This window comes from Bufo bufo, chromosome 1 (assembly GCF_905171765.1).
Source record: "Bufo bufo chromosome 1, aBufBuf1.1, whole genome shotgun sequence".
NCBI lineage: Eukaryota > Metazoa > Chordata > Amphibia > Anura > Bufonidae > Bufo > Bufo bufo.
Genome location: NC_053389.1, coordinates 818,426,059 through 818,498,147, shown reverse-complemented (window position 1 = coordinate 818,498,147; position 72,089 = coordinate 818,426,059).

Below are 72,089 nucleotides of genomic sequence, written 5' to 3'. Positions count from 1 at the left end.
CTGCTGCCATCTGCACATTATGTCACCTTGTCACTCTATGGTCACCTGATGTTGCTGATGCTGCATCTCCACACTATGTCACCTTTCCACTCTATGGTCTCCTGATGCTGCTGCTGCAATCTCCACACTATGTCACCTTGCCACTATATGGTCTCCTGATGCTGCTGCCATCTCCACACTATGTCACCTTGCCACTTTATGGTCTCCTGATGCTGTTGCTGCCATCTCCACACAATGTCACCTTGCCACTCTCTGGTCTCCTGATGCTGCTGCCATCTCCACACTATGTCACCTTGCCACTCTATGGTCTCCTGATGCTGCTGCCATCTCCATACTATATCATCTTGCCACTCTGTGGTCTCCTGATGCTGATGCTGCCATCTCCACACTATGTCACCTTGCCACTCTATGGTCTCCTGATGCTGCTGCTGCTATATCAACACTATGTCACCTTGCCACTCTGTGGTCTCCTGATGCTGTTGCTGCCATCTCCACAGTATGTCACCTTGCCACTTTGTGGCCTCCTTATGCTGGTGCCACCTCCAGACGCTGTCATTGTGTCACTCTGTGGCCTCCTGATGCTGGCGCCAACTCCAGACTCTGTTATTGTGCCACTCTTCGGCCTCCTCCTGATGCTGCTGCTGCCGCCACCTCCAGACTCTCTCATTGTGCCACTCTGTGGCCTCCTGATGCTGCCGCCACCTGCAGACTCTGTCATTGTGCCACTCTGTGGCCTTCTCCTTATGCTGCTGCTGCCACCACCTCTAGACTAGGGCTGCAGAAAACAATTATTTTACAAATCGAGTATTCTATTGATTATTTTTACGATTAATCGAGTATTCTAATGACTTAATAGACCATTTTCCTTTATAAAAACTTAGCAGACCCCCTGCCACCAGTCCCCAACACCCTTCGTCCCCCCCCTTTGTGATCAGCCCAAGTTCTTCCGGTCCTCCCAGTACCATCGGCTCCACTATCTCCCAGTGCCATCAGCTTCGTTCCCTCGGTGCCTTCAGCTCTCCCCCACCCCAGTGCCTTCAGCTCTCCCCCACCCCAGAGCCATCAGCTCTCCCCCAATCCAGAGCCATCAGCTCTCCTCCACCCCAGAGCCATCAGCTCTCCCCAATCCCAGAACCATCATCTCTCCCCATCCCAGAGCCATCAGCTCTCCCCACCCTAGAGCCATCAGCTCTCCCCACCACAGAGCCATCAGCTCTCCCCCACCCTAGAGCCATCAGCTCTCCCCACCACAGAGCCATCAGCTCTCCCCCACCCCAGAGCCATCAGCTCTCCCCCACCCCAGAGCCATAAGCTTTTCACCACCCCAGAGCCATTATCTCTCCCCCACCCTAGAGCCATAAGCTGTTCACCACCCCAGAGCCATCAGCTCTCCCCCTTGTGCCAGCAGCTCTTTCCCCTTGTGTCAGCAGCTCTCCCCCCTTATGCAAGCAGCTCTCCCCCTTGTGCCAGCAGCTCTCCCCCTTGTGCCAGCAGCTCTCCCCCCTTGTGCCATCATCTCACAACCTTGTGCCAGCAGCTCTCCCCCCTTGTGCCATTATCTCACAACCTTGTGCCAGCAGCTCTCCCCCCCACCTTGTGCCAGCAGTTCTCACCCCTTGTGCCAGCAGCTCTCCCCCTTGGGCCAGCAGCTCTCCCCCCTTGTGCCAGCAGCTCTCCCCCTTGTGCCAGCAGCTCTACTCTCCCTTCTGCCAGCAGCTCTCCCCCTTGTGCCAGCAGCTCTCCCCCCTTGTGAAATCATCTCCCCCATGCTCCTCCTGACAGCCGGAGTGCACAGCGTCATTAGTTTCTATGACGCTGTGCACTCTGGGCGCCCGGCCTTAGTTGCACCAACTTACCTTTCCAGCAGGGGTGCTGTAGACACTCCATCGTTCTGTGCTGCTCTGCGTCTGACGTCACTCAGCGCGTCAGGCCACGACGTGCGTACGTCAGGAGGTCAATGCAGCGGTGGACCATGGATGTGATGTAGAGTGTCCAGAGGCCCCCTGCTAGAAAGGTTAGTATTGCGGGCCAGCGGTAGACAACAAAGTGGGAGTATTAGCAAGCGCTTCACTCGCGCTCCGTGGTCACATTACACAAATGAATCTTCGATGCAAAAAATTTTAATCAAGGATTTTTTGTGTCAAATTACTCAATTCAATCAAGTAATTGTTTCAGCACTACTCTAGACTCTGTTGCTGATGATACCTCCACACTCTGTCATTGTGCCACTCTGTGGCCTCCTCCTGATATTGATGCTGCCGCCGACTCCAGACTTTGTCATTGTGCCACTCTGTGGCCTCCTCATGCTGCTGCCACCTCCAGACTCTGTCATTGGTCCACTCTGTGGTCTCCTCATGCTGCTTCCACCTCCACACTCTGTTATTTTGCCTCTCTGTGGTCTCCTGATGCTGCTGCCACCTCCACACTGTCATTGTTCTACTCTGTAGCCTCCTCCTGATGCTTCAGCTACCTCCAGATTCTTTCATTGGGCCACTCTGTGGTCTCCTGATGCTGCTGCCACCTCCACACTGTCATTGTTCTACTCTGTGGCCTCCTCCTGACGCTTCCGCTACCTTCAGATTCTGTCCTTGGGCCACTCTATGGTCTCCTCATACTGCTGCCACCTCATCACTATGTCATAGGGCCACTCTCTGGACTTCTCATGCTGTTCCCACCCTCCCCACTTCATGACTGGGCCACTATTTTGCCTTTCGGCCTGGCTGACATCATCATTTTATTTATTTTTTTAAGTTTCAAAAGCTTGTAAAAGAAGGAGTACATAGTAAAATAGGGATATAGGAGGGTAAGAACAGACCTCCTGTAAAATAATATATTAACTAACAAGTTAACAATGGTATGATACATATTAGATCACAAGTCAATACTAAGTCATTGCTTCTTATTGCGGATATTACTGGAATTTTTCGAGAGAGAGTCAGCCTCCAGTCCACACTTCAGAATGCCCTTCAGGGACCAAAATGATGGATTATTTAAATGGAAGTTGTGTAAAGAAGGCATGATGTGGGGTAGAAACTCTAAAGATTCGTATCATCTGCCAAAACCTCTGTGAATCTTCCAAGCGAGCCATGTGACATTGAACTTATGGATAGATCTCGATTCCCAGTGGGAAATTTCCTCTAGTCTGTATATCTGATCTACTCTAGCGAACCAGTGTTCAATAGAAGGGGTATCAGACGAGAGCCAGTGGAGCGGGATTAAAAATCTAGCCGCGTTCACTAGCTGTCTGAGGAGGCCAATGTTTGGAATCCTGCAGGATCTAGGGTATAGATTTAGCAGAACAATCTCTGGCTGAGGTGAAAGAGAGGTCCCGCAGATTTGATTACACAAATCGAAAATCCACTTCCACCAGTCTCTTAAGGGAGGACAATGCCACCAAATATGTAGGAAGGAGCCTCTAGATTTTGAGCATCTCCAGCATGTGTCTGAAGCAGACGTTGAATATAGGCAGGTTTTATCTGGGGTCTTATACCATCTGGCCACCACTTTGTAGCAGTTTTCCTGTATTCTGATGCATATTGATGTCCTGTGTGGGGAAATCAAGATTTGGTCTATTTCCTGTAAGGAAAATGACCTGTTCAAGTCTTTCTCCCAGAGTCTAATGAACGCAGGGGTAAAGAGAGAATCAGAAAGTCTTAATCTATTGTAAAGCTGGGAAATTATTTTGGATGGGGTCTGGGTGCGTTCTAATAGGCTTTCCATCCACACATGTGGGCGGGAGAAGTCTTGTGGTTTAATGTTTTGTTGAATGTATGAACGGAGAAAGAGTAAGGGGGAGATATTAGAGTGTTGATAGTTAAGTTTGGCCCTCAGGTCTGTTATAGAGATTGAGTGGAAGTCATCTATAAAGTCTCTTATTGGGGTTGTGGAGTTTTTGAGGCACCCCTTCACACTATCTAACAGAGCCTTGGGGGCGACATTTATAACATCTCTAATTTGTAGAGTTAGAGAGGAAAATGGAATGTAGTGTTGGGTGACACTGAGCCCTTTCCAAGCGGAAAAGGTAGCTTTTATTAGTGGAGAAGCTAGTGGGGGTAGGAATTGAGCTGTTCTGTGGCCAAGCAAGAAGGCCCTACATGTGGTTCCCAGTAGGGCCTGTTCCATGGAAACCCATGATTTGTGAGGAGGCTCCATCAACCAATCAATCACTCTGGCTAGGAGAATCGCCTTCCCATATATTTCAGGGTCGTGAAGGGCAATACCGCCCCATTTCTTTGCTCTGTTCAGTGATTTATACGAAAGTCTGGGTCTCTTGTTGAACCATATGAAGAAGCTAAAAAGAGACCTTACCATTTTGTAGAATAGTGAGGGAACAGGGATAGGGAGGACCTGTTGTAAATATGTTAGTTTGGGGAGAATTAGTGAGGCTAGGATGTTCTTCCTGCCGAACCACGAAAGTATTGGCATATCAAGACTGTTATTTGTCTTGGTAATCTCTATTAACAAGGGATTATAGTTCAGGCCGAACAATTGGGAAGGATCTGTGCTGATCTTGACCCTTAAATATGTCAAGTAAGGGGCTGACCAATTGAAGGGGGATGCTTTGGCTAACTTTTTTTTTGTAGAGGCAGATAAACCTGAGCAAATGATTAGCGATTTGTTGTTATTCACTTTAAAGTTGGAGCACAAACCATAGTTTTCCAGGTGTTGATAGATCCTGGGGAGAGCAGATTTTGGATGCTAATCATAACAAGCAAATCATCCGCAAAGGCTGCTGTTTTATGTTCCTGGTCTCCTAGTATAATACCTTTGATGGCTGTGTCCTTCCTGATAGTCTGTAGGAGAGGTTCCAGGGTTAAAACAAATAAAAGAGGAGACAAAGGGCACCCCTGTCTAGTACCGTTCCTAATGTTAAAAGGGGGCGATATTGTACTATTGACTGAAATAGAGGCGGAGGCATTGATATACATGGCATCAATAGCATATAGAAAGGAGCTCGGGAAGTTTTGGGATGAGAGAACCTGTTTCATGAAAGACCAGTTGACTCTATCAAAGGCTTTCTCCGCATCTGTACTGAGGAGAACCACGGGAAGTGATCTTTTTTTAACATAGTGTATAATGTTTAGGACTCTAGCAGTGTTGTCCTTTCCTTCCCTGCCTTTGATAAAGCCCACTTGGTCTCTATGTATAAGGGAAGGGAGAATTATTGCTAATCTATTTGCTAGCAATTAAAGTTGAGGAGGGAAATGGGTCTGGTTGAGGAGGGAAATGGGTCTGAAATTTGGGCATTGGGTATGGTCTTTACCCTCTTTTGGGATAAGGATTATGTGAGCTTTGGTCATATCTGTCGAAAGAGGATTATTAAGTAGAGTCGCATTATAGACCGGGAGTAGGTGTGGGATCAGTATGTCATGAAAATCTAAGTAATATGGGGTTGGGAGGCCATCTGGGCCTGGACTTTTCCCTTTGGGGGATTTTCTAATAACCTCTACGAGTTCCTCTTAAGTAAATGGGGCTTGGAGAGATGTTCTGACCTCTTCAGATAGTTTTGGGAGAGCTAGATCTTCTAAAAAGGAGTTAATCGGAGAGCTGGTTTGAGTGTTGTTGACAATCTGCTGGGAGGGGTCTATGTTGTATAGAGCTTCATAGAAGTTTCTAAATTGTGACGCGATTTGAGTGGGGTCAAATATCAAAAAGCCTGAGGCGTCTCTTAGTTTATGTACGTAATTGTCTTGTTTCCTTTTCTTTATTCTCTGGGTAACAAATATCGAGGCTTTATTACCGTGCAAAGATCTTTTGTTGAGAGTGTAGATAGAACTTTGCCCAGGCCGTATTTAGTATGTTTTTGAGGGAGGTTCTAAGGTCACTAAGCTCAATTAAATGTGATTTTTGTAGTGAACGTTTATGCAGTCCCTCTAAGTGTCTGATCTGTTTGTGGAGAGTATCGAGCTGTTTCTCTCTTTCTCTTTTAATGTGGGAGCTTAAGCTTATGCAGTGGCCCCTGATGAAAGCCTTGTGGGTATCCCAGAGAGTTTGTAGAGATACATCTGGTGTATTATTAAGGGTAAAGTATTCGTCTAATAAAAGCTGAAGACGATCTTTAGTCTTTGGGGTCCCCAATAAGGATTTATTTAAACGCCAGGGTTTATTGTATTTCCTAGTTTAGGGTGCAGATACAGTTAGGTATATTGGGGCATGATCTGACCATATAAAAGAGCCAACGTCTGCCTCTGTACACAGCTGGATATGTTTTTTTGTGATAAACAGGTAATCCAAGCGTTGGTATGAATTGTGGGCTGAGGAATAAAAAGTATACTCAGTCTCATCTGGATGGAGGGTTCGCCGTGAGTCTATTAGATGGGAGTTCCAGAGACGGGAGATGAGAGTACTAAGAGCTTTCTGGGAGTGTACTGATTTATGTGAGGAAGAATCTAGTAGGGGGTTCACTGCCACATTAAAGTCTCCACCAAATAAGGTAATGCCTTCTTGGAAAGATTCTACTATAGTCAAGACTTTCCTGAGCCAGCAAATTTGTTTAATGTTAGGGGCATACACATTAATAAACGTGTAAGACTGAGACCCTATTTTGCCTTTGATCATTAGGTATCTTCCTTTGGAGTCGATAATCTGGTCATTGAATAAAAAGGGAATGTTCCTTTTAAACCCAATGCTTACTCCTTTCAAGTTGGAGGAGGGGGACCCGCAGTGATACCATTGGGAGTACTGGGAGAAGGAGAGGTTGGGGAACCGATCTATCTTCAGGTGGGTCTCTTGTAGGAACAAGACATTAGCTCTGTCTTTCCTCAACACCCCAAATATTTGGCATCTCTTTGATGGCGAGTTAAAGCCATGAACATTGTATGAGGCTACCCGTAAATCCGCCATTGAGAGTGTGAAGGAAAGCAGTACCCATCTGAATAGGCTGGGTATGTAAGAGATAGTGTGAGAAATAGAGTGAAGCGTGCTACTAACCAGACTAGAAAGTGAGACGTCATGGACCGGGATCTGTGAGGCTTGACTCTCTCCAGAACTTGCTCCTGCGACCTTAGATCATACAGAACAAAATAGACAACTTGAGTGAAACAAACAGAATTATGAACAGAATCTCTAAGCACAATATCTTTAAGCACAATATTGGGGGGAGAACGGAATCCATCCATTTAGGAAACCAGTCCCTACCATGTTGGATAGGACCTGGTGGCCGGGACCCCCAGAAAACCGGTCGGCCTAAACCCGAGGTACCCGACACTGCAGGAACCCAATCTATTAAGCAATGTAGTTTGAATCTCTCCTGTTTCCTGGGAAAGTGGCCTGGATAATTATAATATAACAATACCCATTGGAATGCCTGGTTAAGTTAACTGCTACTAATATCTTGGAGGGATATGAAAGAGGGGGGGTAGGGAGGGAAGTCGTAAGGAAAGGTGAGGGTAGGGAGGAACTTAGTTAGGGAAGGGAAGGAGGGGGGATGGGAGAGTGTTAAAGGTTGCAGCAGGTGGGATGTTGTATAACTTAGCCCGGCCGGGTTACTATAGGACGGTATTAAGCAAGTACGGGGAAACCCTTATGAACTAGGGGTTAACAGATGAATGAAGCCTGCCTCATCTTAGCCTAAGCATAGCGGACTTCTGGGCCAAGATAGAAGGATCAAAGCCTTGGACACGGGGAAACTAGAACCTCCAGGTTCAACAAAGCATCGCAGAACAAGGTATTGGAAACATCAACAGAGTTCTGCGGCTATGAAAACGAGTGCGAGGTGTGGAAAGCCAGAGTCAGAAGTAATCCGAGTTGATTCTCCTTGGGGTTAAGGGTGAGTTCTTCCTCTTCTGACGTTGGGCTTTCGGGGTTCTTTTCGTCTCGAACGGGGTTAATTTCGGGATGGTTGGAAGCGAGGATAGGTCTTGTATACTGTCCCAGTTCTCGATTTTCAGGGGTTGTATCTCCATACGAACATCTGGGCCAGATCTGTGTGAGAATGAATGTTATGTCTGCGGACGTTAAAAGCAAAGGAGAGACCTAAGGGAAATGTCCAGCGGTATGGGACCTTTTGATTCCTGAGCCAGTCCGTCAGTGGTTTGAGGGCTTTGCGTTTCTTTAGAGTGACAGGCGCCAGATCTTGGTATATGTTGATGGATGCCCCATTGTAAGTAATATCAGCGGAGTTACGGGACTTGAAGAGGACCGCTTATTTGTCCTGATAATTATGAAAGCGGCAGATTATGTCCCTTGGTGGGTCAGAAGTGTTTGGTTGGGGCCGCAGCGCTCTGTAGGCCCTTTCTAAGATGACTTGCGAGGGATAATCAGGACCTAGCAGGTCGGTGCAAATAGCTAGGATCGCAGTCGGTACCTCAGATGCGGTGATAGCTTCTGGAACTCCTCGGAATCGGAGGTTATTTCTCCTTCCGCAGTTCTCCTGGTCTTCCAGGGCTGTATGGACCGCGTTAAGATGGTCTTGGCATTTCTGTATGCTGACTGTGCCGCCATTTGCCAATCTTGCAAGGCGGCTTGTGCGGTTTCTAGTGTTTCAACTCTGCCCCCAATGTGTCTCACGTCTTGACGGAGGGAGGCCAGTTCATGAGCTACTGGTTCTAGGGCTCTCGATAGCGTCTTTTTAAGGAATTTCCTTGAAATCGGCAAGCTCTGTGAGCCCCTTGCTTCCTCTTTGTTGCTCTCTGAATCAGAGGCCTCATGTTCGCTCATGGAAGCCTCAGCTTTTGGAGCAGGCGCCATCTTGGGTTCTTTAGTGGCGCATATAGCAGCGGCTTTCTTTATAAATTTGCCCATATCGCCTTCCCTAGTTGGGTTCTTTTGATGGCGGGTGGATTCCCCTGGTTTGGGGTTGCCGATTTTCACCATTATATGTCGGGTGTGCTGGCGTAGGCTAAGTAGGGAGCAAGTCTGTGTGACGGAGCTCAAGCGCTTGCAACCATTCCCTTCTGGCGCTAGCTCCGCCCCCCCATCATCATTTATTTGAGCCCTTTTCTGATCTGTCAGAATTAAGGAAAAATTAGATGCACAACAGATCCTGTCTGTGTAGCAGCTGTAAGGCTTTTATGGTCCCATCAGAATTCTCTTGTGATTTGGTAGCCAAAAGCAGGAGTGGGTAAAAAACACAGAAGACATGAAAATATACCATTTACGTGTCATCTCTGTTTTGGATCCACTCCTGTATTTTTGTCATTAGCAATACTGATGAATTATTGACCAAATGATGACGAGTGAAGGCTTATGCTCCACAGACAGGATCAGTTTTTTGTGGGTTATTGTTCTGACAGATCAGAGGAAGGGAAAAATAATCAGTGATGTCAACTCAAACTTACTGCTGACACCATCTCCACTCTGTCGGGGGGCTCTACTTGTATAAGTGTTTAATAGGTTCTGTAGATATCTATGTGGAATCAGCTGATGACGGTGTAAATGGACTGCACTTCTTCTTGACGCTAACATCGACCTGTAAGGCTGAGTTCATACTTGAGTTATATGGTCAGTTTTGGCCCCATGACTGCCCAAATAAGTGAAGTGTGCAGTGATTCTAAGAGTGACGCCTGTCATCTGCATGTTATACCGACTCACAGTATTATTTCACTACCACAGCAGACTCTGTATGCGTGTTACTACAAGGCACAGTGTTCTACACCACTATAGAGGCTCTCCGCAGCCCATAACTAGACGTTTTTTAAGGCAATTTGCGGTGAATAAATTCCGATCTAACCAAATTTTTTCAAATGATTCGCCGAACCGGCCAAATCGATTTTTTTTTTTTAATTCACTCATCTCTACTCATGACCTACAGTATGTACAGTAACTACAATAAATATATACAATCAGGAGTGATGAAAGCTTAAACATACAGTATTTATGTTTTTTTTATTTCTCTTTACCTCTGGTGGATTAACTTCATCACATGGCTTCTGTATGGCTTATGTACAAATGCAGCAAAGGTGAAATTGTCAAATTATTCATTAAGATATCATTAAGTCCTATCATAAACATTCGATGGCACATCAATGCAGTACCCTCTGTAGTCAAAAATGACAACTTCAATTCTATAAAATGTACACAAAATGGACAATACATACTGAGCGACTGAACACATTGTGACAGTAAAAGCATTAATTTGCAAAATGTACCGTATTCTGAATGGAATTTCATTTTTTTATTCTAATGATGGAGATAAATCCTGGCCTGTTCCTGGCTCCAGACTATGATTTGAATGCTGCTTACTTGAGGGGTTTTCATGGTCCCGAAAAATGTTTTCCTACTGATGAATAGGATGAGATGATGTGAGGTGACATGCATCTCATGTAAATGTCTGCCAGTATATATATACACAAAATTAAGAAAAGGGACTACTTATCACAACTCCGGGGAAATTCCTGTCATAGTCTCCTGTGCTATCCTCCAGAGAAGAAACTAACTAGGAATATTTGTAAAATAACACAACATAATGTCTTCTGGAAGAATAAATGGAGAACACATGAAATCTATCTATCAATCTATCTATCTATCTATCTATCTATCTATCTATCTATCTATCTATCTATCTATCTATCTATCTATCTATCTATCTAGCGTGTCTCAAGGACAATACTAGTAGATGAAGATTCAAATATTTGTGCTGTTTACCTGACAATGTGTTGTAGAGATGAGCACATTTCTTGAAATTTTCTGTCTGATTTGGTGAACTTTAGTAAATTTTTTGACTGTTATATTTTTTTAAATGTTTGACTTTAATTCCCCCTTCTTCCCCTTGTGAGCTCATTAATACAATAACAGTGATAGCAACATGTAATGTGCCTGCCTACAACAGCTGCTCCAGCTGTCCACAATGGCAAGCACCATGCCAGGTGACAATTGTAGGGAGTAGGCCATGTTCTCTGCCATATGACAGTACTACAAGGCGGGGATTGCTTTTTTGGAGAAATGTTGGTGGCTAGGTATCTTCACTGATTGAGATATGTTTGGATTACGTTCACCTCTAAATACTGGTCACTGAACTACTGAACGTTTGTATGGTTGTATACTTAAAATGTTAGACTTTATTGGTATACCTTAAAGCGAACCTTTCACCTGCATTTCACTTAATAAACTATCAAAAGTACCTTATAGATCATCCTCATTGTGTTAGCACACGGTCTTGTCCCGCTTTCTGCCATGTATATGCATGAAAAAATCGCTTTATAAAGTACCCTTCTCCAGCTCCACAAGTCACGGTAGAAGTCAAGGGGGTAGCCCTTCCCTCACTCCAGGCTGTAACTCCCCTGCCCTATCCCCGCCTCTATGCAGTCTAATTGACACCCGGCTCAGCTTGTACAGGCGGCGCGCATGCGCCGTCCCCGATGCCTGCCTGTCTTCTCTTCCTCACACGCGATTCAGTTACAGGATCGCGCTTGAGTCCGACGGCGCATGCGCCGCCTGTACAAGCGCGGTCCCGGCGGCTGAGCCGGGTGTCAATTAGACTGCATTGTGTGCTAACACAATGAGGATGATCTATAAGGTACTTTTGATAGTTTATTAAGTGAAATGAAGGTGAAAGGTTCGCTTTAAAATATAAAACGAGAGTGATGTCCTAGAGGGACTTGTGTTCACAATAGGGGTTATCCCTTGTATAGCAAAAAAAGGCCAGAAAAGGCACTAGCTCCGGCCAGTCATATATTACACCCCTTTCACTTGTATAGGGTACATGGGGTGAACATATCCGCCGGACAAAAGCTTACAAGGTGGATAAACCCCTATCAATTGTGGAGCATCCACCAGAGTTCTGATGTGATGCTACCACAGGTAAAACAACAGAAACCGAGCACTAAGAGAGGGGTGGGGGAGGGGAATTGTAACAGGAGAGACATGGGCCAGGGTGCTGTCTGCAGTAGGATTCAGAGCCTTATTGTATGCTCATCCTGCACAGCTACTCCAAGGTCCCCAGCTACTCCTAATTCAACCCCAAATAATTCCACCCTCTCACAGATAATTCAGTGCCCGGGACGGCACATCGCCTTGAACCTAGCAGCTAGCGTTTGTGTATGTCTATAGTATGCCCATTATTTGCTCAACGCGTTTCTTATAACGTATATCATCAGGAGCCGGGGCTTAGACACACAACACATAGCAGACAAACACATAGAGCTGCCCCTCTCAGTTGTGGAGGCGGTAGCATCGGCGCTAGGATGGCCTTGACGCGGGCGTCGGGAGCAGCTGTTTAAGTCACCTAGGCCACTCCCATCAAAGGCGGAGCTCATCCCTGAGACGGCCAATCAAGGGGCTAGAGGTGCGGTTGCATCGCAAACCACCGCCCCCATGCTGACCGCCCCACTTCAGGGGCGAATCATCCTGGGTGTCAAAACACCAGAGATAAAAGGAATATATCGGCGATTCTTTTAGACGCAGGACGGCATTAGACTGCAGCAAAGTATGCTGGACGCGGAGTCAGATGGAGCAAACAATTTTATTCCCTTTACATCTGATAACATTACATAGCACTGAGTCCTATGCGCCCTCACCAAGAATGGGGAGGGCTGTCAGAAGCTTGTATGACTACAAAGAATGATGATAAAAAGTGAGAGGAACAAGTATGGATCCCGAAGTGATCCCGAACCCTCGGATAAAGGGGCCAATGTGGTGGTGATGGGGGTAGAGCAATACAGCGAGATGTGTCTGAGGATCCTGAAGGACAAGCACTGCTATCATGTATTGGAGGAGAATCCTATGGAGGGTCTACATATTAAGCTGAAACACATCTTGCTGAAAGCATGTGAGATGAGATTGATCAGTAAAAATGAATATATGTACCTACTCCCTAAACATCCACAGATGCCCTGTTTCTACAGTCTCCCTAAAGTCCACAAAGGGTGTTCCCCCCTCAAAGGAAGAAGACCCATAGTGTCTGGTATTGATAGTTTGACTAATGGTATCAGCACTTATGTGGACATGATTTTGCGTCCGTTTATACTCTCTCTTCCATCCTACATACGTGACTCAATGGAGGTGATCCACAAACTGGAGGGCATTCAAACTGATGGGCACATTTTGCTGGCCAGTTTGGATGTGGAGGCACTCTACAGCTCTATACCCCATGACAAGGGGTGTAGGGCTGTGGGTGATTTCCTCAAACAGCGAGGAACACATCTGTGGCCGCACAATGAGCTCATTTTACAGCTACTTCAGTTCATCCTTGAGAACAACGTTTTTCTCTTTGACCGACGGATCTACCACCAGCTCAGGGGGGTGGCGATGGGGAGTCCTTGTGCTCCAATGTTCTCCAACCTCTACCTGGGCTGGTGGGAGAGGGAGGTTGTTTTCACAGGTGATAATGGTATTTGGACACAACACGTCAATTTATGGCTTCGCTTTATTGACGACGTGTTCATCTTGTGGGCAGGGACCAAGTCGGAGTTTGGTGACTTTGTACAGGTACTAAACAACAATGAAATGGGACTTTTTTTCGACAATATCGATTTCCTGGATCTGACAGTGTTCAAGGACCAGGATGGTTGTTTGGGGACCCGTCTATTCCGAAAGAAGACTGCCACCAATAGTCTGCTCCAATGGGACAGTTGCCACCCGGGACCCCTTAAAAAGGGCATCCCTAAGGGACAATATCTGCGGCTACGGCGCAACTGTTCCAGGGTGACAGACTATTTGGTGGCAGCCAAAGATCTGCAACAGAGATTCCGTAGGAGAGGGTATCCCCAACATGTGCTCGCTAAGGCACATCAGCATTCATTAGCGGCTGACCGTAACACTTTACTAGTTCCACGGGTGAAAACAATGGAGGATGAGAAAATGTGTATTTTCGCAACCTTTGATGATGCCCATGATTCAGTTTGAGCTATTCTTGCCCAATTCTGGGGAATTCTACAATTTGACCCAGATGTGGGTCATTTGGTGGGTGATGAGCCGAGCATTACTTATCGCAGGGGGAGAAATCTGCGCGATAGGTTGGTGCATGGCTTATACCAATTCCCTGTGGCACCTACCTGGCTAGGGACGAGACCAATGGGCACTTTTCGCTGCAGCGGTTGCGTGGCATGTGACGCCATTCAGACTGGGAACAGCTTTACCAGTACTGTCACGCAAAAGCAATATGCAATCAGGTCATTTATCAACTGTAAGACCCGAGGCATTGTGTACCTGGCAACTTGCAATTGCGGGATGCAATATGTTGGAAAGACGATCCGAAAATTCCGGAGACGGAACGGGGAGCACCTAAATGACATTCGAAAGGGTGCGGATACTCCCATTGCACGTCACATTGCTTCTACTCATGAGAATGACCTGGATTATATTAATTTCCAGGGAATTGAAATAGTAAGGAGATCTGTGAGAGGTGGTGACCATGACAAAAGAATATTGCAGAAGGAAGCACAATGGACCTTCCGTTTACAGACAGTGCGTCCGAAGGGGCTTAATGATTTTATTTCTTTTGCCTGCTTCATTTGATATGGTCCTAAATGTACCTTATGTAACCAATTGTCTGGTGAATGTCCCATCTTGGAATCCCTCTTTAAGCCATTAGCAGTAATATGTGGAGGGCTCACATCTTGGGATCCCATTTTGGGATCCGATCTTGGGATCACCCTTTAAGCCAGTAGCAGTAATATGTGGAGGGCTTACTGACTTCAGGATCCATACTTATCCCTCTCACTTCGGGATCCATACTTGTTCCTCTCACTTTTTATCATCATTTTTTGTAGTCATATTAGCTTCTGACAGCCCTCCCCATTCTTGGTGAGGGCGCATAGGACTCAGTGCTATGTAATGTTATCAGATGCAAAGGTAATAACACTGCTTGCTCCTTCTGACTCCGCGTACAGCATACTTTGCTGCAGTCTAATGCCGTCCTGCTTCTAAAAGAATCGCTGAAATATTCCTTTTATTATATCTGGTGTTTTGACACCCAGGATGATTCGCCCCTGAAGTGGGACGGTCAGCATGGGGGCGGTGGTTTGCGATGCAACCGCACCTCTAGCCCCTTGATAGGCCGTCTCAGGGATGAGCTCCGCCTTTGATGGGAGTGGCCTAGGTGGCTTAAACAGCTGCTCCCGGCGCCCGCGTCATGGCCATCCTAGCGCCGATGCTGCCGTCTCCACAACTGAGAGGGGCAGCTCTATGTGTTTGTCTGCTATATGTTGTGTGTCTAAGCCCCGGCTCCTGATGATATATGTTATAAGAAACGCGTCGAGCAGATAATGGGCATATTATAGACATACACAAACGCTAGCTGCTAGGTTCAAGGCGATGTGCCGCCCCGGGCACTGAATTATCTGTGAGAGGGTGGAATTATTTGGGGCTGAATTAGGAGTAGCTGTGCAGGATGAGCATACAATAAGGCTCTGGAGTTTACTGCAGACAGCACCCTGGCCCATGTCTCTCCTGGTTACAATTCCCCTCCCCCACCCCTCTCTTAGTGCTCGGTTTCTGTTGATTTACTTGTGGTAGCATCACATCAGAACTCTGGTGGATGCTCCACAATTGATAGGGGTTTATCCACCTTGTAAGCTTTTGTCCGGCGGATATGTTCACCCCATGTACCCTATACAAGTGAAAGTGTAACATCCCAGAGTGGGGTTACTATACGCTTTTACCCCGCTTCAATCTGCTAAGAGCATTTATATTGTCATCTGATGTGATTTCCTCATGTCATTCACTACTGTGCAGTTGAAACCATTTTAAATGTTATATTTTCCTTTGCAATGTCTCAGGTCTACCAGCAGGTGGCGGCATCATTGGTAGGCATAGTTTTAATGTTATGGCCATTCAGAATGGAAAATTCCAGTTCTGTTCTGCCCCCCCTGCTTAAGGGAAGTGGAGTTTTCCACGCCCTGCAGCAAGGGAGGGAAGAAACCAGTTAGATCCGGTGTGTTCCAGCTCTCCCTGCAAGGGGAAGGCTGTGTGAATAGGAGCTCCCAGAAAAACACAGATCCCAACCAAGGATTCAGGCCTTTGCTGAGGCCCATAAAGCAACCTTCCCAGCCTGAGTTCCTTACCTCAGCTGGATGACAAAGAAAGCAGCCAACTTCAGAACTACTAGATCTCCAGGAAGAAACCACCATTCCCTGCGAGCAGTCCTGTAAGTACAGATTCCAAATACAAGGAGAAGATAAGTACCTCCATAGCTAGTCAGGCCCAGACAAAGCAGAAGATAGACAGAGCAGAAGACAGATACCTGCCAGATTCTTAAAGGTGTATGTACTAGATGCAAAAGATATATATAATTCCGGCCACATATTGCCAATACCTGCTGGGACCCTAGACTATTGCTGTAACATTGTATGGATCTAGAGCTGCATAAGATAACCTCAAGTAAAGACAAGTTGGACCCTATTCTCTGTGTGTAATTCCATCATTCCTCCATTACTCCTATTTATGGTCAGGGCAAGGACAACGTCGGCGTACGCAGAGAAACCTGCCCTGAACACAGTGGCTGAATTGTGCCGGAAGCCACGGGCGCGGGTACACCAGTGAAAAAAGGGGGCATACCTGATGGAAGCTGAGAAAAAAACAAAGGGGCAGGAGGGAGGGGCGTGAGGCTCGAGCGCCTGGCTGAGCGGTAGGTGGGGGAATAAGTAGCCAGACGCCCCTCCCACAAATGCAGGCTGGAAACAGCCTTACTATTTATGGTCAGGGCTAGGACAACGTCGGCGTACTCAGAGAAACCTGCCCTGAACACAGTGGCTGAATTGTGCCGGGAGCCACGGGCGCGGGTACACCAGTGAAAAAATGGGGCAAAAAACAATAGTTAGGTACAACACTTTATTATAAGAATTACAAAGCCAGTGAATGAAAGGCACGAGATATCTCTACTTGAGGATTAGGTATATATCTGGTAAAGCAGGAGGACCGCCACCGCCCCATGGACTGAATGACATGGGGTGGCACCTGATGCCGAGAAGCAGCGGAGGCCGCCCCTATGCGGAACGAATGCCCCGAAATTACCTTGGGGTCATAACCCAGACCCTGGGCGAGGGCACGGATATAGGATATGAACTGAGAGGTGTTGAGAGGCTTGCCTGCATGCGGCAGGAGCGGGCTGTCTGGCAATGAATTTCGGATAAGCGCTAGCAGTTGATGCAGCACTTGGACTGGACACCAGTTGTTCAAGGTCGGGTAGAATTTGACCTCCGTGGGGGGACCCGTCTGATTGGTTTTGGTGGAGGGTAGCAGGAGAGTGTAATGGCCCAGGCCCCATGACAGATGTTGCTTCAAAGGATGGTTTTGGCAATTTGGGCCGGCCAGAACCTCCCCGGGCCCGAGGAACCCATAAAAAGTGAGATACATGGCCGCTTTCAGAATCAGGCTAGTGGAGGGCCCAAAAGGATTACCATCCAATGACGAGGAGAGATCCCTAAACAATCTGCTAGACACTGGTTGCCTATGGCTCACGGACCCCTTACCCTCCTTTTGAATACCCCGAAGGGTGGCTTTAATAGCCTGAATGGAAAAAAAGGACCTGCGATGAGGAGTGGCCAACATAGCGTGATGTTGTAGTCCGGCTAAAGTCTGATGGTACTATATGACAGAGAGAGATGTGAGTGACAATAGGCCAAGAAAGCCATGATGTAGGAGGTTTCGGAGTGTTGACCCCTCGGATGACTCTTGGAAAATTTATCAAAAGCTCATAAGCCGGCCTGATAATTCCTCGCCGTATTGCGCGACAATGATTTTGCAACCACACCCTTGGCCTCCTCTATGAGCGAATCTAATCCAGAACGAGAGTGCTGAATTGGGGCACCGGCGTGCCTGACTGTTCCGCGTCGGGCATTTCCTGAAAAAAAAAAAATCAAAATTAGCACGGGAAAGAGCATCCGCGGCCCTATTCTGTTCGCCTGAAATGTGAACACAACACATGTGGAAATTGTGGTGGAGGGATAACCAAACTAGCTTGCGCAACAAGGCCATGATCCTGGCCCTGCCCCTGTTGACAATGTCCACCAAGGTCTGACTATCCGTAACGAACGTCACAGAAGTGTTAGGCCAATGGTGACCCCAAACCTGGGCTGCCGCCACGACGGGATACAGTTCCAGAAGGGGGGAGGATTTGAAAGCTGCTGAGTCTGAGGCTAATTCTGGCGGCCATCCGGCAGCCAGCCAATGAGACCTGAAAATGGCAGCGAACCCGGAGGAACCGGCGGCGTCGGAGAAAACCATGGGGGAAGAAGAGTCCCACTGTAGAATAAACAAAGAAATGCCATTCCAGTCAGAGAGAAAACTGTTCTACATGTCAAGATCTGCAATGGCCTGGCTGTCCAGATGGACAACGGAATCCTGTTCTGGGGCAGAGGGCAGGAGACATAACAACCTGGAAAGGAAGGCCCTGCCTTGAGGCATAATTCTAGAGGCGAAGTTAAGCATCCCCAGCAAGGATTGGAGCTCCACCCTGGTCAGAGAGTGAGACTGAACCGCCCGGGAAATAGCTGAGCGGATCCTGAGCAACTTCTCGCTGGGGAGGCTAGCCTCCATCTTAACGGAATCTAATATGATGCCCAGGAAGGTGACCTTGGTGGCCGGACCCTCAGTCTTGGCCGTAGCCACAGGAACCTGAAGACGGGAAAAAATGTCCAGGAGTGAATGGGGAATGGAAGGGGCCTGACTGGGCCTTTCAATGAGAAGAAAGTCGTCCAAGTAGTGGACGACCATGGATAACCCACCGTGATGGATGAGAATCCAGTGCAGGGCTTTGGCAAGTTGTTCAAAAAGCCAAGGGCTGCTCTTGGACCCAAAAGTAAGCCGGTTGGCAAAGTAAAATTTATCAGCCCACTTGATGCCGTAGTACTTCCAAAGCTGCGGATGTATTGGAAGCAGCTTGAAAGCATCGGCGATATCTACCTTGGCCAGCCAAGCCCCGACACCTGCTTGTAGAATATACTGGATGGCCTCATCAACTGAAGAATACTGCATGGAATATTCCTCAGAGGGAATGAGTGAGTTGAGACTGGGGATGGAGGACATATGAGGCGCGGAGAGGTCATAAATGAGACGCTTTTTATTGGAAGATTGTTTTGGGACAAGGCCGATAGGATTGATGCGCCATGACTGGAACGGAATCTTTAGGAAGGGACCAATGACGAACCCCTTGTCGACCTCTGCTTGAATGAGGGTGGTCACCGCCTCAGGGTCACTGGAGGCGGATAGCAGATTGGGGCCCACCCAGCAGCCCTGGGGGAGCGTGACAAGGCCGGTGTGGAACCCTTCTCTGCACCCATCCAACAAGAAGGCGACGAAGGGACGGTCGGGGTGGCCCTGCAGAAGTGCAGCCAGTAACTCCAAGTTGAGGTCGGCTAGTCAGGAGTCCCTGGCTGTCTTCCTGGGACAGGAAGGACAGGGGTGGGCCCGAAAACAAAGAGAGCAAATGTGAAGCGCTCGGCACGCATTGAAGGCACAGCCCTTGGCATTTAAATTGTTGCACACCTGGCTACTACCAAGGTACACAATTGGCCTGCCCAGTTTATCTAAAGAAGAGGAAGACCTGAAGGACCCGGAAGGACCTGGCGTGGGCGCTGACTGCGGATCTTGCACCGGATTAGGGCACCATTCCGTAGAATGGAAAATGGATTGGCAGATGGCACACAGAGGAGCCTTCAGACCCGCAAAGTGTTGGCAGAATAACTCCATGTCCAAGTCTGCCCAGTTGGATATGAACTGAAATTGGTTCAGGGCCGCGGCGGCTTTGGCAGAAAACGAACGATGATAGTCGTAAAATGCCGAGCCGCCATACTTGTGCCCCAAATCCGTAATCCGGTACAAGTAGGTGTCTAACTCTTCCCTGCGATTAGGCTGAGCGGAGCACACCACGTCCCTGTAGAGGCTGAAGGCCAGAACGAACTCGGAAACAGACAACTTCCTATTTAGTCGAGCATCCTTGGCCTTCAAAACCACAGAAACCTCTCCGCAGTTAATCACTCGGTTCTCGGAAATATCCTGGGAGGCAATCAAAATAGATGCCAAATTTACATCCTTGCCTGCCAGGATATCCTTCTTAATACAGGGAGTGCAGAATTATTAGGCAAGTTTTATTTTTGAGGATTAATTTTATTATTGAACAACAACCATGTTCTCAATGAACCCAAAAAACTCATTAATATCAAAGCTGAATATTTTTGGAAGTAGTTTTTAGTTTGTTTTTAGTTTTAGCTATTTTAGGGGGATATCTGTGTGTGCAGGTGACTATTACTGTACATAATTATTAGGCAACTTAACAAAAAACAAATATATACCCATTTCAATTATTTATTTTTACCAGTGAAACCAATATAACATCTCAACATTCACAAATATACATTTCTGACATTCAAAAACAAAACAAAAACAAATCAGTGACCAATATAGCCACCTTTCTTTGCAAGGACACTCAAAAGCCTGCCATCCATGGATTCTGTCAGTGTTTTGATCTGTTCACCATCAACATTGCGTGCAGCAGCAACCACAGCCTCCCAGACACTGTTCAGAGAGGTGTACTGTTTTCCCTCCTTGTAAATCTCACATTTGATGATGGACCACAGGTTCTCAATGGGGTTCAGATCAGGTGAACAAGGAGGCCATGTCATTAGATTTTCTTCTTTTATACCCTTTCTTGCCAGCCACGCTGTGGAGTACTTGGACGCGTGTGATGGAGCATTGTCCTGCATGAAAATCATGTTTTCTTGAAGGATGCAGACTTCTTCCTGTACCACTGCTTGAAGAAGGTGTCTTCCAGAAACTGGCAGTAGGACTGGGAGTTGAGCTTGACTCCATCCTCAACCCGAAAAGGCCCCACAAGCTCATCTTTGATGATACCAGCCCAAACCAGTACTCCACCTCCACCTTGCTGGCGTCTGAGTCGGACTGGAGCTCTCTGCCCTTTACCAATCCAGCCACGGGCCCATCCATCTGGCCCATCAAGACTCACTCTCATTTCATCAGTCCATAAAACCTTAGAAAAATCAGTCTTGAGATATTTCTTGGCCCAGTCTTGACGTTTCAGCTTGTGTGTCTTGTTCAGTGGTGGTCGTCTTTCAGCCTTTCTTACCTTGGCCATGTCTCTGAGTATTGCACACCTTGTGCTTTTGGGCACTCCAGTGATGTTGCAGCTCTGAAATATGGCCAAACTGGTGGCAAGTGGCATCTTGGCAGCTGCACGCTTGACTTTTCTCAGTTCATGGGCAGTTATTTTGCGCCTTGGTTTTTCCACACGCTTCTTGCGACCCTGTTGACTATTTTGAATGAAACGCTTGATTGTTCGATGATCACGCTTCAGAAGCTTTGCAATTTTAAGAGTGCTGCATCCCTCTGCAAGATATCTCACTATTTTTGACTTTTATGAGCCTGTCAAGTCCTTCTTTTGACCCATTTTGCCAAAGGAAAGGAAGTTGCCTAATAATTATGCACACCTAATATAGGGTGTTGATGTCATTAGACCACACCCCTTCTCATTCCAGAGATGCACATCACCTAATATGCTTAATTGGTAGTAGGCTTTCGAGCCTATACAGCTTGGAGTAAGACAACATGCATAAAGAGGATGATGTGGTCAAAATACTCATTTGCCTAATAATTCTGCACGCAGTGTATGCTCCGGAACAAAATGGGAAGGAGCAATTTGGGGGGTGGCAGAAGGCTTACCTGCAACGTCCTGAGGAATGGCAGGAATGACTGCCGAACCTGGATATTGCGGTGAGGCTGCTGGCCTGGTTTCTAAGACCGCAACCCTAGTCTGAATGTCCGTGACCGAACTAGCGAGTCCGGCGATGGACGACTGGATCTGAGCTAGTGCCAGCTGGATGGAGTCGGTATTGGACTGCTCAGCTGTCGAACCCGGAGTAGTCATCAGGAGACGATATAATTCGGCCTTGCGGGCAGACGCGGGATGCCTAATCCCCCTACGATTAAGCTCGGCAATCAACTTTGGCACTGTCCAATTCCTTAAGGATGTGCTGCTGTTATGCCCCGAGATGGACGATCCTGGCATGGAGAGGTTGTCATCCATATCGGACATGTGAGACATGTTTGACCTGAGAAAAAAAGGCGAATTTATGTCTACCTATAATAACCGAAAAGAAGCACAGACGGATGCGGGGAGAGCGGCCGAAAGAATGTGAGAGACTGAAGGTGTGAGAAAGTGACCAACGGATGAACCTACCTGACGGGATACGAACGGATTTGGAAGCACGGCTCCAAAACCTCAATCGTTTAAGTGGAACTAATGAAAAAGAACGGACCTGAGTATCGAACTGACGGTTAACCCTGCCCCAGTGACCATCTCTGAACCGACTTACCTGGAATTGCCTCGAAATTCCTAGACGAAACGAAGGAGAGGAAGGAAAATAACTACTGCCCAATCTAAAGGAAGGAACAACCGACATCAGAACAGATGAAATAACCCTGGGTAAACAAAGACAGACACCCTGGGCGATCCAGGAACATTGACAACCTGGGCGATCCAGGAACATTGACAACCTGGGCGATCCAGGAACATTGACAACCTGGGCGATCCAGGAACATTGACAACCTGGGCGATCCAGGAACATTGACAACCTGGGCGATCCAGGAACATTGACAACCTGGGCGATCCAGGAATATTGACAACCTGGGCGATCCAGGAACATTGACAACCTGGGCGATCCAGGAACATTGACAACCTGGGCGATCCAGGAACATTGACAACCTGGGCGATCCAGGAACATTGACAACCTGGGCGATCCAGGAACATGGACAACCTGGGTGATCCAGGAACGTGACACCCCCTGGGTGAACCAGAAGGCACTGAAACCCCGGGTGATCCAGAGGACCCCGACAATGCGGGTGGATCTGGTGACGGAAGCAGAGTGAGACAGAAAACCGCTGAATTGAACAGTAAAGTAAAAATCACCAACTTCACGTAGCGCAAATTCTGGCAATGTGATGCTAAGGCAGCGAAAAGGGCAGACTAACTGTTGATAAACGTTCCCCCCCCCCCCCAGTTAATAGTTTTTAAAAAAATATATATTTTATACCTATGTATTGCGCACAGCGTATCAAAGGCCACATGGTTTTAAGGACGGGTGCTGTGGCCCCTAGATAATCTGGTGAGAGCCCGCAGAGGGAACCATGGATCTGCAGGGCCCCAGAGCAAGCTGTCAGAGGGCACAAGCGAAAACTGCGCCCCCCTCGAAGTGGGCGCGCTGCCTGTATCACAGAACCAGAATAATGCCAAAACTCCTTGTGCTGAAAAACTTGTAGAAAACCAAGGATATAGAGAGTGCATGGGTGGCGAAATGAGTGCCCAAACTGCCTACCAATAATGAATCTTACTTAGCACCCCCAATTTGTGCGGCACGTGACCGGCAGAATAGTAAACCAGGACGCAGCTCCCCGACCCTGCTGCCTGTATCCATGCGAGCGGGACTAGGCTGGGGGAGAGCGGCATCTGACTTGTACCACCAGGGGGCTAGAACCCAGGCGTGAGGCACAGCTAGAGCGGAGCCAGCTGCGCCTCGATTACCTGGAAGGCTGGTGTGGTGAGCGATGGTCCAGACGTCGGCGGCGCGTGTGCGCAGAAACTGGAAGGAAGGTCTCGGGTCAGAGGGGAAGGAGCGCGATACCGCAGGAATGCGTGAGGCTCGGGCGCCTGGCTGAGTGGTAGGTGGGGGAATAAGTAGCCAGGCGCCCCTCCCACAAATGCAGGCTGGAAACAGCCTTACTATTTACAACACTCAATTTGTTGCATGTGAGCCAGGATACAGGAGTCCAGCCGTACTAAGGTAGGAGACACCGTTGACACAACACAGAGACAATATCCCCCTCTGGCATTCCTAACCTAGTACATGAGCTATACCATCTTAAATGGCCCTTTTACAGTACCTGCGCAAGCTGCAACTGGCGTCACGAACTTAGTTTCACCTAAATCTGACCCACTGCATAGCAGCCCCAATGACCCAGTGTCCTGCTCATTGCATAAAGTGGCGTCACGGGAACAGGATCAGATTGAATTGTGTGCCTACCCCTGTCCAACAGAACCGGATCCAATAGTGTGCCCCACCAGGATTTACCTTTGTGCCTTACTACATGTACTTATTGCTGAGGAGTGTGGACTTGCATCAGTTGCAGCACAGTGGCAGCGCAGGGGTTAAGCAGCTATCCCAGATATCTCCACCCAGCAGAGGGGAGGGAACCAAACAGCCTGTCTCCACAGAGGAAACATTCCTACAGCAGCAGGAACAAAAGGGTCGAATACAAGTTCCTAGGAGGACAAAGAGATCGCTGCCCATATAGGAAGCAGGAAATAAAGCGGCAGCCATTTTAAGAAAGGGAAAACAGCATTGTCTTCATTGTATGTGGGAGAATCGTCTGCTATTACACCTGAGTGAGTACAATTGTAAAAATAACCTTGCTAAAGACTGTTAATAGTTGCTATCTGTCTGCCAGAGCACCATACGTCCCCAAATTGAGCAGTTGCAGCGACTCTTAAAGGAGACACGCACCAATTCCTCTGCAATCACCCATAGCAACCTGCATCTAAAATTGCATTGTAGCCAGTACTAATCCCTCTAATCTGGTACTGGGCATCAAGGGACATGTCTGACAACGAAGATAGCACCCACTTTGACCGCAGCGATCCACCAGCAGCAGCGGCAGCCACCTGCATTATGCCTCTCACTATGCCATACTATTTTGGGCACCCTGGCTCCCAAGTTACTCAGGAGAACCCCATTCACTCAGGGAATTCCGTGATAAAATGCTAGCCACGTTTAAGCTATATCCTGTATCACAGGATCAGAAAGTGGAAATCCTGATTGGCCAATTACAGGGAGCTGCGCTCCGGGAGGTCAAGTCCTGGCCCCAGTCAGAGCGGAAAACTGCTGAGCAGATCCTAGACCGACTCAGTACCACCTTTTGAGACTAGGACCGCCTCTGAACTTAAAATGCGCTTCTTTGGAAAGCGGCAGAAGTCAAAGGAGACCTTGAGAGACTTTGCCCTGTCCCTGCAGGAAGCCCTGCGAGCTGTTATTCTGATTGATCCCCGTGAAACTGAGGGACAAGACCAAACCCTCAGGGAACAGTTTATTAAAGGTGTCCTTGATGAATCCCCCAAACGTCAGCTGAAGATGCTTTCAGCTCAGCACCCAGATACCCCTTTCTTGGACTTTAAGGAACTTGCTATTGGCATTCTAGGGGAAAGTCACCAAGCTGAACCTCCTGAAAACAAGAAGGCAGGGACCGCACTACGGCCTGCTACTCACAGCCAAATAGCTGAGCATGGAGCTCAGGCACCCATTCCAGATACTGTAGCAGCTCTGACCGCTCAAGTCTCCCTCTTAGCTGATAATATGGAGAGGATGAGGAAACAGCTAGAGCGACTAGAACAGCAACCCAAGGTGGGGAAAGGAACTTTTGCAAACAGAGGCTGCTCTACGCCCAGTCCAGAAGAATATCGACGTCAGCCAGTCCGTAGATTGCCAGACCCCGGTTATCAAAACATCAGGGAACAGCGATACCTGCATTGTCAGAGGTATGGACACATTGCAAAGGACTGCCGTCAGTTAAACGGGCACCCCCCTCGAGAGGAAGAATACTAGGTCCCAAAGATCCAACCTTTATGCCAAGGTATGTGGGCGCCCGCCCCATGGTGGAAGTTGACATCAACGGAGTGAAGTTTTCTGCTTTAATTGATACCGGATCTCAAGTGACTACCATCCGCCAAACAGCATTTGACACATGCTGAAACGGAGCCCAACTGATACGACCTCCTGAGTCTTGGCTACAGATCATAGCTACCAATGGCAAACCAGTGCCTATACTAGGTTATTGGGAACCTACCTTACAGATTGAGGATACTGAACTCTCATGTCAAGGAGTAATCGTGATTCAGGTCCCAGATGATGACAATTGCCCTGTGGTCCTGGGAATGAATGTACTCGGCAATTGCTACCCTGAAGTGCTGAAAGCCCTAAAGAAAACCCTGCTGACTACACCACAGGAAATTCAGTGGGTTATACACCAGACCATTCGAGTGCTATCCACCCAACAAAAGTTCAGCAATTAACGGGGTGAAATCTGCCGTGTCCGCATCAAGGATGCTTATCCTATCAAACTACAGCCTGGAGCAGAGACTCTGATATGGTGCAAGGCTTGCATTGGTAACCAAAGTCAAGATTATCAGGCCCTTGTGGAGCCAATACATCTTCAGGATCATCCCCTCGTCCTCGCCGCTAGGAGCGTGTTCACCGTGTCCTAAGGAAAGGTACCTATACGCTTCGTCAATCTGGGTGATGAAGCTGTGAAATTAAAAAAGCACTATCCAGTGGCCTGCCTATACCACATCCGCCCGCAGGATATCCTGGATTATCCCACTGCTGCGGCTCAACAATCACTCCAAACAGTGGAGGAAGCCAAAGACCCGCCAGACCAGCCCTGGTGGACCGAACTACACATCGGAGATACTACGACCTCTGCCGAGCAGCTCAACGGTGTGCTGGACTTAGTCAAACAACACCATCAAGTCTTCAGCAAACATTCTCTGGACTATGGTCAGACTCGCTTAATACAGCACACCATTCCAACCTGCACTCATCCTCCAATCAAAGAGAGATACCGACCAGTCCCTCCTGCCATGTACCAGCAAGTGAAGAAGATGGTTCAGGATATGAAGACAGCTAATGTCATCCAGGATAGTCACAGCCCCTGGGCTGCCCCCTTAGTCCTGGTAAAGAAGAAGGATGGAACCATCCGTTTTTGTGTGGACTACCGTAAGATCAACAACATTACGCACAAGGATGCGTACCCCCTGCCACAAATTGAAGAATCCCTGGCAGCTCTGGGATCCGCTGCCTACTTTTCAACTCTTGATCTAACCAGTGGCTATTGGCAAGTTCCCATGGCACCAGAAGATAAAGAAAAAACAGCTTTTGCCACCCCAATGGGTCTGTTTGAGTTCAACAACATGCCATTCGGGCTATGCAACGCCCCTGGGACATTTCAGAGACTCATGGAAAGATGTTTTGGACACAAAAACTTTGAGACTGTGTTGTTGTACCTGGATGACGTGATCATCTACTCTAAGACCTATGAGGAACATTTACAGCACCTGGTGAAAGTGTTCCAGACTTTGACTCAGCATGGACTGAAAGTGAAACCTTCAAAGTGTCACTTACTGAAGCCCCAAGTGAAATATCTGGGACATGTTGTGAGTGCAGAAGGTGTGAGACCGGACCCTGACAAAATAGCAGCAGTACAAAGCTGGCCGGCTCCCAAAACAGTCAAAGAGGTCAAGAGCTTCCTCGGATTTGCAAGTTACTATCGTAGATTTATCCCACACTTTGATCAGATTGCGTAACCTATCCAGGAGCTTGTGAAAGGGCACCCTAAAGGATGTCAGAATTCCAAAATACCAGTGGAGTGGAATGAAGAGAGAGAAGCTGCTTTCCAACTGTTGAAAGAAAAACCTACAGAACCTCCAGTCCTGGGTTATGCTGACTACAGCCTACCATTTTGACTATATACCGATGCAAGTAAGAAAGGTTTGGGAGCTGTACTATCTCAGACGCAAGCTGGAACTGAAAGAGTCATCGCCTATGCAAGCAGATCTTTACGAGAGCCAGAGCGGAATGACCATAACTACAGTTCGTTCAAACTGGAGTTCCTAGCCTTGGTCTGGGCTGTCACTGAGAAATTCAAGGACTACCTAGCTGCTACACCTTTCACAGTCTACACCGACAATAATCCGCTAGCTCACTTGAACACTGCACGTCTGGGAGCTCTAGAACAAAGAGGGGCCTCTAGACTGGCCAACTTCAACTTTACCATTAAGTACCGTACTGGGAAATCTAATGACAATGCCGATGCTTTGTCTAGGCTACCTGCCCAGAAAGAACCAATTTCTACTGATGATCAGTGGGAAGATGTGGAGATGCCAATATTCTACTCCCGATTTGCCCGACAGGAGGCCCTATACACTAGGCGCCCGACTTCTAAAGTCACTTGTTTTCCACAGACCTGTGACCCTTCACCTCCAGTTGAGAAAGAGCTCTGGATTAAACTACAATCAGAGAGCAGAGCCATTGGAGAACTGTTGGATTACTTTTACAGCGGGCGCATACCGGAGAGAATCCAACGGCGGAGAGCGGACTCAGAGCTAGTTCGCCTCTGGCGACAACGGAAACTACTCTTCCTACAAAGAGACCTACTCCTCAGGAGAACGCTTGATCCAGTCACCTGTGAGCGCCTCCACCAGATAGTGGTGCCTCGAAGAGATGCCAAGATGGTGATGGACATGTACCATAACCGGTCTGGTCACTTTGGAATCCAAAAAACGGAAGCCACCATTAGACGACGTTTCTACTGGATTGGCATGAGAAGTGACATTGAAACCTGGTGTCGACAGTGTCCCACCTGTGCAGTGGCGAAAAGGGAAAAACATGATCAGCGAGCCCCCCTTCATCCAATAGTGAGTAAAGGTCCTCTTGAAATCGTGGCAATCGACCACGTGAAACTGGAACCCAGCAGATCTGGGTATGTCTATGCTTTGACCATCATAGACCACTATACCAAGTTTTTTGTGGCTGTACCTGTAAAGGACTTAACTGCAAAAACTACAGCTGCTGCCATGTGGAAGAGCTTCATTCTGCCGTATGGGTGTCCTGACAAAATACTCACTGATCAGGGATCTGCATTCGAGTCTCAGTTATTCTATGAACTTTGTGCCTTGTACAACTGCAAAAAACTGAGAACTACCGCATACCACCCTCAGGGAAACGGACTGTGCGAAAAAATGAATCAGACGCTGATCAACATGCTCAAGGCTGTGCCGCCTCACCAGAGGTCTGATTGGCCGTTACTCCTCCCTGAATTAGTGTAGATGTACAACAATACAACCCATTGCTCTACTGGGTACACTCCATATTATCTCATGTTCGGAAGACATGGCCGTCTACCTGCAGATCTTGCCCTTGACGTCCATGTGCCGGATGCTGAACCACTCCTTCCCCAATCTGAGTGGGTCAAAGAGCATCAAAAACGCCTGGAGGACGCTAAAAAAATAGTGGACTCTAAAATAGAGAAGGCGCAACAAAAACAAAAACAGGACTTTGATATGCATGCCCATGCTGAACCCTTACAACCTGGAGACCAGGTCTGGCTAAAAAACAATTACCCTCTAAGCAAACTGGATAGTCACTGGGAGCGTGAGCCATATACAATAGTGGCCATTCCCTCATCAGAGGTCTACGAAATCCAGAGAGAGGATAAAGGTACACAGCGAGTCCATCGTAACAGGCTTAAGAAATGCCTACAGGAACCTGTTCAAGAGCAGCCAAGAGAAGAGGATACATTACCTGAGCTGCCATTGTCTTCAGAAAGTAAGACTCAAACAGAGTTGCTTCCCATGTTTGACCCCCTTCAGTGGTTATTCCAGCCTCAGATTCGAGTCCTGATGCCAGTTGCTGAGACTACTCCAAGTCAGACAGCTGATCCTCCTGCACACGTCCAAGACTCTATTTCTACCCCTGGAGACTCGGAACTGCCCTTGCGGAGATCCCAACGGACCAATAAAGGTAAACCACCTGCCCATTATCAGGAATCCTTTGAAACCAGTGTTTAGCTACAGAGACAATAGGAGCCAAGCCATGGACACATTTTGACTGGTAAGAAACATTGCCTAATGTTTATTGTTGACATTTTGGCCTTTTTCATTTTACCTTTTTTGTGCCTGGACTTAATGGACTTCATCTATCAGCAAAACCATACTTCATATTGGATTACAAATTATTTTTGATTTTTGTGTTTTTTTTCCCTACTTGATACAAGTTATGCAATGTTTCAAGCTTGCACCCAAAGAAAGGACTCAAACGTATACCTGAGCTCTTTGTGACTTATAATGTTTAAATATGACACAAATTTTGCTTACATGTTTACAGGTTGTGCAACGTTCAAGTACTCGTGCCCATTGTATGGACTCTTTTACAGCTGCCGCAATGTGAATTTATGCACTGTTTGTGAAACTGCACTAACTTTTGCCTTTAGCCAGAGCAGTAGTACCTTACTTTCGTGTGTCTTGCCTTACAGCTCTGTTCTCTTTACACGGACTGCCTATCTGGACGCTTAATTCTAATGGCCTACACCCGGTCTTATATATCCTAGGTACCCAGGGTAGGACCAAGTGGTAAGTCCCAGGCAGGTCCAGCAAGGATACCCCGCTGCTTCGAGAATGGCTAGGGGAATAATGTACCCCTCCTTCTCGCTTGTTTTATGTACCAGGAATGGTAATGGGGCTTCTAAAACCCCATCCTGGTGTGTCTTCCAGGAGTTTCATGGGATTATCATACCCTCCTCCTGTGACATTGCCAGAAGTGCATGGAGACGATAAATACCTCCCCTTCTGAGCCTTTTGCCTAAGGTGCGGGCCTCAAACCTTAAAGCCACAATTTAGCTACCCCACAGTCATCATAGTGATCGTGCTACAAGCCAAATTTCTTCAGGCTATGGTGCAGGGAAGGGAATACAGGATAAAGCCACCCTTTCATTTGCCAGTATTTCATTACACCATGGTGGGATTACGGAGTAAAGACACCCCCATGCTTTCTTTGATGTTTAAAGGATCCAGAACATACAAAGTCAGTCAGTAATGTTCGCTTTGTGCAGTATTTAGGTTACCTGGTTATACCAAGATAAGGAAACTGTGTGTTGGACACCTTACTCTAGCGGGCAGGAACCTGGGGATAGCCGTTTCATGTTTGTCTATGTATGTCATTATATGTATTTCAGGCAGCCCTTTGTATTAATTTGGGTACCCCCCAGAGCTCATTCCTCTTATCCTAAGCACAAGCCGAGGACTGTTTGATTCAAAGTAAGGGGGAATGTAACATCCCAGAGTGGGGTTACTATACGCTTTTACCCCGCTACAATCTGCTAAGAGCATTTATATTGTCATCTGATGTTATTTCCTCATGTCATTCACTACTGTGCAGTTGAAACCATTTTAAATGTTATATTTTCCTTTGTAATGTCTCAGGTCTACCAGCAGGTGGCGGCATCATTGGTAGGCATAGTTTTAATGTTATGGCCATTCAGAATGGAACATTCCAGTTCTGTTCTGCCCCCCCTGCTTAAGGGAAGTGGAGTTTCCCACGCCCTGCAGCAAGGGAGGGAAGAAACCAGTTAGATCCTGTGTGTTCCAGCTCTCCCTGCAAGGGGAAGGCTGTGTGAATAGGAGCTCCCAGAAAAACAGAGATCCCAACCAAGGATTCAGGCCTTTGCTGAGGCCCAAAAAGCAACCTTCCCAGCATGAGTTCCTTACCTCAGCTGGATGACAAAGAAAGCAGCCAACTTCAGAACTACTAGATCTCCAGGAAGAAACCACCATTCCCTGCGAGCAGTCCTGTAAGTACAGATTCCAAATACAAGGAGGAGATAAGTACCTCCATAGCTAGTCAGGCCCAGACAAAGCAGAAGATAGACAGAGCAGAAGACAGATACCTGCCAGATTCTTAAAGGTGTATGTACTAGATGCAGAAGATACACTGCTCAAAAAAATAAAGGGAACACTTAAACAACACAATGTAACTCCAAGTCAATCACACTTCTGTGAAATCAAACTGTCCACTTTGAAAGCAACACTGAGTGACAATCAATTTCACATGTTGTTGTGCAAATGGGATAGACAACAGGTGGAAATTATAGGCAATTAGCAAGACACCCCCAATAAAGGAGTGGTTCTGCAGGTGGTGACCACAGACCACTTCTCAGTTCCTATGCTTCCTGGCTGATGTTTTGGTTACTTTTGAATGCTGGCGGTGCTTTCACTCTAGTGGTAGCATGAGACAGAGTCTACAACCCACACAAGTGGCTCAGGTAGTGCAGCTTAACCAGGATGGCACATCAATGCGAGCTGTGGCAAGAAGGTTTGCTGTGTCTGTCAGCGTAGTGTCCAGAGCATGGAGGCGCTACCAGGAGACAGGCCAGTACATCAGGAGATGTGGAGGAGGCCGTAGGAGGGCAACAACCCAGCAGCAGGACCGCTACCTCCGCCTTTGTGCAAGGAGGAACAGGAGGAGCACTGCCAGAGCCCTGCAAAATGACCTCCAGCAGGCCACAAATGTGCATGTGTCTGCTCAAACGGTCAGAAACAGACTCCATGAGGGTAATATGAGGGCCCGACGTCCACAGGTGGGGGTTGTGCTTACAGCCCAACACCGTGCAGGATGTTTGGCATTTGCCAGAGAATACCAAGATTGGCAAATTCGCCACTGGCACCCTGTGCTCTTCACAGATGAAAGCAGGTTCACACTAAGCACATGTGACAGACGTGACAGAGTCTTGAGACGCCGTGGAGAACGTTCTGCTGCCTGCAACATCCTCCAGCATGACCGGTTTAGCATTGGGTCAGTAATGGTGTGGGGTGGCATTTCTTTGGAGTGCCGCACAGCCCTCCATGTGCTCACCAGAGGTAGCCTGACTGCCATTAGGTACCGAGATGAGATCCTCAGACCCCTTGTGAGACCATATGCTGGTGCGGTTGGCCCTGGGTTCCTCCTAATGCAAGACAATGCTAGACCTCATGTGGCTGGAGTGTGTCAGCAGTTCCTGCAAGACGAAGGCATTGATGCTATGGACTGGCCCGCCCGTTCCCCAGACCTGAATCCAATTGAGCACATCTGGGACATCATGTCTCGCTCTATCCACCAATGTCACGTTGCACCACAGACTGTCCAGGAGTTGGCAGATGCTTTAGTCCAGGTCTGGGAGGAGATCCCTCAGGAGACCGTCCACCACCTCATCAGGAGCATGCACAGGCGTTGTAGGGAGGTCATACAGGCACGTGGAGGCCACACACACTACTGAGCCTCATTTTGACTTGTTTTAAGGACATTACATCAAAGTTGGATCAGCCTGTAGTGTGTTTTTCCACTTTAATTTTGAGTGTGACTCCAAATCCAGACCTCCATGGGTTGAAAAATTTGATTTCCATTTTTTTATTTTTGTGTGATTTTGTTGTGGGCACATTCAACTATGTAAAGAACAAAGTATTTCCGAAGAATATTTAATTAACTCAGATCTAGGATGTGTTATTTTTGTGTTCCCTTTATTTTTTTGAGCAGTGTATATATAATTCCTGCCACATATTGCCAATACCTGCTGGGATCCTAGACTATTGCTGTAACATTGTATGGATCTAGAGCTGCATAAGATAACCTCAAGTAAAGACAAGTTGGACCCTATTTGCTGTGTGGAATTCCATCATTCCTCCATTACTCCTATTTACAACACTCAATTTGTTGCATGTGAGCCAGGATACAGGAGTCCAGCCGTACTAAGGTAGGAGACACCGTTGACACAACACAGAGACAATATCCCCCTCTGGCATTCCTAACCTAGTACATGAGCTATACCATCTTAAAGGGCCCTTTTACAGTGCCTACACAAGCTGCAACTGGCGTCACGAACTTAGTTACACCTAAATCTGACCCACTGCATAGCAGCCCCAATGACCCAGTGTCCTGCTCATTGCAAAAGGGGTGTAACATATGACTGTCTGGAACTAGTGCCTTTTCTGGCCTTTTTTTGCTATACAAGGGATAACCCCTATTGTGAACACAAGTCCCTCTAGGACATCACTCTCGTTCTATAATTTAAGGTATACCAATAAAGTTTAACATTTTAAGTATACAATAATACAAACGTTCAGTAGTTCAGTGATCAGTGGCTAGGTATCTTCCAGTGAGGCTGAGGGCACGCCACCCATTCCCTAAAGGCAACAGCATCCACTAAGTGGTACGGCAGCCACTGCAGAGACAGCAACTTCGCCAACTGTGAGTTAAACTTGCCCACCGGAGGATTGCTGGGCATGTAGAGTTGTTTCCTGGCCACGCATTTCATTATTAATGGCTGATGACGGAGTGGAATAGTAGGAGGAATCTGAGTGGGAGAAGCAATAACTGTTGATGATGATTACGAGGACACTGTACCGCATGAGGAAGCAGTCTGGCTGCTGCAAAGGAGACCAGTAGAAAGACATTCTTGTTTCACTAGTTTGCGGCCACTTCTATTTTCCCACAGGATCTGGAGATGCCACCTCATGTACTGCAATAGAACCATGGTGCCTAGTCTACGTTTGTGTTTGAACACCCACAGCTTTAATCTTCCAGCAGTGTTGCGAAAACCTGCCAGATGGAAGATACTTGTACAGAGCTAGCGGCAGCCGAGCTTTGCTTTATTGGGGGTGTCTTGCTAATTGCCTATAATTTCCACCTGTTGTCTATCCCATTTGCACAACAGCATGTGAAATTGATTGTCACTCAGTGTTGCTTCCTAAGTGGACAGTTTGATTTTACAGAAGTGTGATTGACTTGGAGTTACATTGTGTTGTTTAAGTGTTCCCTTTATTTTTTTGAGCAGTGTATATATATATATATATATATATATATCTTTCTATCAATTTCATATATCTTATATCTATCTATTTCATATATTTATATCTTCTATCTATCTATCTGTCTATCTATCTATCTATCTATCTATCTTTCTGTCTATCTATCTATTTGTCTTTTGATCTATCACTTTAGTCTATTTTAGTTAAGAAACTTTGAACTTCCATAACAACCTTATTTAGAACGTCTTTCTAGAGCCTATTCTCAGTAGACCGCTGTGCTGCAGAATCCTCCCTATGGACTCCCCAGGTCTGGATGCTGAGGATATAAAAGGTTCTCCTATCTTTGAACTGTAGAATATTATTTTATATTACATTATTTCTTTCAGATTCATATACTTTTATAAACAACTTTGAAAGTCAAACGCTTTATATGAGCATGAAGATCTCCACCAAAGAACCTTCGCAGAGTCTCTGGATCACTGCTGGAGTAAGGTTATCTCTTCACCTGTTTCTTTAATTTTTATACAATGAATATTCTTGTCCACACGATCAGATTACACTATCCTCACAGGGTGACAGCTCTTCTACTAACCACTGGGCAAATCTTTTGTGAAAAACATCCTGGGATTTCCCCTAACTAGCTGGCATGTCTATGCAAGGAAACATCTAATACAAGCACATGATAGTGTGTTCTATTATTTCTAGTTATTAGATAGATAGATAGATAGATAGATAGATAGATAGATAGATATACTGTATATGTGCATGCATTTGACTGGCCATGTAATGAAACTTGTGAGGGTGGAAATTGTTATATATATATATATATATATATATATATATATATTTAATGTATTGTATGCACAGCGAGTCACCACCCACTTGGTCCACTTCTTGGTGCTCTAAGTCTGATGTTTGAATTTCTGGTATAAAATATGTCTATATGTCTCTTAATGAAAAGAAAATATCCAGCTCACCCACAGCTCGCCATGCACAGAAAAGGACCAAGGCAGGTTCTTCACATAGCAATGTATAAATAAATATTCCAGCACAGGATCACTTCTCAATTGGTTCGTCTTTATTATTTGTGTTGCACATTACATGTTCAGGACATCACCTCCCACCTGGTGAGAGGTGATGTCCTGAACATGTAATGTGCAACACAAATAATAAAGACGAACCAATTGAGAAGTGATCCTGTGCTGGAATATTTATTTATACATTTATATGTCTCTTAGGTTCTTAAGTTCTTGGTTTGATGGCCAGTACAGTAGTTTGTTGTGTACATCTCTATTGTCCCGTCATTACAAAACACTTCACAGTTCTCAGTCTTCCATCCTATGAGTATTAGCTGTGGTTACATTAGCCATGTCTGGTATCTACTGTGTCTGATCTCGATAATGTAATATGACTTATGAAAGTCTACTTTGTCCGTAGGGGTTTTGAATTACATTGTATCACTGTTTCACTGTAGGTGGCAATGTGCTTCCCTGATGAGGTGTCCTTCTTGTGGACTGATCTGGCAAGGAGGAGGATTATTCTTCTAACTCAACCCCAAAGCTGAATATTATTTTACAAATATAGTGCTCAATTCAGTCTATGATAACACAGGCTGGGGAATCATGCCAAATGGACCTGGACCTTCTGCTTAAGTCCCTGGCAACATAAACTAAGCTTATTGCAGGGATTCATTGAGTATTGAACTTGTCTATTTTTTAAACCTTTTTATTTTTATAATATTGCAGACATTTTATGGAGGCCTGGTATTTATTTTCTTTATTTTTTACTTTTTAACCCCTGTAGCCACATACATTAAAATAAAGTCTAAACATTAGTAGTTTGTCCTAGTTGCCCTAAAGAAGCTAAACATCAATGTGGATATGTTGTTATTATCATTATTTTTTTCCCCTGCATTTTCTTGTTCATTACATCAGGAGAGCAATCAGACCTGGGTCACTGAGGTTCTACTCTTGGGATTCCAGAATCTTCAAGGTTTCAGAATGGTCTTTTTCGTCCTTCTAATCCTGATCTATGGCTTGACAATTTGTGGAAACCTCCTGATCATAACTCTTGTGTCCTACAGCAAGAGCTTCCAAACACCCATGTATTACTTCCTTGTGGAGCTCTCCATATCAGACCTCATGCTGACCACAACCATTGTCCCCAACACATTGTATATAATCCTGAATAAGCAGCAAGTCATGTATTTCATTAATTGTTTCATTCAATTTTTCTTTTTTGGTGTCTCGGAATGTTCAGAATGTCTCCATCTAACCGTAATGTCCTATGACAGATATTTGGCCATTTGTTCTCCATTACGTTACTCTACCCTGATGGAACCTGGCTTTTGTCAGAAACTAGTTTCCCTTTCGTGGCTCCTGAGCTTGTCTGTAATGTTGACGGAAGTCATATCCATCCGCATGCTGAAGTTTTGTGGATTTAACATTATTGACCATTTTTTCTGTGATCTTTTTCCTCTTCTAGATCTTTCTTGTTCGAATACCTCCATGGTTCAAACAGAAATCATTCTGCTTAGTATCCCTGTGCTTGTCTTACCGTTTGCGTTCATTATAATAACCTATATCTTCATAATTTCTTCCATCTTAAACATCCCAACTATCACTGGTAGACAAAAAGCCTTCTCCACGTGTAGCTCTCATCTGACGGTGGTTTCTCTGTTTTATGGGACACTGTTCAGTTCTTATGTTCTCCCAACCAGAGGTAAATCATTAAATGCAAGTAAGATCCTACCGCTGTTGTACACAGTGATGACCCCTCTAATTAACCCTATGATTTACAGTCTGAGGAATGAAGAGATGAAGACTGCATTGCGTAACTTTGCAACCTACATTTTAGCTTCATTCCGCGTAGGATAAATTCTAGTGATGTCCACAATGATGTTTGTGAGTATGTCATGGTTACATTGGTTTTATCATTCTAATAATAAACTTAACACATAATTAAAGGGGTTGTCCAGGTTCAGAGCTGAACCCGGACATATCCCCAATTTCACCCAGCCAGCACCCCTGATATGAGCATTATATATGTGCAGGGTAAGGGCTGTTTCTTTATATTTTCACTCATCTGCCAATTTTGCGTAACGGGTGCGGACCGATTCATTTCAAAGAAAATATCCAGCTCACCCACAGCTCGCCGTGCACAGAAAAGATGGGGACAACTGTCCGCATGTACACTTTGGTTACGCGGCCCCGCAAAAAAGATAGAGCATGTCCTATGCTTATCCGTAGCCACATGGCTGTGGTCGGTGTTTTGCGGATATGCAATTTGCGGACCGCAAAACACTTGTGGATGTGTGAATGGACCCTTAGGCGGAGACTTCCACCAAGCAGTGATCCCCGTGACGTCAACGGCACTGATGGGTGGGCTTTAGTGCTGCCCTAGCCGTTCCCCCCTGGAAAGCCTGGTACGTCACCGGATCTCCAAACAAAAAGCCTTTACCCTGCACAATTCAGCACAGTGCAAAGGAGAGCATTGGAACATGAAATGCTCCGATGCTCATATCAGGGGAGCGGCGTGGATGAAAATGGGGGGCGTTCAGCTTTTATCCCGGATAACCCCTTTATTATGTTTATTTATTTTGCATCATTACACCCATTATTTTACTGAAGTGCTTCCATCTGCTGAAATACACCTGTCCTAAATACAAAGGGCACAACGAATATCATGAATTTAGGGTAATTTCACACTATAGCAGTAAAGAGATCCCTGCCGGAACAGCCTACTGGAGCTCTCTGGATCCGGAATTTCCAAACTTTACCTGAATACCCAACGGCCCCATTAACTATAATGGGAACTGACGGAGATCCGGCTGCAACCCAGCAAATATGCGGATAATCGGCCGGTCAAAAAGAGTTGCAGAATTGAAAGTGCCTCAGTTGCCCTGAAACTTTGTTTATACCGTAGTACTGCATAGGACATACTGGACAAGGTGTGATATATGTGGCTGTGTAGGGGTAGTAAAAGCAGTAGCAGTACTGTATAGAATACAGTGGACAAGGCAGGTTATATGTGGCTGTGTAGGGGTAGTAGTAGTAGAAAAGTACTGCATAGAACATACTAGACAAGGCAGGGTATATGTGGCAGTGTAGGGGAAGTAGTAGTAGAAGCAGTAGCAGTACTACATAGAACATACTGGACAAGGCAGGTTATATGTGGCTGTGTAGGGGTAGTAGTAGTAGAAAAGTACTGCATAGAACATACTGGACAAGGCAGGGTATATATGGCAGTGTAGGGGAAGTAGTAGTAGAAGCAGTAGCAGTACTACATAGAACATACTGGACAAGGCAGGTTATATGTGGCTGTGTAGGGGTAGTAGTAGTAGAAAAGTACTGCATAGAACATACTGGACAAGGCAGGGTATATATGGCAGTGTAGGGGAAGTAGTAGTAGAAGCAGTAGCAGTACTACATAGAACATACTGGACAAGGCAGGGTATATGTGGCAGTGTAGGGGTGGTGGTAGCTAGAGGCGTAGCGAGAACTGACTGGGCCCCACAGCAAATTTTTGTATGGGGCCTCCCACACACTTACGAACTTCTTCACAAACCGCCTCCTCCTGTGCAGACCCCTCTCATATGGCTATTTTGTGACTTTTTATTTACTGTATTTACTGTCATTTTTAGCACAACTTTATTGATTTTTTATATTTACAGTTTATAGTTTATATTCAACTTGACCCCTTTAAAAATTGTGCTGCAATAGTAATAGACATGTCTGATTTACCTCTACATATCCACAAGTATTTTAGCCTCTGTACCTTACATACTGCAGCCATGGACACAGTCATACACACACTCTCCACATACATGGAGGCAGTCATACACACACTCTCCACATACAGTACAGACCAAAAGTTTGGACACACCTTCTCATTCAAAGAGTTTTCTTTATTTTAATGACTATGAAGGCATCAAAACTATGAATTAACACATGTGGAATTATATACATAACAAACAAGTGTGAAACAACTGAAAATATGTCATGTTCTAGGTTCTTCAAAGTAGCTCTTGATGAGCTTCAAGAGGTAGTCCCCTGAAATGGTCTTCCAACAGTCTTGAAGGAGTTCCCAGAGACGCTTAGCACTTGTTGGCCCTTTTGCCTTCACTCTGCGGTCCAGCTCACCCCAAACCATCTCGATTGGGTTCAGGTCCGGTGACTGTGGAGGCCAGGTCATCTGGCGCAGCACCCCATCACTCTCCTTCATGGTCAAATAGCCCTTACTTTCAAAGTTTTCCCAATTTTTCGGCTGACTGACTGACCTTCATTTCTTAAAGTAATGATGGCCACTCGTTTTTCTTTACTTAGCTGCTTTTTTCTTGCCATAATACAAATTCTAACAGTCTATTCAGTAGGACTATCAGCTGTGTATCCACCTGACTTCTCCTCAACGCCACTGATGGTCCCAACCCCATTTATAAGGCAAGAAATCCCACTTATTAAACCGGACAGGGCACACCTGTGAAGTGAAAACCATTTCAGGGGACTACCTCTTGAAGCTCATCAAGAGAATGCCAAGAGTGTGCAAAGCAGTAATCAAAGCAAAAGGTGGCTACTTTGAAGGACCTAGAATATGACATATTTTCAGTTGTTTCACACTTTTTTGTTATGTATATAATTCCACATGTGTTAATTCATAGTTTTGATGCCTTCAGTGTGAATCTACAATATTTATAGTCATGAAAATAAAGAAAACACTTTGAATGAGAAGGTGTGTCCAAACTTTTGGTCTGTACTGTACATAGAGGCCCTTATACACACACTCTCCACATACATGGACGCAGTCATACACACATTCTCCACAAACATAGAGGCAGTCATACACGCACTCTCCACATACATGGACGCACTAATACACACACTCTTCACATACATGGAGGCACTCATACACACACTCTCCACATACATGGACGCACTCATACACACACTCTCCACATACATGAACGCAGTCATACACACACTCTCAACATACATGGAGGCAGTCATACACACACTTCACATACATAGAGGCAGTCATACACACATTCTCCACATACATGGACGCAGTCATACACACACTCTCCACATACATGGACGCAGTCATACACACACTCTCCACATACATGGATGCACTAATATACACACTCTCCACATACATGGACGCACTAATATACACACTCTCCACATACATGGACGCAGTCATACACACACTCTCCACATACATGGACGCAGTCATACACACACTCTCCACATAAATGGAGGCAGTCATACACACAATCTCCACATACATGGACGCACTAATACACACACTCTCCACATACATGGACGCACTCATACACACACTCTCCACATACATGGACGCACTCATACACACACTCTCCTGCGTCCCCTCAAGATCATACACGATTTACCCAAATGACAAACCGTGGTTCACGAACAAGCTCAAACAACTACGCAGGCGCAAGGAAACCGCGCATAAATCCGGTAATCAATTAGAATTCAGACTGGCCAAAAACTGCCTTAATCGGGAACTGCGTGCGGCGAAACGGGCATACGCGGAACGCATCCACCATTCTCTACGCTCAAGCGACCGCAGGGCGATCTGGAAGGGCCTTAGGTCCGCGACCAACTACAAACCCCCCCCCGGCGCTCACTACCCCTTGTCAGGCACTGGCAGAGGAGCTGGGCAGGTTCTACTGCAGATTCGAGACCTCGACTGAGGGTGATGTAACTCGGACAATGCCCCCCAGAGTGGGCACACCAGAGTGGGCACCCCAGTCCCTGCTGCCACATTATCTGGCCCGCTTGCTGACTTCGCTGATCCCCCTACAGTAAATGTGACTACGGTTCGCACCCTGCTGTCCAAGCTAAATGCGAGGAAAGCCCCCGGTCCTGATGGTGTCACTCCTGCGTACCTGAAATACTGCTCAGTCCAACTGGCCCCGGCCCTCACCCCAATCTTTGACAGATCCCTTAAGGAGGGACATGTCCCCGCCTGCTTTAAGAACTCAACTATCATCCCTGTGCCGAAGAAACAGGGAGTTTCTGATCTAAACGATTTCCGGCCCGTGGCTCTGACTTCGGTGGTCATGAAGACACTAGAGAAGGTGGTCCTCTCCATCCTGAAGCCCGCCACTCTGGACCGGCTGAACCCTCTGCAATTCGCCTACAGGGCAAACAGATCCACTGACGATGCCTAGAATACGTCACTGTACACCTCGACAAACACAACACATACGCAAGAATCCTCCTTCTATACTTCAGCTCGGCTTTTAATACCATCTCCCCCAGCATCCTGCTGAGGAACCTTACGGCGCTTGATGTCCACCCAACACTACGACATTGGATCATGGACTTTCTCACTAACAGGTCCCAGGTCGTCAGATTAGGCAATCTGACCTCCAAACCGAGGGTCACCAACACTGGCGCCCCTCAGGGATGTGTACTTTCGCCGTTCCTGTTCTCTCTGTACACGAACGAGTGCAGATCGGAGGAGGCTTCAGTTAAAGTCATCAAGTTCGCAGAGGACACCACACTCGTGGGCCTGATTAGCGACAGCGATGAGCAGGCCTACTGTAAGGAAATAGAGAGGGTCAGCAACTGGTGTGGCGTGCACAATCTGGTCCTAAACGCCACAAAGACGGTCGAGCCGGTCGTCGACTTCAGGAAGGGAAGGGTAGTCTCCCCCCCCGACCTATATCGGCGTATCTGAAGTCGCAAGGATACCCAGTGCCCGCATCCTGGGCACGACAATCTCTGAGGACCTATCCTGGCGTCCCAACATCTCGTCCATCATAAAGAAGGCTCACCAGCAGCTCTACTTCCTTCGACAACTGAGAAAGTTCGGCATGGCTCAGGACCTACTGAAGCCCTTCTACTCCTGTACCATCGAGTCGGTACTGTGCTCGTCCCTTCTGGTGTGGTATGCCGGCTCATCAGCCAGTGACAATCGCAAACTACAAAGGGTCATCAGCTCGGCGGAGAGAACTACTCGACTGCCACTTCCACCCCTTGACTCTATCTTCTCCAACAGACTGCGCTCCAGGGCTCTGAAAATATCCAATGACCACTCCCATCTGGGCCATCATCTCTTCAGACGTCTAAAGTCCGGACGCAGGTATCAGGCCATCCCTGCAAGGACATCGAGGAGGCTAAACACTTTCTTCCTAACGGCCGTCAGACTGCTGAACTCACCACGCCCCATCTCCCGCCCATAATCCCTCGCCCATTGCATAACCCTACCCCCCTCCCACCTCTAGTACTATGCATGTACCTGTGCCTAACCCAATTCCGAGCACGATCGACTGTGTCGTGTTTGGCGAATAAAGCTGATTCTGATTCTGATTCCACATACATGGATGCACTCATACACACACTCTCCACATACATGGACGCACTCATACACACACTCTCCACATACATGGACGCAGTCATACACACACTCTCCACATACATGGACGCAGTCATACAGACACTCTCCACATACATGGAGGCAGTCATACATGCACTCTCCACATACATGGACGCACTTATACACACACTCCTAACATACATGGAGGCAGTCATACACACACTCTCCACATACATGGACGCACTCATATACACACTCTCCACATACAAACCGGATTCCAAAAAAGTTGGGACACTAAACAAATTGTGAATAAAAACTGAATGCAATGATGTGGAGATGGCAAATGTCAATATTTTATTTGTAATAGAACGTAGATGACAGATCAAACGTTTAATCCGAGTAAATGTATCATTTTAAAGGAAAAATACGTTGATTCCAATTTTCACGGTGTCAACAAATCCCAAAAAAGTTGGGACAAGTAGCAATAAGAGGCTGGAAAAAGTAAATTTGAGCATAACGAAGAGCTGGAAGACCAATTAATACTAATTAGGTCAATTGGCAACATGATTGGGTATAAAAAGAGCTTATCAGAGTGGCAGTGTCTCTCAGAAGCCAAGATGGGTAGAGGATCACCAATGCCCACAATGTTGCGCAGAAAGATAGTGGAGCAATATCAGAAAGGTGTTACCCAGCGAAAAATTGCAGAGACTTTGCATCTATCATCATCAACTGTGCATAACATCATCCGAAGATTCAGAGAATCTGGAACAATCTCTGTGCGTAAGGGTCAAGGCCGTAAAACCATACTGGATGCCCGTGATCTCCGGGCCCTTAAACGACACTGCACCACAAACAGGAATGCTACTGTAAAGGAAATCACAGAATGGGCTCAGGAATACTTCCAGAAACCATTGTCAGTGAACACAATCCACCGTGCCATCCGCCGTTGCCAGCTGAAACTCTACATTGCAAAGAAGAAGCCATTTCTAAGCAAGATCCACAAGCTCAGGCGTTTTCACTGGGCCAGGGATCATTTAAAATGGAGTGTGGCAAAATGGAAGACTGTTCTGTGGTCAGACGAGTCACGATTCAAAGTTCTTTTTGGAAATCTGGGACGCCATGTCATCCGGACCAAAGAGGACAAGGACAACCCAAGTTGTTATCAACGCTCAGTTCAGAAGCCTGCATCTCTGATGGTATGGGGTTGCATGAGTGCGTGTGGCATGGGCAGCTTGCATGTCTGGAAAGGCACCATCAATGCAGAAAAATATATTCAGGTTCTAGAACAACATATGCTCCCATCCAGACGTCATCTCTTTCAGGGAAGACCCTGCATTTTTCAACAAGATAATGCCAGACCACATTCTGCATCAATCACAACATCATGGCTGCGTAGGAGAAGGATCCGGGTACTGAAATGGCCAGTCTGCAGTCCAGATCTTTCACCTATAGAGAACATTTGGCGCATCATAAAGAGGAAGGTGCAACAAAGAAGGCCCAAGACGATTGAACAGTTAGAGGCCTGTATTAGACAAGAATGGGAGAGCATTCCTATTTCTAAACTTGAGAAACTGGTCTCCTCGGTCCCCAGACGTCTGTTGAGTGTTGTAAGAAGAAGGGGAGATGCCACACAGTGGTGAAAATGGCCTTGTCCCAACTTTTTGGGGATTTGTTGACACCATGAAATTCGGATTCAACATATTTTTCCCTTAAAATGGTACATTTTCTCAGTTTAAACTTTTGTTCCGTGATTTATGTTCTATTCTGAATAAAATATTAGAAGTTGGCACCTCCACATCATTGCATTCAGTTTTTATTCACGATTTGTATAGTGTCCCAACTTTTTTGAAATCCGGTTTGTACATGGACGCAGTCATACACACACTCTCCACATACATGGACGCACTAATACACACACTCTCCACATACATGGACGCAGTCATACACACACTCTCCACATACATGGACGCACTCATACACACACTCTCCACATACATGGACGCAGTCATACACACATTCTCCACATACATGGACACAGTTATAAAAGCACTCTTCACATACAAGGACACGCTTATACACACACTCTCCACATACATGGACGCAGTCATACACACATTCTCCACATACATGGACGCAGTCATACACACATTCTCCACATACAGTACAGACCAAAAGTTTGGACACACCTTCTCATTCAAAGAGTTTTCTTTATTTTCATGACTATGAAAATTGTAGATTCACACTGAAGGCATCACAACTATGGATTAACACATGTGGAATTATATACATAACAAACAAGTGTGAAACAACTGAAAATATGTCATATTCTAGGTTCTTCAAAGTAGCCACCTTTTGCTTTGATTACTGCTTTGCACATTCTTGGCATTCTCTTGATGAGCTTCAAGAGGTAGTCCCCTGAAATGGTTTTCACTTCACAGGTGTGCCCTGTCAGGTTTAATAAGTGGGATTTCTTGCCTTATAAATGGGGTTGGGACCATCAGTGGCGTTGAGGAGAAGTCAGGTGGATACACAGCTGATAGTCCTACTGAATAGACTGTTAGAATTTGTATTATGCCAAGAAAAAAGCAGCTAAGTAAAGAAAAACGAGTGGCCATCATTACTTTAAGAAATGAAGGTCAGTCAGCCGAAAAATTGGGAAAACTTTGAAAGTAAGGGCTATTTGACCATGAAGGAGAGTGATGGGGTGCTGCGCCAGATGACCTGGCCTCCACAGTCACCGGACCTGAACCCAATCGAGATGGTTTGGGGTGAGCTGGACCGCAGAGTGAAGGCAAAAGGGCCAACAAGTGCTAAGCATCTCTGGGAACTCCTTCAAGACTGTTGGAAGACCATTTCAGGGGACTACCTCTTGAAGCTCATCAAGAGAATGCCAAGAGTGTGCAAAGCAGTAATCAAAGCAAAAGGTGCCTACTTTGAAGAACCTAGAATATGACATATTTTCTGTTGTTTCACACTTGTTTGTTATGTATATAATTCCACATGTGTTAATTCCTAGTTTTGATGCCTTCATAGTCATGAAAATAAAGAAAACTCTTGGAATGTTATGCAATGGCCAAGTCAATCACCGGACCTGAATCCGATTGAGCATGCATTTCACTTGCTGAAGACAAAACTGAAGGGAAAATGCCCCAAGAACAAGCAGGAACTGAAGACAGTTGCAGTAGAGGCCTGGCAGAGCATCACCAGGGATGAAACCCAGCGTCTGGTGATGTCTATGTGTTCCAGACTTCAGGCTGTAATTGACTGCGAAGGATTTACAACCAAGTATTAAAAAGTGAAAGTTTGATTTATGATTATTATTCTGTCCCATTACTTTTGGCTCCTTAACAAGTGGGAGGCACATATGCAAACTGCTGTAATTCCTGCACCGTTCACCTGATTTGGATGTAAATACCCTCAAATTACAGCTGACAGTCTGCAGGTAAAGCACATCTTGTTTGTTTCATTTCAAATACATTGTGGTGGTGTATAGAGCCAAAAATGTTAGAATTGTGTAGATGTCCCAATATTTATGGACCTGGCTGTACATGGACGCAGTCATACACACACTCTCCACATACATGGATGCACTCAAACGCCATCTTGATTGAAAAAAACACTCCAAATCTTGAGCGCACTGACGTGTGACGTCAACACAGTGCAAGCAAGGTTTGGCGCACTTTCTTCAATCAAGATGCCGCGACGGCCTTTCCGCAAGCAAATGGATGAGGTGAGTATAATTTTTTTTTGCTTTTCACCCCTGATTAGATGTCAGATGCCACAATCAGCATTGAACTCGTCACCTGAGGGGTTCAATGTCGGTGAGCTGCGCGGTCACTTTTTACTGTCATTGCGCCCGCTACATATCTTGGAATGCGATTGGTAAATTGAATTTCTTTGTGAACTTCGATGATGCAGCCGGATCAAATTTTTAATAACTTCGATCATCTCTAATCATCACCACAGGAAAAATTACAATGACAAGTAACACCTCTATATAGATAAGACAGGATCCACCATTAACAATAGGTGATATCACAGCTTACTACTCCCTCCTTTGCACAGGTCACAGAGTATTCCTAGAAAGCTCTCAGATAGAAGTCACCAGGTCCTGTCCTGTCCATTGTGTTTATGTAGCTGTTCTCAAAAGACAGAAAGTCTTAATATATTTTAGGCCTAGTGGCCAGGGCAAAAGCTGCAGGATTATATATTACATATTTTTATGGCTGGTTGCCAGGGGAGATGTGTAGTTATGGCAGTCTATGTGTGTACTGTTCTCTGTTGATGCATGCTCCCCTCCCTGTTTGGTTCTTGCAGGGTTAATGGTCTGGGTGTGTCTGCTAGGTGGTCAGATGACCTTGTCACCCTGTTATATAAACCTGTGAGCTGTGGGTCAGCTACACACCTGACATGAGGGTGTTACACCTGCCCGTTCTGTGTGGTCACCTAGTGAGACATCAAGGTCTCCTTGACTTGGTCCCTGCTTGTCTGGCTCTGTATTTACCTGCCTCGTTTCGGCAGCTCTGTCTGTGACCGCCATGTGTCATTCTGCATGGGGTCCAGTTATCTGCTTGTCTCAGGGGCGGACATACCGCCTGTGCAGCTGCTTCAACTGCACAGGGGCCCAGCAGGGGATGGGGCCCATCCCAGTGCCAGCAGAGGCGTTTATTTTTTTTATCTTATCATATTTTTCATTCCCTACCTCTGCCAACAGGGTAAACTGGGCACCTTGGGCTGAGGTCGGGAGGGGGCCTGATTAGCACTTACTGCGAATCTGCTGCCCGTTTGTGTCTACACTCCATAGCTGAAGGACCTTCGATGACATCATAGTCATGTGATCTTTTCAGCAGTGGAAGTGGCGGTAGGACCTGTGATGAGGTCACCGTCATGTGACCAGTGCAGAAAGAGGCAGCGCTCAGCAGTGGAGACCTGCGATGCCATGGAATGAATGTAAGTGCCAGAGAAATGCTGGGAGATGTGGTTCTCCCCATTATACCTCCTCCCTGCTTAGTGGGAGGGAAATATGTTATTTAATTGGGGCTGTATGCTAGAGGGGCTGAGGGGAGGGGAGGGTTGTCAGTTACATAGGACTGTATGTTATAGAAGACTATAAGAAAGATTTTTTTTTTACATGGGACTGTATGTTATAGAAGAATGGAGGGAGATGACTGGTCTTATTTACATGGGACTGGATATTTTAGAAGACTGGAGGGTAAGGTTATTTATATGGGACGATGTGTTGGAGGGGGGTGAAGGAGGGAATTTAAGTTATTTACATGGGACTGTATGTTATAGAGAACTCTAAGGAAGAGAAGTTATTTACATGGAACTGTAGGGAGAGGACTGGTGTTATTAACATGAGACTGCATGGTATAGAAGACTGAAGGGAGAGGAGTGAAGTTATTTTCATTGGAACTGCATGGTATAGAAGACTGTAAGGAAGATAGGTTATTTACATGGGACTGTATCATATAGAAGACTGGTGAGAGACGACTGGTGTTATTTACATGGGACTGCATGGTATAGAAGACTGGAGGGAGAAGACGGGCATTATAATTTATGGGGCACTACAGAGATGATTATAACTCCGGGGGGTACGGCAGGAGGTATTATAATTACAGGGGGCACTGCAGGGAACATTAAAAATACTGTGGGCAGTGGTGGAGGGCATTACTACTACTGAGGGCTCTATAGAAGCGCCTTATAGATTATAAGAGGTGCCCTATAGGGAGGCCTTACTAGTGCTGAGGGCACTGTAGGAAGCCTTATTACCACTGGGGATACTATTTGGGGTAGGCTTCCGCCTGGCAGTGAGCCCGGTGATGTCACTGGCACTAATGGACATGCTTTAGCCTGTAAAATGGCTAGGGAAGCGCTAAAGCCACCCATCAGTTCCGGTCTGTGTTGGGCCCATGTTCATATATGCCTGCTTTATTGAGAAAAAAATAATAATATTTGAATATATGCAAATGATCCTCTAGGAGCAACGGAGGCGTTACCATTTCACCTAGAGGCTCTGCTTTCTCTACATTGACAGAGCCTGGCAGTGAAAATATCATCCCACCGGGCCATGTTAAAGTGCAGAGGGCGCAGCAGTTACAGAGAGGGCGGAGCCTCTAGGTGCAATGGTAACGCCCCGCTTGTATATAATTAAACATCATTTTTCTCAGCAGTGTGGGCACATAAGAACATGGGACCAACACAGACGTCTTCAGCTGCCAAGCGCACACGTAACAGGTCAGTCCTTTAATTGTCCAAGTGAATGAGGGAGTCCTGAGGGACAGCTGAAGGCCTAGGGAGCATTTTACCATCAGCTATGGACTTCATTGGGGGGAGGAAGCTGGCACTAAAGTGTGTGGTGTTGATGGAGCCGTGCAATTGATAGTTGAAACAAATATTGACGGGGAGCGGGTTGGGGGGGAGATGAGAGGGCCACGACAATAGGTCCTAAATTACATGTGGAACCGAGTGGTACCCCCCCTCTGTTACCGGCACCCAGAATCTGGAATACAGCAGAGGTGGAGGAGGGCGGCTGGCGGATGGCGTCGGGCCAAGAAGTTTAAGAGGGCCTAAGCGCCACTTCTAGTGGAACACGGCAAAACTGATTGGGCCGGCGGTATAAAAAGGAAAGGCTGATAACCCTTACTAAGAAGCTAACCTTTATGGATTTGGATGACTAAACTGGAAGACTGAACTTTAATAAGCTGTCATAGTTCATTAGAGGGGCAAATGGCATCACAGGGCTGTATGGAGAAGATTTGATAACAGCCTGATATGACTAACCCAATTAATATAACAGGTTTTGTGTTATGACTGGTTATTGGATGGCTAGTGACTTTTACGTTATTAGTATTTGGATGTGATGTACTTATAAGGGGTAGAACTCTTAATCAACTAATGCCGATGTGCTGCGCTAAAGGCCAAAAGAAGATTTGTCGATGGTCCATCGCCATATGAAAATGGAACTGGAAGTTTACTTATATATGATGTAGATTGATGCATGTTACTTATGAGGGCTGTATGTTAACTTTTATCCTCTGCATGTCCTACAAGAGTAAAATTTGGATTGCTGGGGGGAAGAGAGGATGGTGAGACAGGGAGCAGGGAAGAGGGCTAAGGGGCAACTGGAGCTCAATACCTCAGTTTCCCCCAAGCAAAAAAAACTTGAGAGATCTAGGCAACTCTTGTTGACCAATTTGCGAGGTCAGACTAGCCCCAGAAAAAAGAAAAGAGAGGATGCGGCTCTGGGCCAGGAGGGCGAATCTTTTATAGAGGAGAGTCCCGGCAGGGCGCTGCATGGGGCAAGTTTTCAGTCTGTGGAGAGAGGTAATAAACAACTGAAGGAGACAGAGGAATATGCCTTAAAAAAAGAGGAGCAGGCTCCTAGCCTGCAGGATATATTTCAAGATATAAAAGAATGTAATATGGCGATACAGGACCTCTCTCTCCAGACTGGAAACATGAGGGAGTCGGTGGGGCTTCTTAGAGCTGATCTACAAAAGTACAAAGATAGGTTGATAGAAGTTGAGAAAAGAACTTCGGAAGTTGAGGACCTATTGCACTTAACCGTTAAAGAAAAAGAATGTTTAAAGCAAGAAAACAGGGAATTAAAAAATATATTTGTACATCTAGAAAATAGGTCTAGGAGGGTCAACCTGAGATGTTTGGGAATTCCAGAGGGCGCGGAGGGGCAAGACCCCTGCGCCTTCATGCAAACATGGTTTAGGGAGCAATTGGGTCAGTTCGGGTTCGTACCGAATTTTGGGGTGTCCGTGACACGGACCCGAACACGAACATTTTCGTAAAAGTCCGGGTTCGGGTTCGGTGTTCGGCGCTTTCTTGGCGCTTTTTGAAAGGCTACAAAGCAGCCAATCAACAAGCATCATACTACTTGCCCCAAGAGGCCATCACAGCCTTGCCTACTATTGGCATGGCTGTGATTGGCCAGTGCAGCATGTGACCCAGCCTCTATATAAGCTTGGGTCACGTAGCGCTGCACGTCACTCTGCTGATTCAAGCATAGGGAGAGGTTGCTGCTGCGCCGTTAGGGCGAGATTAGGCAGATTAACTCCTCCAAAAGACTTAATTCAGTGATCGATCTCCAGCTGTGGATCATTAAAGTGCTAATATTGAATTGCTCACTTTTTTTAGGCTGCCCAGAGCGTTTTTATATCACTTTTTTCTGGGGTGATCGGCGGCCATCTTGTGGCTTGTGGTGCGCCAGCACAAGCTATTACCAAGTGCTTTTAACCATCAATAGTGTGGTTATTTTTTGCTATATCCTACATCAGCTGCAGGCTGAGCCTTTGTCACCCAAGTGCATTTAACCATCAACAGTGTGGTTATTTTTTGCCCATCTACTACATCAGGTGCAGGCTGAGCCTGTGTCACCCAAGTGCATTTAACCATCAACAGTGTGGTTATTTTTTGGCCATATACTACATCAGGTGCAGGCTGAGCCTGTGTCACCCAAGTGCATTTAACCATCAATAGTGTGGTTATTTTTTGGCCATATACTAAATCAGCGGCAAGTTGAGCCTGTCACCCAGCGCCTAAAAAATAGACCTGACATTTATATTCAACCAAATCTGTACTGTTTTAGCTGGTCAAGTTATTTGTAGTGACCGTAAAAGCACAGTTTTTGTTCTGGGTTAAAAAACTATTCCCAAATTTGCCATTCTCAAAATTAGTAGTTTCTGCTATATCAGGCCTACTTTAAATCTATCCCAAAAAGGATATCTTAGATTCAAGGTGCTGATAGTGTCATTCAGAAAAACTTAACACACACGCTACCGTGCAGATACAAATCTAATTCTGTGATTAAAGGTATATCTGTCACACAGCGCAAAAAAAATAGGCCTCACATTTCTATTCAACCAAATCTGTACTGTTTTAGCTGGTCAAATTATTTGTAGTGACCGTAAAAGCACAGTTTTTGTTCTGGGTTGAAAAACTATTCCCAAATTTGCCATTTTCAAAATTGTGGTAAACGGGAACAATGAGGAAAACATCTAATAAGGGACGCGGACGTGGTGGTGTTAGTGGACCCTCTGGTGCTGGGAGAGGACGTGGCCGTTCTGCCACAGCCACATGTCCTAGTGAACCAACTACCTCAGGTCCCAGTAGCCAGCAAAATTTACAGCGATATTTGGTGGGGCCCAATGCCGTTCTAAGGATGGTAAGGCCTGAGCAGGTACAGGCATTAGTCAATTGGTTGGCCGACAGTGCATCCAGCACGTTCACATTATCTCCCACCCAGTCTTCTGCAGAAAGCGCACAGATGGCGCATGAAAACCAAGCCCATCAGTCTGTCACATCACCCCCATGCATATCAGGGAAACTGTCTGAGCCTCAAGTTATGCAGCAGTCTCTTATGCTGTTTGAAGACTCTGCTGCCAGGGTTTCCCAAGGGCATCCACCTAGCCCTTCCCCAGGGGTGGAAGAGATAGAATGCACTAACGCACAGCCACTTATGTTTCCTGATGATGAGGACATGGGAATACGACCTCAGCACGTCTCTGATGATGACGAAACACAGGTGCCAACTGCTGCGTCTTTCTGCAGTGTGAAGACTGAACAGGAGGTCAGGGATCAAGACTGGGGGGAAGACGATGCAGGGGACGATGAGGTCCTAGACCCCACATGGAATGAAGGTCGTGCCACTGACTTTCACAGTTCTGAGGAAGAGGCAGTGGTGAGACCGAGCCAACAGCGTAGCAAAAGAGGGAGCAGTGGGCAAAATCAGAACACCCGCCGCCAAGAAACTCCGCCTGCTACTGACCGCCGCCATCTGGGACCGAGCACCCCAAAGGCAGCTTCAAAGAGTTCCCTGGCATGGCACTTCTTTAAACAATGTGCTGACGACAAGACCCGAGTGGTTTGCACGCTGTGCCATCAGAGCCTGAAGCGAGGCATTAACGTTCTGAACCTTAGCACAACCTGCATGACCAGGCACCTGCATGCAAAGCATGAACTGCAGTGGAGTAAACACCTTAAAAACAAAGAAGTCACTCTGGCTCCCCCTGCTACCTCTTCTGCTGCTGCCGCCTCGGCCTCTTCTGCTGCTGGCGCCGCCTCGGCCTCTTCCTCCGCCTCTGGAGGAACGTTGGCACCTGCCGCCCAGCAAACATGGGATGTTCCACCAACACCACCACCTGCGTCACCAAGCATCTCAACCATGTCACACGGCAGCATTCAGCTCTCCATCTCACAAACATTTGAGAGAAAGCGTAAATTCCCACCTAGCCACCCTCGATCCCTGGCCCTGAATGCCAGCATTTCTAAACTACTGGCCTATGAAATGCTGTCATTTAGGCTGGTGGACACACACAGCTTCAAACAGCTCATGTCGCTTGCTGTCCCACAGTATGTTGTTCCCAGCCGCCACTACTTCTCCAAGAGAGCCGTGCCTTCCCTGCACAAACAAGTGTCCGATAAAATCAAGTGTGCACTGCGCAACGCCATCTGTGGCAAGGTCCACCTAACCACAGATACGTGGACCAGTAAGCACGGCCAGGGACGCTATATCTCCCTAACTGCACACTGGGTAAATGTAGTGGCTGGGCCCCAGGCGGAGAGCTGTTTGGCGCACGTCCTTCCGCCGCCAAGGATCGCAGGGCAACATTCTTTACCTCCTGTCTCCTCCTCCTCCTACTCAGCTTCCTCCTCCTCTTCTTCCACCTGCTCATCCTGTCAGCCACACACCTTCACCACCAACTTCAGCACAGCCTGGGGTAAACGTCAGCAGGCCGTTCTGAAACTCATATGTTTGGGGGACAGGCCCCACACCGCACAGGAGTTGTGGCGGGGTATAGAACAACAGACCGACGAGTGGTTGCTGCCGGTGAGCCTCAAGCCCGGCCTGGTGGTGTGCGATAATGGGCAAGACTAGCCGGTTTGACGCACATCCCTTGCCTGGCGCATGTGCTGAATTTGGTGGTGCAGAAGTTCATTCGCAACTACCCCGACATGTCAGAGCTGCTGCATAAAGTGCGGGCGTCTGTTCGCGCTTCCGGCGTTCACACCCTGCCGCTGCACGCCTGTCTGCGCTACAGCGTAACTTTGGCCTTCCTGCTCACCGCCTCATATGCGACGTGCCCACCAGGTGGAACTCCACCTTGCACATGCTGGACAGACTGTGCGAGCAGCAGCAGGCCATAGTGAAGTTTCAGCTGCAGCACGCACGGGTCAGTCGCACTGCGGATCAGACCCACTTCACCACCAATGACTGGGCCTCCATGCAAGACCTGTGTGCCCTGTTGCGCTGTTTCGAGTACTCCACCAACATGACCAGTGGCGATGACGCCGTTATCAGCGTTACAATACCACTTCTATGTCTCCTTGAGAAAACACTTAGGGCGATGATGGAAAAGGAGGTGGCCCAGGAGGAAGAGGAGGAAGAGGGGTCATTTTTAGCACTTTCAGGCCAGTCTCTTCGAAGTGACTCAGAGGGAGGTTTTTTGCAACAGCAGAGGCCAGGTACAAATGTGGCCAGACAGGGCCCACTACTGGAGGACGAGGAGGTCGAGGATGAGGAGGAGGTGGAGGAGGATGATGATGAAGCATGTTCACAGCGGGGTGGCACCCAAAGCAGCTCGGGCCCATCACTGGTGCGTGGCTGGGGGGAAACACAGGACGATGACGATACGCCTCCCACAGAGGACAGCTTGTCCTTACCTCTGGGCAGCCTGGCACACATGAGCGACTACATGCTGCAGTGCCTGCGCAACGACAGCAGAGTTGCCCACATTTTAACGTGTGCGGACTACTGGGTTGCCACCCTGCTGGATCCCCGGCACAAAGACAATGTGCCCACCTTACTTCCTACACTGTGTTTCTTTGGATAGGACCGCGCTACCTCTGGAATCACAGAGAATCCACAATCGAAGCCAGCAAGATATTCACAAGCATGGGGAAGCAAACAGGCCAGTCAAAACCTCTCCTCCTCTCCTTTCCAGGCTTCTATGGAACACCAAAATTGCATCCAATAGTGAAGTACCGTCATGCAAGTCGGAGTAAAAACGGTTTTATTATACTCACAATGCACACGTATAAACAAGCAGTATACAATGGATCAAATCACCCGACCCAGGTTTCGCTCGGTTGAGCTTCGTCAGGGGTATTCATCCCACCCACTTCAGGGCGGTCTTATAACGGGTCAGGTTGGTTTGCACCCGCCTACCCACACACATATGATCCAATCAATGGTAAATTAAATCATGCACATATACATCCTTTTAAAACAATATAAAATGCATAAAATACAAATACATAAAATACATAAAACAAGGACATCTCAAAATGAATCTATCATATGTCAGTATATAATCACTTGTGGCGATCTATGCCTACTCCTATACTGTCAGTTTCGTTCATGCTACTTCCTCTTTACTATACTCTAAACCTCCCAACCAATCACAGACCACATTATCCTTCGCCCTCTTTTCTCCATTCATAAAAAATGGCAACACCCCCATACCACATGATATCTCTTAGCCAGTCACAGATCAAATACGCCTAGGCCCGCCCTACTTCATTCATAAAAACAGCAACTCCCCCATATCACATGGTGCTGTCCAGCCAATCCAGTTCTACAACCTCGGAAGGTCCTTGCTCGATACAACACCACACTCACAGGTCCTAGATCAATCACGGACACTTCGTCGCTTCAGGTAAGACAAGGTTTTAAGTCAAACTCCACATTTAGACCTTTTGGTTGTAGCGTTCCCAGTTTGTATATCCATTCCACCTCACGTTTATTAATCTGTTTTACTCCATCCCCTCCACGCCAGTGGGGCTTAACTTGTTCCAAACCCACAAAGAACAAACCATCCGAGTGGTTTGTTCTTTGTGGGGTTGGAACAAGTTAAGCCCCACTGGCGTGGAGGGGATGGAGTAAAACAGATTAATAAACGTGAGGTGGAATGGATATACAAACTGGGAACGCTACAACCAAAAGGTCTAAATGTGGAGTTTGACTTAAAACCTTGTCTTACCTGAAGCGACGAAGTGTCCGTGATTGATCTAGGACCTGTGAGTGTGGTGTTGTATCGAGCAAGGACCTTCCGAGGTTGTAGAACTGGATTGGCTGGACAGCACCATGTGATATGGGGGAGTTGCTGTTTTTATGAATGAAGTAGGGCGGGCCTAGGCGTATTTGATCTGTGACTGGCTAAGAGATATCATGTGGTATGGGGGTGTTGCCATTTTTTATGAATGGAGAAAAGAGGGCGAAGGATAATGTGGTCTGTGATTGGTTGGGAGGTTTAGAGTATAGTAAAGAGGAAGTAGCATGAACGAAACTGACAGTATAGGAGTAGGCATAGATCGCCACAAGTGATTATATACTGACATATGATAGATTCATTTTGAGATGTCCTTGTTTTATGTATTTTATGTATTTGTATTTTATGCATTTTATATTGTTTTAAAAGGATGTATATGTGCATGATTTAATTTACCATTGATTGGATCATATGTGTGTGGGTAGGCGGGTGCAAACCAACCTGACCCGTTATAAGACCGCCCTGAAGTGGGTGGGATGAATACCCCTGACGAAGCTCAACCGAGCGAAACCTGGGTCGGGTGATTTGATCCATTGTATACTGCTTGTTTATACGTGTGCATTGTGAGTATAATAAAACCGTTTTTACTCCGACTTGCATGACGGTACTTCACTATTGGATGCAATTTTGGTGTTCCATAGAAGCCTGGAAAGGAGAGGAGGAGAGGTTTTGACTGGCCTGTTTGCTTCCCCATGCTTGTGAATATCTTGCTGGCTTCGATTGTGGATTCTCTGTGATTCCAGAGGTAGCGCGGTCCTATCCAAAGAAACACTTTTACCTGTGTGAACTGTACCCACTTCACCGTCGGGACCTGCGACACCACCAAGCAACGTACTTTTGAGGCTTATTTATTTATTTTTATAAATTACTTCCTACACTGGAGCTTGATAGGAAGATGCGCGAGTACAAGCGCACGTTGGTAGACGCGCTACTGAGAGCATTCCCAAATGTCCCAGGGGAACCAGTGGAAGCCCAAGGCGAAGGCAGAGGAGGAGCAAGAGGTCGCCAACGCAGCTGTGTCACGGCCAGCTCCTCTGAGGGCAGGGTTAGCATGGCAGAGATGTGGAAAAGTTTTGTCACCACGCCACAGCTAAGTGCACCACCACCTGATACGGAACGTGTTAGCAGGAGGCAACATTTCACTAACATGGTGGAACAGTACCTGTGCACACCCCTCCACATACTGACTGATGGTTCGGCCCCATTCAACTTCTGGGTCTCCAAATTGTCCACGTGGCCAGAGCTAGCCTTTTATGCCTTGGAGGTGCTGGCCTGCCCGGCGGCCAGCGTTTTGTCTGAACGTGTATTCAGCACGGCAGGGGGCGTCATTACAGACAAACGCAGCCGCCTGTCTACAGCCAATGTGGACAAGCTGACGTTCATAAAAATGAACCAGGCATGGATCCCACAGGACCTGTCCATCCCTTGTGCAGATTAGACATTAAAGAGGACCTTTCACCGATTCTTACCCTATGAACTAACTATACAGACATGTGGAGCGGCGCCCGGGGATCTCACTGCACTTACTATTATCCCCGGGCGCCGCTCCGTTCTCCCGTTATGCCCTCCGGTATCTCCGCTCACTAAGTTATAGTAGGCGGAGATTCCAGTCCCTAAGTTATGGTAGGCGGAGTCTGCTCTAGCGCTGGCCAATCGCAGCGCAGAGCTCACAGCCTGGGAGGTTATTTTCTCCCAGGCTGTGAGCTCTGCAATGCGATTGGCCAGCGCTACAGAAGAACAAGGGCAGACTCCGCCTACCATAACTTAGGGAACGGAGATACCGGAGGGCATAGCAGGAGAACGGAGCGGCGCCCGGGGATAATAGTAAGTGCAGTGAGATCCCCGGGTGCCGCTCCACATGTCTGTATAGTTAGTTCATAGGGTAAGAATCGGTGAAAGGTCCTCTTTAACTACCTCCCCTTAACAATATATTATTGTACTCCAGGGCACTTCCTCATTCAATCCTATTTTTATTTTCATTTTACCATTATATTGCGGGGCAACCCAAAGTTGAATGAACCTCTCCTCTGTCTGGGTGCCGGGGCCTAAATGTGTGACAGTGGCCTGTTCCAGTGGTGGGTGACGTGAAGCCTGATTCTCTGCTATGACATGAAGACTGATTCTGTGCTGACATGAAGCCTGAATCTCTGTTATGGGACCTCTCTCCTCTGCCTGGGTGCCTGGGCCTAAATATGTGACAGTGGCCTGTTCCAGTGGTGGGTGACGTGAAGCCTGATTCTCTGCTATGACATGAAGACTGATTCTCTGCTGACATGAAGCCAGATTCTTTGCTATGGCATGAAGAGACTGATTCTCTGCTGACGTGAAGCCCGATTCTCTGCTATGGGACCTCTGTCCAATTGATATTGGTTAATTTTTTTTAATTTATTTTTTATTTTAATTCATTTCCCTATCCACATTTGTTTGCAGGGGATTTACCTACATGTTGCTGCCTTTTGCAGCCCTCTAGCTCTTTCCTGGGCTGTTTTACAGCCTTTTTAGTGCCGAAAAGTTCAGGTCCCCAATGACTTCAATGGGGTTCGGGTTCGGGACGAAGTTCGGGTCGGGTTCGGATCCCGAACCCGAACATTTCCGGGAAGTAACTTCTCGAACCCGAACATCCAGGTGTTCGCTCAACTCTAATCATTTTCACACATGGATTGGTCACCACAGAGTCCAGACCTTAACCCCATTGAGAATCTTTGGGATGTGCTGGAGAAGGCTTTGCGCAGCGGTCAGACTCTACCATCATCAATGCAAGATCTTGGTGAAAAATGTATGCAACACTGAATGGAAATAAATCTTGTGACAATGCAGAAGCTTATCGAAACAATGACACAGCGAATGCGTGCCGGATTTAAAGCTAAAGGCTTTTTTTGGTGGCAACTTTTTTTTTGGACAGGCTGTTATTGTTTTGTTGGCTGCATATTTTTTTGTGATATTTACCTTAATGCAAAGGTATGCACTCCTCCTTCTGCTTTGGCATAAATAATCAACTATTTATTAATATCTATAAAACTGTTATAATAAAAATAAACATTCTAAAAATTGTACATATATACAAGTCAAAAAAAAGACACAATGTTGTGTATATTTATAGTTCCACTACCAATCGCAATGCATGATTTCATAGAGATGTAATACCAGATGATAACTAGCAATGCATTTATTGCAAAGATAAAAATATATTATAAGTAAAAGAATGTGGCGATAAGCATTCAACACTAATCCTTTATTGTACAGCAGACAAATCATACATCAAATGACACATTGATCTATGGAAAAAAGGAAAGGAAAATAAAAAAATATAACAATGGACGTGGTGCATGCTTTTTTTAATCGGGGGTGGGGCAGGACAGCCAGTGTGTAACGCGAAAACAGCAGAACAAAGGCTCTTTACAAAGACTGACTAACAAGCCTATTGTTTTCTGCTCCCCTTCCCCCGCACACACACACATGGTATGTATATACATATATGGACTAAGTAAAGATCTATTGGCACAAGCATCTAAATAGACTATATCTGGTGGATTTGGAAAATACAGAAATACTGGATATTCTGAATACTGAAATCCAATGAGTATCGGTCATATTTCACAGGGTGCGTGCTGTGTTGTATGGTAGAGTGGGGAATGCTCACAACACAACTTGCAGAGTATCCTCCTGGGACAGGGGGGCACTGCTAGCGCTCACACACGGGGCTGTCCATCGCACGATCATATGGCAGGATCAAATACAGTACAGACCAAAAGTTTGGACACACCTTCTCATTCAAAGAGTTTTCTTTATTTTCATGACTATGAAAGTTGTAGATTCACACTGAAGGCATCAAAACTATGAATTAACACATGTGGAATTATATACATAACAAACAAGTGTGAAACAACTGAAAATATGTAATATTCTAGGTTCTTCAAAGTAGCCACCTTTTGCTTTGATTACTGCTTTGCACACTCTTGGCATTCTCTTGATGAGCTTCAAGAGGTAGTCCCCTGAAATGGTTTTCACTTCACAGGTGTGCCCTGTCAGGTTTAATAAGTTGGATTTCTTGCCTTATAAATGGGGTTGGGACCATCAGTTGTGTTGAGGAGAAGTCAGGTGGATACACAGCTGATAGTCCTACTGAATAGACTGTTAGAATTTGTATTATGGCAAGAAAAAAGCAGCTAAGTAAAGAAAAATGAGTGGCCATCATTACTTTAAGAAATAAAGGTCAGTCAGTCAGCCGAAAAATTGGGAAAACTTTGAAAGTAAGGGCTATTTGACCATGAAGGAGAGTGATGGGGTGCTGCGCCAGATGACCTGGCCTCCACAGTCACCGGACCTGAACCCAATCGAGATGGTTTGGGGTGAGCTGGACCGCAGAGTGAAGGCAAAAGGGCCAACAAGTGCTAAGCATCTCTGGGAACTCCTTCAAGACTTTTGGAAGACCATTTCAGGGGACTACCTCTTGAAGCTCATCAAGAGAATGCCAAGATTGTGCAAAGCAGTAATCAAAGCAAAAGGTGGCTACTTTGAAGAACCTAGAATATGACATATTTTCAGTTGTTTCACACTTGTTTGTTATGTATATAATTCACCATGTGTTAATTCATAGTTTTGATGCCTTCATAGTCATGAAAATAAAGAAAACTCTTTGAATGAGAAGGTGTGTCCAAACTTTTGGTCTGTACTGTATATATAAAATGTATGTGATGTGCAGATCATTGGTTCCTGCAAATGGCCTTGTATTTAACAGACCACTCCCTTCTGTTGCAAACTCTCTCATCTCTTGGCATCACTGACCTGGCCCTCTCCTGGATCACATCATACCTCAGAGACCGAACGTTTAGCGTCTCCCTCTCCCGCACCACCTCCTCGTCTCATTTCCTCTCTGTTGGTGGCCCGCAAGGCTCTGTTCTAGGACCCCTGCTCTTCTCTATCTACACTTTTGGCCTGGGACAGCTCATAGAGTCCCATGGCTTTCAGTATCCCTCCTATGCTGATGACAAATCTACCTCTCTGGTCCAGACATCACCACCTTACTATCAAGAATCCCACAATGTCTATCTTCTATATCATCCTTCTTCGCCTTTCGCTTTCTAAAACTTAACATGGATAAAACAGAATTCATCATCTTTCCCCCATCATGTTCAACCCCCCCCCCAACAGACCTATCTATCACTATCAATGGCTGCACACTCTCCCCGGTCAACCAAGTCCGCTGCCTTGGAGTCACCTTGGATTCTGCCCTCTCCGACCGCACATCCAAGCCCTTTCCACCACCTGCCTCCTCGAACTCAAAAACATCTCCGCGCTTTCCTTAACTTTGAATCTGTGAAAATGCTTGTACATGCCCTCATCATCTCCCGCCTAGACTACTGCAACATTCTCCTCTGTGGCCTTCCATCTAGCACTCTCTTACCCCTCCAATCTATCCTCAACTCTGCTGCCCGACTAATCCACCTCTCACCCTGTTACTCCTCTGCCTCGCCCCTCTGCCAACCCCTTCACTGGCTCCCCATTGCCCAGTGAATTCACTTCAAAGTACTAACAAATACATACAAGGCGGTCCATAACCTGTCCCCTCCCTACATCTCTGAGCTACTTTCACGATACATCCCCACACGCACTCTCCGATCCTCACAAGACCTCCTTCTCTCCTCTCCTCTCCTCTTATCACCTCTTCCCACAATCACCTCCAGGATTTCTCCTGTGCATCCCCTATTCTCTGGAACTCACTACCCCAGCTTATCAGACTCTCATCTACAGTGGAATCCTTCAAAAGAAACCTGAAAACCCACCTCTTCAGACAAGCCTACAACCAGTGACCCTGCTGCCTCTATACCGTCATGACCAGCTTCACCCGCACCTACTGTGTCCTTCTCCCATACCTTGTAGATTGTAAGCCCTCACGGGCAGGGCCCTCTCTCATTCTGTACCAGTCTGTAACTCGTTTTGTTTATGATTAGTGCAATTGTCTGTATTATGTATGTGCACCGCTTATCATATGTACAGTGCTATGGAATGAATGGCGCTTTGATAATAAATAATAATAATAATATATTGCACATACTGTATATCTGATTAGTCACATTTCTTAGGTGATGCACGCACCATTATCATCATAATACGGTATGTGCAGATCACCGCTTTCAATTCAAGTAATGACCTTTATTTGAGAATGGCTCTTGAGATCGATCTGAAATATTCCAAACAGTACCTAATAATAATAGAATACAATACAATCTCTAATACATACAGTATTATGATGATAATGGTGCGTGCAGCACATAAAAAATGTGACTAATCAGATATATGTGTAATATGTAGTGTACGGGGACTGTAATACCCGTCACTACCAAAGGTCACTTGGTGTGCTGTCGTCCCTCCTTATTTATGGGAAGTTGGTATATGTCATCTTTATAAAATGTCATGTAATGTAATGCTATGTATTTCCCTGTTACTGTGAAACTTGCATGTACAGGCCTGCTAGGGGTGTCATTCCAGCTTCTGGTCATTAGAGGGAGCTAGGGAGCCCTAGTTTATATAAGGCCCAGTCAAGGAAGGGAAAGTCAGTCTAGTCCAGAGTCTAGTCCAGAGTCTAGTCCAGAGTCTAGTCCAGAGTCTAGTCTAACCAGAGATTAGACGATGTCAGAGACCAGTCCAGGCCTGAAGCCTGCATACCAGGAGAGGGTATTGAAGTCCCTGTAACCGGGTTCCATATCCAAGTCAGAAGGTTCCCCTCCTGAGATCCCATATGCAGAAGCAGGAATACCTCATTTCAAGAGCCTGAGGAAGCTGAGAGGGACAGAGGCAAGCAAAGGAAAGCAAGAGGTACTTAAGTCTACAGAGGAGGTACTTTAATAGAATAAAACCCAAGGATATACGCCAGAACAGGGCATTGGACCTTGGAGAAGAATTTCTATGTGCCAGGATCAGACAGGAATAGAGTGCAAACGGCCTGTACTGCAAGTCCTGTGTTTAACACTCTGAAATCACCTTGCTGTAACTGAATTGCCTGCATCAACCGTATTGCAAGATCGACTGTATGCAAAAAAACTGCGATTCCATTTAATGTCCCTATATTGATGATGACTACTAAAGTTGGAGTTCTGCTTTAACCTCACGTGTTCCTCAGTTATTCCTACTATCAGCAACGGCGTGCCACCGTTTAATTGGCACTGGCGTCACGAACATTTTCTACCATCACCTGCCCTTGCAGAGAGTCAGCCGTACCAGGTTAGTGTCTATTGCACTACATCACCCAGGAATACTTTTAAACACAACTTGAGTACGCTGCACCGCTCTCTTTTGGCGTCACGAACAGGATTCGCACGCTTTATAGTGCAAGAAGCGTGAACTTTGTGCCTTATACAGTTGCCCTGTGACCAAAGTGACAATTTGCCTGTTTTATTCAAGTGGACTTTGTGGACTGAAAATCATACCCAAAGTGTACCAAAAACCCCTAAAAAGCGCTGTGCAGTGTTGCGCTACTCAGAGGAAGAAAATCGCCACATTGGAGTGTGGTTTTATGGACTTTTTATCATCCTGCTTGCTGTCAGTGAATAGACAGCGTTTCTACTCAAAGATGGCCGCTGAGGCTGCTGAAATAGCTGCTGCGTCATCTTCATCCCGAAAAGGCGGTAAAAATTGGCGCCTTTCTGAGGAAATAGCGGGAAGAAGTTCAAGGTCAGGCGCCACTGCTTATCTGGACATTTGCATGTCTGCCAGCCTGGACACCGCCTTCCATATACTGGAATACCTGGGGGGCGGCCTCCCAGTGCAATGGGAGGAGCTGGCTGATCTGATTGACGCGACCCTATTGCTCTCCAGAGAAGGATCGAGCATGTTGGAAAATGAACAGAGTGTTGCTGCACCGTCCGCGCCGGAGATTTCAAAAATGAGTGATATTGGTGTAGAGCCAGAAGAGGCTCCACCGGCCTACTCTCCGGGACTGGAGAAACCAGCCTGCCGCCCACGGGAGGAAGAACCAGAGCATCATTACAGCTCATGGAAAGACTTCTTTCAGCCCTCTTTCAAATGGTCCTCACTAATGGCGGAGATCCGGGAGGCCGCTATAAAGCGGAATACAAAGACCAAGATCTATTATGAAGAGTTGACCAAGACAATCCATGAACGACACACTGACACCCAACCCCGCCTGGAAAGGAGAAAGGGAGTGGTGGTGTCCTTTGACAAAACCCGTGGCTACGGGTTCATCCAAGATTATGTGACTGGCAGAGACCTGTATGTTAACAGAAGGTCTGTCAAGAGAGACTACCTCCCTTCCTATCAGCACAGCCTCCGCGAGGGAGAGGAAGTGGAGTTCACCCCTGCCGAGAGCCTGAGAGGGCCTTATGCAACTGCCGTGACCCGTCCCAGGCGAGGACCGGAGGACTGGGAAGCAGAAGAAAAAGACTACTCTGGCTGCGAGCGGGAACCAGAACGCTCTCCAGAGCCGGCCCATTACGCCTTCCAGGAGCGGAGCTCCTTCATTGGGCCTAACGTCTTCTGGCAGCCAACCGTGTTGGAAAAATGGGTGAGCCCCTATCCTTCCCCCGAGCTGCCTCGTCGGGAGAAGACCATGCGAGAAATGGAAAATTTAAGAGGACTTCAAAATACCTTTGAGAACATCCGAGGGGTCGGAGACCCGATACATCACCAGAACCTGCAGAGGCCGAGTCCGCGCCATCGTTGACTGTACCTGCGCCAGCAGCCGACAGCGACTCTGACACAGAGAGCATCGGTGAGCAGATTGTCCGGCTGGAGGAGAAGTTGCGGGAGCTGCGCAAGATCGCGACCGCCAGGGTCCAGACGCCGCCAAAGAAGGACGAGGTAAGGGTGCCTGTCACCACCCGTAGACCACCTTCTGCTACCACCGCTCCGTCGGTGCCCCAAAGAAGACCCCCTGTTGCTGGGAGTTGCTGCCCAGAGCCCACCGTACCGCTTGCGGCGGCGGTATCAACTCCATTTCATCCCACGATTATCATGCCGGGACCGGTGCGGTCCACCCAAGGGTTTACCCCTAGGCCCATGGGGCCAAAACCTATTAGGGGCCCCTTTACCCTGCAGCTGCCCCCTAACACCGTTATGTGGGCACATCCTCCTGTAGAGGACTACTACAGGCCATATTTGCCAGCAGGGCAGAGTGATTATGATATGCCTCTGTAAATCAGCCTGCTAGGCCTTTGACTTATGTTTCCAAAGAATTATGTTGTTAACCCTTTCAGGACAGGAGTCCTATGTTTACTGGTCGTTTGTTGCTGCTGCCAGTTTATCCACGGCTCAGTGGTAGGTGTTGACCACTGAAGTAGTAAAGTCAACAAAGCCAAGTTTGTTTCCAGGACCTCCTGCCTGCTTTTGCTACCCCACGCCAAGTTGTGCCTGTTCCTTAGTTGCACCTTTTACCCTTAACCCCCCTTTTCAGGTTGATCAGGGGTATTACAGCACTTGTCTTGCTGTCATTTTATTGTGCAACTTGATACTAAGGAACCGTGCCCGGAGACAGACTCAAAAGAACCTGAGCCTCTGAGATTTTTGCTCTTTTTAAAGGAAATGTGCCCAGAGATGGACTCCACCGCATGAGAGCCTCTGTGATTTAATAGGAAAATAACCTGGGTACGGACTCATGTTTGTTCTTTGAGCCTCCAAAAACTTTTATACTGTTTTATCTGTTTTGCTGTTCTATTATGGACTTATTCATTGTCATGGACTATCCTGGTTATAATGTTACGCTGTGCCAGGTCAGCGCCCCAGTTCCATTCACTATCCTGAGAAGAAGAGAACGACGCCCCTTGTCACCGCACTTCACCTTTGCCAATTGGACCTGATGTGAATGTAAATGCAGATGAATTACATAAATGTATGCCTGCATGTGTCTTTTTCTGTTTCAGGTAGAGATTCCAGTTGGACGAGCCCTGATGGAGTACGAGGTCGTACTCAGCTTAAAGCAGTGGGGTATGTAGTGTACGGGGACTGTAATACCCGTCACCACCAAAGGTCACTTGGTGTGCTGTCGTCCCTCCTTATTTATGGGAAGTTGGTATATGTCATCTTTATAAAATGTCATGTAATGTAATGCTATGTATTTCCCTGTTACTGTGAAACTTGCATGTACAGGCCTGCTAGGGGTGTCATTCCAGCTTCTGGTCATTAGAGGGAGCTAGGGAGCCCTAGTTTATATAAGGCCCAGTCAAGGAAGGGAAAGTCAGTCTAGTCCAGAGTCTAGTCCAGAGTCTAGTCCAGAGTCTAGTCCAGAGTCTAGTCTAACCAGAGATTAGACGATGTCAGAGACCAGTCCAGGCCTGAAGCCTGCATACCAGGAGAGGGTATTGCAGTCCCTGTAACCGGGTTCCATATCCAAGTCAGAAGGTTCCCCTCCTGAGATCCCATATGCAGAAGCAGGAATACCTCATTTCAAGAGCCTGAGGAAGCTGAGAGGGACAGAGGCAAGCAAAGGAAAGCAAGAGGTACTTAAGTCTACAGAGGAGGTACTTTAATAGAATAAAACCCAAGGATATACGCCAGAACAGGGCATTGGACCTTGGAGAAGAATTTCTATGTTCCAGGATCAGACAGGAATAGAGTGCAAGCTCCTGTACTGCAAGTCCTGTGTTTAACACTCTGAAATCACCTTGCTGTAACTGAATTGCCTGCATCAACCGTATTGCAAGATCGACTGTATGCCAAGGAACTGCGATTCCATTTAATGTCCCTATATTGGTGATGACTACTAAAGTTGGAGTTCTGCTTTAACCTCACGTGTTCCTCAGTTATTCCTACTATCAGCAACGGCGTGCCACCGTTTAATTGGCACTGGCGTCACAAACATTTTCTATCATCACCTGCCCTTGCAGAGAGTCAGCCGTACCAGGTTAGTGTCTATTGCACTACATCACCCAGGAACACTTCTAAACACAACTTGAGTACGCTGCAAATACATGAATACAAGGCGACACACTGAGGAATCAGAGGAATAATAAGCCAGTTGGCATTTTATTAATCGGACATCTATATAGTATATGTATATAAGCTGGTGCAGAGTATCATTATATGTCATATATGTGAAGATGGTGTTACTTTTTGACAATTGTTTTGCTGTTTACCCCATTTGCATGAACCAATGATCTGCACATCACATACATTTTTAATATGCTGCACGCACCATTATCATCATAATACGGTATGTGCAGATCACCGCTTTCAATTCCAGTAATGACCTTCATTTGAGAATTGCTTCTTACATACAGTATGAACAGGGTGTTACAATTGCTCAATTACTCACCTTTTCTCGGATGAACCATTTATTTGCTGAGTACACCACTAATACTAATATACATTTTTTTATATTTGATATTTTTTATTTCTTATTCTTTAATTTTACTTTTTATTGTATTGTATTTTATTATTAGGTACCATTTGAAATACTGTATTTCTAAATAAATGTATATTTTTTAATTATACGTGATATATTCTTCTTGTGATGACCAGATACCTGAGTGCCCTCCATCTTTCTATTTTTGACATTTCTTATTCTTTGCTGTAAATGGAAGGAGTTCCTGCGTGGGCCAGCCGTACACTCATACACACACATACAGTCCAGATCAAAAGTTTAAGACCACTTGAAAAATGGCAAAAAATCATATTTTACATTGTTGGATCTTAACAAGGTTCCAAGTAGAGCTACAACATGCAACAAGAAGAAATGGGAGTGAGACAAAACATTTTTTGAGCATTCAATTAATTGAAAATAACGATTAAACTGAAACAGGCTGTTTTTCAGCTGATCCAAATTTTAGGACCACATGCCTTTAAAAGGCCAAATCTGTGCAAAGATGTGGATTCATTGTCATTTTCTGACAGGTAGTCACACGTTGTGATGGCAAAGGCAAAAAAACTCTCCCTTTTTGAACGTGGTCGGGTTGTTGAACTGCATAAGCAGGGTCTCTCACAGCCGCCATTGCTGCTGAGGTGGGACGCAGTAAGACAGTCATTTGGAATTTCTGAAATGATCCTGAGGGTTATGGAACAAAAAAGTCAAGTGGAAGACCAAAAAATGTCATCAGCACTGAGCCGGAGGATCCAATTGGCTGTCCGTCAAGACACTGGACGATCCTCGACCCAAATTAAGGCCCTTACTGGTGCTGACTGCAGCCCCATAACCATCAGACGGCATCTGAGACCGAAGGGCTTCAAAAACAAAAAACGTCTTCAAAGACCTCCTCTCCTTGAACGCCACAGAACTGCTCGTTTGGACTTTGCAAGAGAGCACCAAACATGGGACATTCAAAGGTGGAAGAAAGTTTTATTATCTGATGAGAAAAAATTTAACCTTGATGGTCCTGATGGTTTCCAACGTTACTGGCATGACAAGCAGATCCCACCTGAGATGTTTTCTACGTGCCACAGTGGAGGGGGCGCCATAATGGTCTGGGGTGCTTTTTCCTTCAGTGGAACAATGGAGCTTCAGGAAGTGCAGGGGCGTCAAACGGCCTCTGGCTATGTCCAGATGTTGCAGAGAGCATTCCTCATGACTGAGGGCCCTCGTCTGTGTGGTAACGACTGGGTTTTTCAACAGGACAACGCTGCAGTACACAATGCCCGCAGGACTAGGGACTTCTTCCAGGAGAATAACATCACTCTTTTGGCCCATCCTGCGTGTTCCCCTGATCTAAATCCAATTGAGAACCTTTGGGGATGGATGGCAAGGGAAGTTTACAAAAATGGACAACAGTTCCAGACAGTAGATGGCCTTCGTGCGGCCGTCTTCACCACTTGGAGAAATGTTCCCACTCACCTCATGGAAACGCTTGCATCAAGCATGCCGAAACAAATTTTTGAAGTGATAAACAATAACGGCGGAGCTACTCATGACTGAGTTCATGTTTGGAGGTTGGATTTCTGTTTTGGGGGGGTTTAGTTTTTCTTGGAGGTGAGGTCCTAAACTTTTGATCAGCTGAAAAACAGCCTGTTTCAGTTTATTCGTTGTTTTCATTAAATTGAATGCTCAAAAAATGTTTTGTCTCACTCCCATTTCTTCTTGTTACATGTTGAAGCTCTACTTGGAACCTTGTTAAGATCCAGCCATGCTAAATAGGATTTTTTGCAATTTTTCAAGTGGTCTTAAACTTTTGATCAGGACTGTACAGTATATACAGTACACACACATACACACACATACGGTATATATACACATACATCCATATATATACACACACAAAAGGAGGGGGAAGGGGTAAGGACAGTCAGGCAGAAAATAGACTTCATACGCCGGGTCCCGGCTCCATCTTAGAGCTGCTGCTCTCGCCAATGATTTGAACCCAGCGCTCCGGCAATTAAAAAAGAACAGCCACTCAGCGGCCCCTCAGGGTCGGATCGCCACAAGATATTTAGGTCATAGCCAAGCTGTAAGGTTCCAGTGTCAGCCTACAGAACTGGAAAAGCAGCTTTGGGAGTGACTGGAGCATAAAAACAGATTTACTTATGCTTTTTTTTTATATAATTCATCAGAAACCACATAAGATCAGCACACGATACTGTAAGCTGCGCTGCACATACTGTATGGTCTGCAGATTTCGTGTAGCCCCCCCCTTCCCATTTCTTTGCGGCCCCGATCGCATTATAGTTGTGGGTGAATTACACGTACAGTACTTAGCGGTGATGGATATCGCCGGATGGGGGGGAAAAGCTTTAATTAAGCAGACTAACTTGCAGATAGCAGGCAGCTTCCCCAAGGCTACGGAGCATATTGGGCTCCATTGGCTTGGCGGTTATGTCCCAGCGTAAAAATTCCCAGAGCAGCCAGAGATGTAGATAGGGAGGAGAGGCACAGCAAAAATTAAAAATAATAATTAAAAAGCAGTAAATCATTATAAAAAAAACTGTGCTTATTTAGTGCCATCGTGATCACGCTACACATAAAATAAAATTGAAGTTACGCACTGAACAAAAATCTTATTTTATGTGTCAGTATGATCAGGATGGAAGCCCGGCACCCGATCCAGCTGCAGGAAGACTCGCAGCGCCTCAGGACCCTGGGACAGGAGCTTCTCCAGTGCCAGGTGCTGGGCCTCACTGTACAGGTCCAGGGGCACTGTGGGGCAGCAGGAGACCAGGGCCAAGTCATCCAGACAATGGGTCAGGTTCGCCATGGCTGTAGTTGCCGGTACAGACATGTGTGGAGAAAGGTTGCGGAGAAGGATAGGGCTCAGTGCAGTGTAGTGTCATTATGTACTTTAGGTTAACACTGCCATCTACTGGCTGTGTTGTGCATTACTTTTACAGTTCGTTTGTGAAAGAGGAGAAATCGTGATTTGTGACGCTATGCAAAAATAATGATCGCTAGCGCGGCTACATCTGTACATTTGCCGCTCTGCGGTGTAGTTATTTCTCGTTAAGATTTTTGTGACGTGTATTAGCAAAAACGAAAATATATAAATTTGCTTCTCTGCGGTGCACTTATTTCTTCTTATGCTTTTTGTGACGTGTTAGGACAGAAAGAAAACATACATTTGCCGCTCTGCGGTGCACTTATCTGTAGTAAAGGCTTTTGTGGGGTGTTTTAGCAGAAAAAGAAAAAAATACATTTGCCGCTCTGTGGGGCATTTATTTCTTGTTACTTCTTTTGTGATGTGTTAGCGGAAAAAGAAAAAAATACATTTGCTGCTCTGTGGTGCACTTATCTGTAGTAAAGGCTTTTGGGGGGTATTTTAGCAGAAAAAGAAAACATACATTTGCCGCTCTGTGGGGCAGTAATCTGTAGTAAAGGCTTTTATGGGGTGTTTTAGCAAGAAAAAAAATACATTTGCCTCTCTGTGGTGCAGTTATTTCTTCTTAAGCCTTTGGTGACATGTTAGCACAAAAAGAAAAAATAAATTTCCCGCTCTGCCGTGCAGGTATCCGTAGTAAAGGCTTTTGTGGGGTGTTTTAGCGGAAACATAAAAAATATATTTGCCGCTCTGCGGTGTAGTTATCTGTGGTAAAGGCTTTTGTGGGGTGTATTAATTTCCTTTTTATTTTTTTTATCTAACAGTATGTCAGGCAGAGAAGTGCCAGGCCCTGCACAGGGGAGTGGCAGAGGCCTAAATGTTTCCGGCGCAGGCAGAGGTCACAGCAGAGTAAGGAGCCATGGCAGCAGTGGTTACTTCGAGAGGCCTGAGATCCCAGTCTCAGCTAGCGGTCGTGTCGTGACCAGCAACCCAGCAGTTCTTGAGTGGTTGACTCGATCTTTGACTTTGTCGCAACTGACATAAGACATCCCCAGCCAACAGTCAGTGGGTTCGTCAGACACAACCCTTAGTTGGCATGGCCCGGGAGCAGGCCCTGTGCCCTCACTTGTACTCAACCTGCCTCTGTCCTTTGCTGTTCCCTCAGCCACAGAAGAATTGTATGCTGTGGGCTCAGCTCCACTATACAGCGAGGACGAGCTACCAGAGGATAGTCAGCAGCTACTGCCCAGCCAAGATCTGGAGGCGACATCTGTCACTTCCTCCGCTAGGCGGTCAAGTAGTGATGAAGAGAGTGGCGTGGGAGCTGGTGGGCGACCGGTCAGGCTCCTGACCCAGAGACCGTTGAGGAGGACATTAGTTACGTGCAGACAGTACTCAATGATGATGAAGCCGATCGCATTTGGGAGCTGGGTGAATAAGGGGCTTCGTCATCATCAGGAGAAGAGGGTGGCAGCTTGCCCGTGAGGCAGCGGCTGAGCCAGCAAGTTGCTAGCGTGGCTTGGAGTTACAGGGTGGCAGCAGTGGGAGGTCAGGAGCTGCTTTGCAGCAGCCTACCTGGCCGGAAATGAGTGGTGCACGGGTTCACAGAAGCAGAGGCGGTAGCAGTCAGCCAGTGTGTAGTATTGGGGATAAAATCACCTACTCGGCGGTGTGGCAGTTTTTTGTGAAGCAGCCGGAGAAGGTCAACATGGCCATATGTAGAATATGTAGGCAGAAGGTGAAGCGTGGCCAGGTTGCCAATGTTGCCACTACGGCCCTGCGTCAACATATGCAGCGTCTCCATAAAGTGGCCTGGGAGAACCGTGGCTCCGATGTGTTGGTCCAGACTGCCGCAGCAACCGCTGCATCGCCCAGTAGCACGCCGCACCCAATTTCAGGCAGTCAAGGCTCCACCACCTCAGCCGAAGGAAGCTGTCTGTCATTCCCATCTTCTGTTGGTCCTGATGCTACTGCTCCTCCTCCTACTCCTCGTCAGTCATTCCGTCAGCAATCAATCACCGAAGTGATTGCCAAGAGACAACAGTATATGTGTACGCATCCAACGGCACAGAAGCTGAACGTTCTCCTGTCCAAGTTGCTGGTGCTGCAGTCCCTCCCTTTCCACCTCCACATTCTAATGCCGTTGGTCCAGCGACAATGTCTGCCTCTGCCTCCTTATCCTCCACCATGTCCCTAGCTTCCACTGCAGGTTCCAGCATA